The 70657-nt window shown below is 48.6% G+C and overlaps 1 protein-coding gene and 1 pseudogene across 4 annotated transcripts; both read left to right on the plus strand.

Annotated features, from left to right (window-relative positions):
* The first annotated feature begins 2615 nt into the window (after nt 1-2615).
* Nucleotides 2616-46887, plus strand: SLC38A9 (solute carrier family 38 member 9). 4 transcript variants are annotated; one of them, XM_087815248.1, is made up of 15 exons: nt 2616-2745; nt 7170-7316; nt 18892-19024; nt 21491-21612; nt 21739-21802; nt 22066-22159; nt 23672-23842; nt 26517-26576; nt 29124-29315; nt 31089-31196; nt 34002-34108; nt 38805-38918; nt 40907-41055; nt 44783-44872; nt 46174-46886. In XM_087815248.1, exons 2-15 carry the CDS (start codon nt 7204-7206, stop codon nt 46337-46339), a joined length of 1683 nt encoding a protein of 560 aa, XP_087671374.1. In that variant the 5' UTR covers nt 2616-2745; nt 7170-7203; the 3' UTR covers nt 46340-46886. The 4 variants fall into 4 exon arrangements, with proteins under 4 accessions (XP_087671374.1, XP_016055275.2, XP_016055277.2 ...); XM_016199789.2 differs by lacking the exon at nt 2616-2745 and adding an exon at nt 3634-3782 and having other exon boundaries at nt 46174-46887; XM_016199791.2 differs by lacking the exon at nt 2616-2745 and adding an exon at nt 3857-3948 and having other exon boundaries at nt 46174-46887.
* A 20286-nt stretch (nt 46888-67173) lies between these two features.
* LOC148093427 (ribosomal protein eL22-like 1 pseudogene) lies at nt 67174-67572 on the plus strand (annotated as a pseudogene).
* The last annotated feature ends 3085 nt before the right edge of the window (nt 67573-70657 follow it).

Here is a 70657-nt window from a genome sequence, read left to right on the forward strand (position 1 = left end):
AGGGGACGAGGGTCCCGACGGAAGGCCGAGGCCCCACCGAGCTCAACGGGCCCCCAAGGGGTGTCCGCGCTCCGCCCCCGCCGCCCTCAGACCGGTCTCGCCCCGCGCCTGCGGGATCCCGGGAGGGAGGCGAGCCCGCCGCGTCCACCACGTCCACCCACCGCCGCCGCCGCCGCTCACCCCTCGCCGCCCGCCCGCCGCCTGCAGCCCAGGTCCTCGCCGGCGCAGCCACCGCCGCCGCAGCCTAAACGGCCGCACGTGCCGGACGCCACGCCTACGTCATGTGCGTGCGGCCGTGGCAAATGGCACCAGGCGGCGAGCGCGGCGCCAGCCAATCAGCACCCGGACGGCGCGCGGCCCCGCCCCCGGGCCCCGCCCATCGCGGTCTGCCCACCACGGGCCTGCTCGCCGCTTGCGCGCCGTCGACGCTGGGGGCCCGTTAGGCCTGAGGGGACGCGGGTGGCCGCGGCCACGTGTCCCTCCAGTGTCGGGGGGGCCCCCTGTGCGAGCGCCGCTAGACAGTGACGCCCCTCCCGCCTCCTAACACGGAGCTGGACGGCCTGGGCCGGGCTCGCGCCTACCCTGCTGCCTCCCTGCGCGGCCCCGCCCCCGCCGCAGCGGCGGTTGGCCCCTCGGGTGGTGTCCGCCGCTCCCGCCTCACATCCGGGGACTCCCGGCCTGGTGGGCTGGGCCCCGGGGACGCCACTAAGGTGCACCGTTCAGAGCGCGCCTCTGCGGAGGAGCCGCCCTCTGACCCGAGGAAGAGGAAGCTGCGCTCGGCCTGTGACCCTGCTGACCCCGGGCCGCGGGTCAAGCCGGAGAGACAGGGGTCCCGCGGAACCTCACGCCCGTCGGTGATGTGGTCCGTAGGCGACGGCCCGTCAGCCGTTCCGTCCAGAAGGGACGGCGGCCGCCCGCGGAGCGCGGCCTCTACCTGTGGTCCGCGCTTCCGCTTCCGGCTGCCGGGCCGGGCCGGGGGGCGCCCGGGGCCGCCTCCGCCGGGAGCAGGTCGGGAACCGTCTCGCGAGCACTGGGCTTTGCGAGGTCAGCTCCCAGTGGACGGCTCCCGCGACCGCACGGGGCGTCCTGCAGAAGCGGCTGGACTCTCGTTATTAGTTCCCGAGGGTTAGGTCCGGAAAGGAGCACCGCCGAGCGTCGGCTGCCCAGGGGTGCACGCATTTGGGGGGATACTCTGTATTCAACAGAGATCAGCCCAGAGGGTATTGCAACGCGACCGTCATTTTTAACAACTCCCACTTCTGAGCCAGATCCCCCTGTACCGCGGCGGGCGGGGCCGCCGGCAGGCCCGCGCGCTCCCTCCCTCGCGGTGGCCTCTGCGGCCGCCCGACCAGACGTGCGCTGGACGCTGGTCTCTCAGTGTCTTCTGTCCAGCGGGAAGAGCGAGGCGGGCAGCGGTGTGGGCAGCGTGGTAACCGCTGGGCTTCTTCAAGTGGACAGCCCCGAGAGGCTCTGGAGTGGGCGTGTCGTGGTAAACAGCGAACCCCCGCTATTCACCTCTGGGAAAGGATAGATTTCTGTTGCTTTCAGATATTGTAACAAAACGGTTCTTCATGAAACACCCAATTTACAGATATAATTTTTACAAAATATGTCTTTATTGATTTCAGAGAGAGGAAGGGAGGGAGAGACATCAGTGGGAGTCACGGATCGGCTGCTCCCTTGGGGACGGAGCCCCAGCCCGGCCGGAGCCCCGGCCGGAGCCGACCGCGACCGCCTGGGTCCCGGGCGACGCTCAGCTGAGCAGGCCCGCGGCCGCAGCTGGCCGGCCAGCAGTTCCGACTCCCCAGGGCGTCACTGGGAGGAAGGCGTCCAGCGGGGAAGACGACTAGCTCCCCGCTCCGAGTCAGGACACAGGGTCCTGGCCAGAAAGCAGCCCCGCCGAGGGTCAGCGGTGTCCCGCGGTCCTGGTGTCAGGGGCCAGGCCTCCGGCCGAGCCGTGCGCCCCGCGCCCCCGCAGTCACACGCCAACGCGCTCACGGCGCGCGGGCTAGCAGTCTAACCGTGTCCGCGTTCCTTGGACAACCCTGTCCTGAGACAGGGATTTTTAAAGAAAAGCCACGGCCTCCTAGGGGGAGGGCCGCGGTGCTGACCTGCCTCGAGCTCACGACGCGCGCGGACGCTGCCGGGGCGCGGGTGGCCTCGGGGTACGGCCCCAGCTCCTCTCTGCGCCCCAGATGAACTCGCCAGCACACTCGCAGCGGAAAGGAAACCGCGAGTCGGGGCAGGGACGGGAGGGCCGGCCTCGCCGGCGTCCGCGGGCCGAGCGCGTGCCGGGCGCCGACTCCACCGGCAGGAACCCCGGAGGCCGGCTGCCCGACGAGGCCGCGTCGGGCCTTCTCGCGAGGCCGCGGGCTCTGCGGACTCGGGCGGCGGCCGCCCTCCTGCAGGCCCGGTCCTGCGGGCCCTCGCGCCTCCGCCAGGCCGGCGCCTCGGGCGCGGGGTCCCGGGGCGGGCGAGCCGCGCGCACCTGGGCCGCCCGTCGCCGCAGACCTGGGGCGCGGCCCCGCGGCCCGGAGCGAGTCGCTGTCGCAGGGGCCTCTGGGAGTTGTAGTCCGCGGCAGCCGCCCCGGGCCGCGGGACTCCACTCCCCGCCGGCCCCCGCGGCCAGGCCTGGTCCCTTTCCTGCTCAGGGCACGGGCAGCCAGGCCGCCCCAACTTCCTGGGCTTGGGGAAGGGTTCGCGCCTTCCTGCCCGCGCGGGAGGCCGAGGGCTTGGCCCGCTCAGGTAGATGGTGACCCCTGGTCCCGCGACTCGCCTCACGGGAGGGTCGGAGGGCGCCGGGGGAAGCGGCGGAGGGGCTGAGCCGGCGGAACGGCCGAGCGGCGGCCCCGGCTGTCAGCCGGCGCGGTTCCCGGTGGCACCGCGGAGCAGCGGCTGCCGGGGGAGCGGCGGGGCCGAGGCCGGCGGCCATCGCTCCGGAGGGGGGCGCGCGCGGCCCCGGAGCCTGCGGGGCGCGGGCTCGTGGCGCCCCCTGGCCTGGGGGGGCTGCGGACGGGGCTGCGGGGCGCGCCGGCCGCGCGGGCTCCCGGGGCGGAGGGCGCGGCCTCGTGGGCGCGCGGCCTCCCTCGGCCGCCGGGAAGCGGGCGACCCCGGGGCCCTGGGCCCGCTGTGCGGTGCCTGCCGAGGGCGCAGCGGTCTGTCCGAGTGTCCCCGCCGCCACCGAAAGAGCTTTATTATTAAACGGCGCTGAGCGCCCCCGGGCCGTCGGCGGATCGTGGTCTCTCCGCCCCCGCGGCCCGGCCGCCGGCCGATCCGGGCGCGGCGGTGTCGGTTTCTTACAACAGGGAGGGTGGCCCCGGCCCCCGGCTGACTCCCCCTCCGCAGCCTCCCTGTGGCGGGCGGTGCAGGTTTTGGCGCGGTCGCCCACGGGAGAGCTTCCCTGAGAGCTGCAGTCGCCCTCGCGCCCCGCCCCTGCTCCATCAGCGAGTTCACGCCGCGTGCGGATCCTCCGGCGTCGCCTCAGGTCCTCGCGGCGTCTTCGCGGGAGGGGCTCCGCCCGGAGGAGCCCTGTCCTCGCTCTCCCCTAGAAGCAGCTCGCCGTCCGTTCAGGCTTTATCAGGGATGGCAGCAGCCAGCCCCGCCTCCAGGCCCCGATGCTGGTCCTTCTGCTGTTCCCACCGCCTCTGTGGTCACTTCCTCCCCCCAAAGTCCACCGTGACCCCTGGAATCAGCTTCTTCCAAACTCCCGCCGGTGTTGACGTGTTGACCTCTTCTCATGGGTGTTCTCAGTGGCATCTAGAATGGCCAATCCTTCCCAGAAGGTTTACAATTTGCTTTGCCTGGATCCATCAGAGGGGTCACTGTCTGTGGCAGCTGTGACCTTAGGAAATATAGTTTAAATAATGAGACTTGACAGTTGAAATAATCCTTGACCCGTGGGCTGCGGAATGGATGACGTGCTAGCATGAGAACAGCACCAGTCTCACTGTACGTCCCCATCAGAGCTCAGGGGTGGCCAGGTGCATTGTCAACAAGCAGTAATATTTTGAAAGGAACCTTTTTTTTCTGAGCAGTAGGTCTCAACAGTGGGCTTAACATACTCAGTTAACCGTGTTCTAAGAAGATGTGCTGTCATCTGGGCTTTGTTGATCCATGTGTAGAACACAGGCAGAGTAGACTGAGCATATTCTTAAGGGCCCTAGGATTTTTGGTTGGTAAATGAGCACTGGCTTCAACTTAAAGTCACCAGCTGCATTAGCCCCTAACAAGAGAGCCAACCTGTGCTTTGAAGCCAGACATTGTCTTCTCCTCTCTGGCTAGTAAAGCCCTAGATGGCATCTTCTTCCAATATAAAGCTGTTTCATCTACATAGAAAATCTGTTGTTTACCCACTTTCATTACTTGTCTTAGCTGATCTGGATGACTTGCTGCAACTTGTCTTAGCTGATCTGGATGACTTGCTGCAACTTCTACATCATTGCTGCACCTGGCACTTTTATGTTATGGAGACAGAGTCTTTTTTAAAATTTTTTTAAGGTTTTTTTGTTTGTTTTTTAATATGTCTTTATTGATTTTAGAGAGAGGAAAGGAGAGGGAGAGAGATAGAAACATCAATGATGAGAGAGTCATTGATCAGCTGCTTCCTGCTCGTCCCCGACTGGGGATCAAGCCGGCAACCCAGGGCATGTGCCCTGACCAGGAATCAAACCCTGATCGCCTGGATCCTAGGTCGATGCTCAACTGCTGAGCCACGCCTGGCTGGGCAACAGAGTCTTTTCTTAAACCTTATGAACCAACCTCTTCTAGCTTCAGACTTTCCTTCTGCAGCTTCCTCACCTCTCTCAGCCTTTGTAGAATTGAAGAGAGTTGGGGCCTTGCCCTGGATTAGGCTTTGGCTTAAGGGAATGTTGTGGTCTTCTATGCAGACCACTAAAACTTCCTCCATATCAGCAAATATGGTACGTAGAGAAGATGACGAAGACTGAACCTTGGGACTCTGCGATTTTAGGAAGTCTGGGAGGCAAGGAGCAGACAGTAAACGAGACAGAGAAGGAGGAGGGACCAGAGAGGTATAGAGGAAACCTGGAGCCCTAGTGAGTCTAGTTTATTAGGAGGAGCGTGATGCCCAGTGGCAAATATTTCTGATAGGGGAAGTAAGTGAAAGCTTGAGAAGTGACCCTGGGGGTCATCCATCTGGGGGTCATTGGTGATCTAACAAGAGCAGCTTTTGTGTAGTGATGAAGCAGCCTGATTAGCATGACTTAGAAAGAATGGGAGAATCTTATATATTTTATGTCCTACCTCTTTTATGTTTTCTTTTCTTGCCCTTTTTTAGGTCAATTAATTTTTATCATTCTCCTTCCTACCTTACTGGATTTTAAGTTATACACTGTTTTCTATTATGTTAGTAGTTACCCTTAAAATTATAACATACATCACATCAGAGTGTAATGTTGATCTGGACAACATAAGGACTTTGAACACCTTAATTCCAAGACCTTCACTTGACTTTTTTCTTTTTGGTCTGGAATTTTAATTCTTTTTTTCCCCCAAACCTATACTATATTGTTTATTAATTCTGCTTGGATTCATTAAACTTCTTGAGTCTGCAGATTGTTATCTTTTATGAATTCTAGAAATTTCTCAGCCATTATCTCCTCCGATATTGCCTCTGCTGTCTCCTCTCTGGTTCTCCAGTTACATGCATGTTAAACCTTCTCACTCTGTCTCCTTGTTTCTCAACCTCTTACACATTTTCTGTCTTTTCCTCCCTCTCTGCCACTTCTGGATAGTTTCTTCTGATTTAATCTTCTACTTCATTCATTTTCTCATCAGCTTTTATACCCATTCATTGAGTTCTCAATTTCAGCTCTTGGGTAGGTCCTTCTCTTTTTCTTTTAAATCTTCACCAAAGATATGCTTATTGATTTGAGAGAGAGAGAAACATTGAGAGAGAGAAACACTGAGAAAGAAACACTGAGAGAGAGAGAGAGAGAGGAACACTGATCAGTTGCCTCCCGTAGGCACTCCAACAGGGGATCAAACCCACAGCCAAGGTGTGTGCCCTGACCCGGAATCAAACCCACAACCTTTTGGTGCACAGGACATGCTCCAACTGAGCCACCCAGCCAGGGCCACTCTGGTCCTTTCAAACATGCTAAGTTACTTTTTGAAAATGGGCCCTTTTTCCTTTCTGTGTTTAACATAGGAAACATACTGCTTTATAATTTTATTCTGATAATCCCTGTAGTTGAAGTTTTTGTGGATGAATTTCTGCTGTTGTTTCTGCTGATTCTTACTAATAGTGCCTTATTTCCTTAGTGTATTTTTGACTGTGTGCGATTCATTGTCCTTGAAAGATCGTCAGCAAGTCTTTGGGGCCTAGGCTGAGGTGTGTCCTCACAGAAAAGACTGACATTCTGCCAGTTACCTAGAAGTCTTTTGAATGCTCTTTGGCCTCTTTGCAAATCCACATGAGGTGTGGTTGGTGGTGAATACCATTTCCCCACCACGTGTGTGCCCAGGTGCACATGCACACACACTGCTCAGTGTCAAGAAAATGTGTGTGTAGTTCCCTTATGAGGCAGTGAAGCAGTTTTACTTCCTGTTAACCCCTAATCTGATGGGAAAGCTGTATGCAAGCCCAGCCGTATTTTGGTAGGTAGGGAAAGGGGGTGACTTCTTAGGACAGTCATTCCTCACTTTGAGCGAATCTGGGTTTTGTCTTCTATTTCCCTGATACTTCACAAGGCCTTGAAAACTTCAGCCCAAGTTTCCCTGGTAGAGCAAACACCCTCAGAGCAGAAGCAACCTCCTTAAGCTATTTGCCTCTCTAGGTTCCTTAACTTTACCTACAGATTGCCTGATTTTTCTCACTGTTTTTGGAAATTTCCCAAAAATGTTTTTAATATTTTACCCAGTATTTTTAGTTTTCTGCAGAAAAAAATGAATCCAAATAGCCTACTCTGTTTTATTACTGGAAATGGATTGGTCTTTTTTTTTTAATTAAGCTGAAAAATAAGCAGTAACTTCATCTCAACTTAGCAAGTTTCTGATAAAATAAATGTTTTAGGCATATGCTGCATTAAGATATCTTCAGCAAATTCCTGTTTTTTTCCAGTTTCTTGTGCATGCAAATGCATTATTTATTAATAGTGAAATAATTTTTAATTAAACTTTAAATTACCTATCTTTTCTGATTTACCTAGGACTGACTTCTTCAGTGTTTAAAGTCCAAGAAAAATGGCAAATATGGACAGCGACTCTAGGCAGCTTCTCATCCCCGAAGTAGATGATGAAGTACAACCTGGACCCATGAATATCCAGTTTGATTCATCAGATCTAAGATCCAAAAGGTATGTGTTTAAAATAAAACACTTATTTCATAATTAGGGTTTTTAATTATTAAAATAGAACTAATTATAATCAAACATATGTTGCTTTAATTATAAAGTACCCAGTTTCTTACAGGATCTGTATGTTTGTAGTGGAGGGAATAAATATGAATACTATTTCATCATTTATATTTGACTTTTCAACTAAACTCAACATCTCTTTTGGGAAGTGGTTAGTTTTATGAAGATGCATTGATATAATTTATTTAACAAATATATACTGATCACCTGCTCCATGCAAGGTAATATGCTAGGTGCTAAGGATGGAACAGTGAAAGCAATACACCATCCTGACCTTCACTGGGCTTGAATTCCAGCTTAGTTTAAGGTTTGAGTTTAAAAGTTATTTCATTGCATACTTGAAAAACCCAAAAGAATATGCTAAAAAATTGTTATAAATAGTAAGAGAATCCAGTAAGGTGGCTGTTTATAAAGTAGGCAAAAATAAATAGCATTCTGATGAGAAAATGTAATGGAAGAAAAGATAAAATACATAGAAATAGCCTTAAGAACATGCAAAATTGACATGAGGGAAACTTTGAAATACTACTGAGGGACCTAAAGTAAGATTTAGAGTATTTATTCAAATCTGAGGTGCTGAGTTTAAGTTGCACTGTTTTTATATCTGTCACACTAAGATAAACTTCTGCCAATACCTCTGATGCAGTATTCTTTTAGGGCTTAATTTTTTGTTGTTTTATTTTTTATTTACTGAAGGAACTCTTGGACTTATTTGATATTTTGTCCTGTGTCATATGTCTTTTGTACAACTATAAAAATGAAAATTGAAACGGTATGTCAGTTAAGATATTACTACTCCGATTCTTTTTTTTTTTTTTTTTTAAATATATCTTTATTGACTTCAGAGAGAGGAAAGGAGAGGGAGAGGGAGAGAGAAACATCAATGATGAGGGAGTCATTGATCGGTTGCCTCCTGCACGCACCCGACTGGGGATCAAGCCCGCAACCCGGGCATGTGCCCTGACCGGGAATCGAACCCCGATCGCCTAGATCCTAGGTTGACGCTCAACCGCTGAGCCATGCCTGGCTGGGCACTACTCCGATTCTTTGCATTTAGAATGATTCTTCAGAAATCATTTTTTGGAGTCATCAAAATCAGTGTTTTTCCCCTCCATACAAAATTTTCCTTTGGACCATTAAGAGCACTGATAATGTAGCATTTCTTGAAAGAATTTTCTTCCAAATCGCTGACACTTAGTTTTCATGCTTGCACTTTCCTGATCTTACCAGGAGGTGTCACCGAAGGTTTTCTAACAACACCATGGCTCATATTTCTTCACAAATGTCCTGAAGTGTTTTGGTGACTGGGGTGACCAGGGATGGCATTTATCTGTCATGCTAATTACTGGCGCTCAGTGACTGAAAGATGTCCTGGATTGTACCTGCCAACATCAGGGACTGCAAGAACCAATGAATGTGGGTTAAATGCTCAGGATTCTTTGAAACCTCTAAGTTCTATGATAAATAATTGACCACTGTGACAATAGAATACAGGTCATTACTGCACATTCCATGGCAATATGTTGACAGGAGTTCAAATGGTTCTCGGAGAATTCCTTCAACCGTGGAGATTAAATGGAAATATATTTTCTGTAATGAAACTTGTCAAAATGAGAGGGCATCCACTATTTACAATCATGGGGTAACCACCCAGGTGAGCATGTGTTAAGGAAGGCGGATATTTGGACAGACTGAGCAGTATTGAATGTTAATTTGCCTATGAAATAATTGATGTTGAAAACAAACTATTATTTGATGAAGAAAAGAGTTAGGAGTACCTTAAAACATTGTTATTTCTATTAAAATGTGAATCACTCCACTTTATATACATAAATAGAACCCAAACACCCTGAGAGGAATTTATCTTCCATCGGAAGACCCGGCTTAGACAACTCTTTCGGACACTTGAGTCATTTTATTTTTTTATTATTATTATTTTGAATCCTCACCCAAGGATACTTCTTCCATTGCCTTTCAGAGGGAGTGGAGGGGAGACAGAGAGAGAGACATGGATGTGAGAGAGACACATCGACTGGCTGACTCCATGTGCCCCCCGACCAGGCCGGGGATCGAGCCTGCAGCCGAGGTGCGTGCCCTTGGCCAGAATCAAACCCAGGACCCTCAATCCCCAGGCCAACTCTCTAACCACTGAGCCACACCGGCCAGGGCAAACTGGAGTCATTTTAGGGTGATATCCCATGACCACCTGTATAATATTATAATTCAGTGTATTATTTAAGAATTAACTTTTAAAAATTAGGGTTAATTTAGCCTCATCTTCACATATTTGTGAAATGGTGAATTTGAAGTACTGCCTATAATTTTTTCTAATGAGCATTGTGATAAACACCAGATCGTTAAAATAGCATCTGTCCTGTGCTACCTGAAATCATCTTACATAGAACCACACTTTGGAAAACTGTCTTCAGCTGTCAGAGTTGTTAAACAACAGAACTGCACTGAGTAACGTGAAGATCTAACTGGCTTTATCAATGATTCGTGAACCGGGTAGCATCCTGTCTGGCTCATAGAAGGAACTCTGAGGAGCTGTGTGAGTGGAAGGCTTTTATAGCCCGAAAGGGCACAAGACGAGGGAGTCATTCTCAGAGAGTAAGTTATTTTAGGCAAGAAAGTAACCTTCCTTTCAGGAAAGCGGGGGTCTGTCCGGTGATGACCTCCCTGGTGTTGACCAGGTGATTCCTGACTGACTGGTTAAAGGTTCCTCCGTGGGACAGGCTGAGATGCAGTGATAGGTATTAAGTTGGTTTGCTGAGTGGGACTTAGCAGCAGTGACATCATTTGGGGCCTATTTGTTGCTTTTTAACAGTATAGAAAACAGCATCTGATATTTACTTTCAGTATAGCTTGTGGTTAATTCTTTCTCTCCCACAAGGGGGCGTGAAAACCATGTGTCAATTCAAATGGAGGGAAAGAGGTGCTGGGTCTGATTTTTTTGGTGGAACTGGGTTCCAGTCACACTGTCACTGTGGAGGAAGGAGCTGATCATTTGGATCATTGGGGAACTTTGCAAACTACACAAGTCCCGCTCCCTGAGCATGGCTTTCCTCCAATCCCCCACCAGTTTTCCCGGGTTTGGGTGGAGTGAGGAATGTGGGAGCAGGACAAGGGTTAGGCATCTGCTGTGCTTGATGCTGCGTTGGAGTCGGTGGTCTTGGAGGTGCTTTCCTGCTTTTTCAGGCTTTCTGGGGGCCGCAGCTAGAGCTGGTGCTCAGGACTGCCTCACCTCTGCTGAGGCCTGGGGTATCCGTGCAGCCAGCTGCACCCAGACTGAAGCTGTTGGCTGGGTGGTTTGCCAGCGCCTTCAGTTTCTCTAACTCCTTCCATGCTCCCGGAGCCTCGGCTTCCGTTTCCCCAGGGACAGAATTCCTCGGGAATCCTTCCTCCTGCGATGCCTTGTAAACCGCCCTTTCTTCTGCCCCTCAGTCACCAGTATGCCTCTGTCCTGTTCTTGCAGGGCCTTGTTGTCTCTTTAGTGTTATGATGGCAGATAATCTATTACTTTCCATGGCTGTTTGCATTTTAATGTGGAGACTCCTAGAATAGAAACGTCTAACCAAGTTAGATTTTTCTAATGATAACGTTTTAAGTGCTCTGGTGAGCCAGTGGGGTGAGGTAGATATTTAAAACAGGCCGCATTCCTGGTGCCCTTCAAACACGCTACGCACCCTCTGACCCCTGGAATGGCCTCTAGTTGGTGCACCTGGACAATGGCCTTTCTCATGTTCATTGGTCAGTGATACTGTCCCTGAGTAGCAGTGGACTCTGGTTCTAGGAGAGAGAGTGAAAAACAAAGCAGTGAGAAGTGTATCTGTCCTGTTAAGGGTAAATCCCAGCTCAGCAAGAGAGACTGGAAGTGATTATTGAGGCTTCGTGGCGTCATATTGGAGATTACACAGATCCGCAACCAAAAAGAAAAGTAGCTTTTTGAGGAGGGTGGATGCCCAGAGCTGCAAGAACTGTGTTTCGAGGAACTTGCCATCCACATTAAGTAGATGGGACGAGGGCCTTGACCGTTACCAGCGCCCTGGAGCTGGGGGCCGACTTGCTGATGGTCCTGCTGCTTCTCCGCCTCCCCTCCTCCTCTCCATCTCCCCCTTCAGTCTGCTTCCCTCACCTCTCGCGTTATTTCTCCCCAGTGAAACTCTTTCTGCTAAATGCTTAAAGAAGACAATCCCGGCCACGGGTGAAAGGTGCTTTAAGCACGTACGACAGGAGGGATCTGATTTCTAGTCCTCTCAGCACCCTTTCTTCTCTCCGACTCACAGGTTCTTGCGTTTTCCTTCCTCCTCTCTTCCCTGCCCTCTTGCACCGGGATCTGCTTGCCTGGTTCTTGTGTTCTCTCTGACTTTGCTATTTGCTTCTGTTTTGCCTATTAGCTGGTTGTGCTTTATTTTCTCCCCCCTCTTCCCCCACATTAACATCATTTGGAGAAGCCTGGAGACAGAGGTATCCTAGCTGAGTTTGACGGGTACTCTTAGGGCCAAGTCAGAAGTGTGTTTTGTTGGGAGGAAAAGGTATGAACAGTTGGCTGTGGGGGAGGAAGAAACTGTCTTCTCCCCTCTGGTTTCTGCTGGCTGATCCAATAATTAATTTGCCCGAGAGAGATTAGTAAGAGAAAATGACCAAATTAAATTACAGACGTGTATGTGGGAACCTCACATACATGAGAGTCAGAGACAGGAAGTTATGAGGAGGCACCCGTGACCTTCTGAGCTGGGGATGAGGGAAGGTGCCTGGGGGCTTCAGGGGGGGAGGGCCATTCACAGGACCATACAGCAGATGTTCAGTAATTAGATGTTTGCTCTGCCATAAAAAGTTATCTCTGGGACTGACAGCATGAGCAAGGCCCCTAATTTAAATTCTTCTAGGTAGCTAAAGTGGGCAGAAGTTTATCTCGAGCCCTCAGGGTCTCGATGGCCTTTAGCTCAAAATAATCCACATGCCGGAGTAGCTCATCTTGCCAGGCCTGTTCTGAGCCATCTCAGAGAGAGACCTGGGGGAACTGGTGAGACAATGAGGAATAAAGAGCTGAAGATGAAACAGAAGGGAGCCCAGAAGGGGAGTCCAGCACTTTCTCCAGGGTGCCTGCCAGTCCTGTTAATTAGCTGAGAGGCTGAGAAATTGAGCTTTTGACAGCTCTTCAAGGCAGGAGGGAGGAAAATTGGAATCCAAGCCTCACTGAGAGTAGGCACCATATAAACTTTGGGTTAGAAGCCCTAAGCTCTGTAAGCTCAGAAATATGAGTGAACTTGAAATAGAATCTTGTGGGGACTGAGCTCAACTTTAACTCATCTCATGACCCAAACTGGATGAAGGGAATCTAGGATCACTAAGTGTCTCAGATTGGCTCCCAAAAGCAGATGTAAACCCTTTCTAATGAAAATATTATTACCCTAGTCTTCAAGTTACTCATAGTGTTTTCCATATGCCGCAGTTCCATAAGTACATTGCCAGGCACTTAATCAAAAATACCCAGGCTAGAGGAGGTGAGACCACGGGATTGGAAATTAAGAGACTCAATCTACATAGAGACTGGCAGGTGATCCAGGTAAGGGAGTATCACAAATAGGCTTTATAGCACTATGTTTAATATGTTCAAGGAAGTTAAAATAAGGTTGAGAATTTTGGCACCGGCTAGAAATATAATGAACCAAATTCATGGAAAATGTTTGTTGGATAAAAGAAGAAGCAAATGGAAATTCTGAAGCTAAAAAAAAAAAAAAAAATCAGTCACCTAAGGTAAGAAATCAGTCACTGACAATGGCAAGTATCAGCTGTTAGTAGACGTTCGCTGCTTGGACCCGGCTGCCGGGCAGGTTTCCCGGGACTCCCGCCTCCACTGGTCTGTTCTGCCTGCAATCGGGCGGCCGAGCAACGAGAATGCCCGGCCCAGCTGCTGCAGGAGCAGCCCTGTGTGTTGCTAACAGAGCCGTGGTCACCGAGGGACCACGGTGTGCAGCCCTTTTGTTGCTAGTGTCTTCCCAGGGGCAAAGCAGGTGTCTCTCGGCTCCTCCGCCTGCCTGAGGCCATAGCAAAGGTTCCTGAGGCTCCCTTACTTGAGGGAAGACGAATTAAAACTGGCACCTTTTCTTTGGAGATCTGTCTGAAGAGGGGATGAGCTTTGTTCTCTGTGTTACTGAGTTAAGATGGTGAAGAAAGCAATTGTAGTGTCCACTGGAAGAATCACATGTATCTATTAAAAATAGGATTTATCTCTGTACATACTTAATGAATTCTTTACCTTTTTAAATTACCTTTCCAGTTTTTAAGGAAAGGAAATTTTAGTTAAAACGCATTGTTCTTCTTTCCTGCTTTTTTTTTTTTTTAATGGGAAATAGGTGGGGAAACTGGACATTTTATTTTTTCTAGAAATCCTTCTGATAGATTTGTGTAGGAGAGCAATCTTTGGCAGGACATCGCAGAATGAAGCCTACCCTTGATTCATAATTAAGACAAGCTCTTTACTTCAAAGTATTAAGTTAATAATTTATTATATTTAAGTTAATTGAGACAGTTTGTAATTTATTTTGGCATTCTCGTAAAGTGGCTAAAAGGAGGAGCTGCTTGGAGAACTGTGCCCTCTGGGGATTTTCCCACATTCCTCCTGTTTTTTGTTGAGTGTCACTCAGCAGGTCCATCAGTCCTGTCGGGAGCTGCTTCTAGCTGGATGGTAGTCATCCAGCAGCGCTGGGTCGCTATTTCGCATCACCCGGGGGGAAACTGGAGGACTGCTGTGTTGCTGTTTACCTACAGGTGCTTCTGTATCTGAACCTGGCGTTTACACAATTCTTTTAGCTTCGTTCTAGTGCCGACAGTAAGAACAAAACCAAACCAATCCCCTTGCATTTCTCCTGCTGATCGTTTTGTAGCCATAAGAGAAGAGATTGTTTTTATGAAAGTAGAATTAAAACAATTTATAGATTTTTTTAAAACCAAAATTTGAAAGCGTGGATTATATTAAAAGAATTTGAAATTCATTCTTAGCAAAAATCTGTATTTAATTAAGATATATTGGCCTGAGAATGAATATTCAGGTCAAGTTCTTTGTCCGTATGTTGTTGATGAAGATGTTTACTTGCAACTAAGCAACAGCCTAGCATTTGAAGCTAAGGAGCCGATCATCTTAAATCAAGTGTTTATCAACATTCACTTTCTCATTATACCACCCTTATCAGTTAAAAAATAATAAATTGAACAGTTGGGACTGCATATAGCTATGTGTGCGTGTGCATTTGCACATTAGTCCATGTGCTTCTGCACTTATGTACATTATGAAGCATTAAAAAAAAATTTTTTTAATTATAAGATGTAATAATATTTAACAATATGTAAAAACATATTGTTAATGTTTTTTAAGTTTACTGCATGATATATCATATGTACAGAAGTGTGCACATTACATACGTACAGTTTTTAAATAATTATAAAGCCAACACCCATCCAGCCCACCCCCCAGAAGTGCCCTGATGTGCTTCCCCAGGCACCCCCCCTCCCTCCTGCAGGTAACCACTCCCCTGACACTGGTGTGATCATTTCCTTACTTCTCCAAGTAGTCCATGTCCATGTGTCCCTAAATACGGAATTCCCTTTACCTGTTTTTGCACCTATTTTACATGGAATCACACTGCATAATTATTCTGTGAGTTTCGTTTCAGCGTTGATACTGTCATCCAAGTTGTGTTTCTGTAGTAATTTCTATTATTTTATTTCATGAGCATTTGCACTTTATTTTTTTGATGTTTTTATTAATTTTTTTAGAGAGAGATGAAGGGAGAGGGGAGAGAGAGAGAAACATCCATCGGCTGCCTCCTGCGCACCCTCTACTGGGGACTGAGCCCGCAACCCAGGCATGTGCCCTGACCGGGAATGGAACTGGCGAGCTCTTGGTGCTCAGGACGACCTCCCCCTTCAGCTTCCACTCCATTTCCCTCGTTCATTTTTACAGAGCACTGCTCTCAGGGATCAGCACACTCACCATATCTGACTTGCTCTCCAGAACCCAGTTCAGACGGGCTTTGCCCTTCCCACTCCACTCACAGGCTCACAGCCCAGCCACCAGGGCCTCCCTGATGGGTCCTCCCTGATGGGTCCCCTCTCGTTCACACAACCACCCTCCTCTCCCTGAACAGCCTCTAATGGGTGCATGGCGCCACCCTGAACTGATTTCTTGAAAGCTGCTGCTTCCCCTTTCGTCAGCTATGGGACTTTGCTCTCTGTCACTTCTCCTCCAAGTGCTTGTTTTTAACATTTCAAACCTACAGAAAAGTAGATAGATTTGAGAACCAATTTAAGTTAATGAACCGTAATAGAAAGAGTGGGTGAAGTTGGGGTGCGGAGCAGAGCTTTGAGCAAGGACATTGTGTGGGCATCAGGGGAGGCGGGAACCAGGGCAGCCGCCCGAGGGCACTGGTGATGTTCCTGCAGCAGGGAGATTCTGGAACTGGCCGGTTGGCCTCCTTTCTGCCCTCAGCACTGGGCGCAGCCTGGCAGAGACGTGCGGGGTTCCCCAGGCAGGTGGAGCCCAGCACAGTGGGTCTGTTATTCTGAATGTTTATTTGCCTCATATTTTTTTATTATTGATTCCCTTCTCTCTCTCTCCCTCTCTCTCTCTCTCTCTCTCTCTCTCTCTCTCTCTCTCCTTTTTTAACAAACTGCCCCAGTCTAGCAGGTGCTTGAGTGCTTCTGCCCCCAGGAATGCGAAAGAGCGATTTTAGCCCAGGGCCTTCAGGTTGGGTATGAGAGTCATGGGTTGTTGTTAAGCTTCAGACGAGCAGAACTGGCCAGCAGAAGGGTGGAGACAGATGTAAAAGCCAAAAATTTTTAAGGAATTTAAGCAGTGGAACCTAGAAAAGGTGTTGGGTAGAAATAAGGTTTCTTTGTTTATAAGTTTGTTAAATGAAAATATGGGATTTTGAGTCACATTTTAAATATTTTTTTAAATCTTGCTGAATGTTAAAAGCATTTTTTCTGTAGCATGACCATAAATATTTATTATGTGAGACAAATATATCTTCTACATGAAATTTCGTAATTTATTTTCAGTGTGGGGCAGCTGAGGCATTTCAAGTGGGAGGCAACATTGAGAAGGAGCAATTATGTGACACATCAAAAGAAAAAGCCCACATTCCAAAAGCCCTTTATTCTGAATAGCGTTCTTCATATAATACTATTAATTTTAAAAGTGTTTTCAGATCCAGCGAAAGTTCAGTTTAGAAATACAAGTTATATATTTGCTCTCTCCGATGAAGCGTTAAGCATCTGTTTCTAATAATTCAGCTAAAATATGCTGAGTTGTATATTTTTAAAGAAAATCTGTTTTGAAAAGATTCCCAAATATTTGTTTGAACAGGCACACGGCATCTCGATGAAAACTGTTGGAAAAGAAAAACTTTCAGAGTCGTTCTGAGCTCTGATCCCCGGGCCAGCTGAGCCTGCACAGTTCACACTTCTGTGCGAGCCGGCGGCCACGAAGGTAGTGCCTCCCAGGCGCCTATCAGCCGGCCCACAGGCCAGCGCGTGGCCCACGTTAACACCACTGCATTTCGGAGTAACAGGCTCCACGCAGAACACCCGTCTCTCTCTCCAGTGCCGTGCTTGTCAGTCCTGTTAGTGAGCCAGTTAGTTTCAGTCCCTGCCCTAGTCGGCATTAAAGCTGTAATTCCTTCTTGAGCTCTGGTCAGTGCTGCTCCGTGGCTAGAGCCTGGCCCCAACACCTAAGGGTCGCAAGTTCAATTCCTGGTCAAGGGTGAGTACCTGGGTTGCAGGTTCAATCCCCAGGGGGGCGCATGTGGGAGGCAACCAGTCGATGTGTCTCTCACATCAATGTCCCTCTCGCTCTTTCTCTCCCCCCACTTCCACTCTCTCTAAAAAAATTCAATGGAAAAAATATCCCCAGGTGAGAATTAACAACAATAAAAACGGGCTGTACTTCCTCCCTGAACTTTGGAGGGAATCATCGTTGCAAAACAAGAAGGGCGCCCTATGGAGTGTGACCCCCCAGGTCTGACTACACTGTCTCCTAGACATAAATGTTTCTACCTTGCTTTTCAATACCGAGTGTCCACTGTGGAGACGTAAGTCATCAGAGCAGCACAACTCTCGGGGCTGGCAGCTGTCTCCAGGCAGGGACAGTTTATCCTGCTTCCGACCCGTCCATTCTGACCCCATCCACTTGAGAGTGACGGACGCCACGGACTTCATTTAGCAGGTCTCTGCCCAGGTGGTGTGCCAGGTCGGCCTCGGCATCCACACGGTTGCCCCAGTGAGGGCTCCACTTAGGCACGTGTCCAGTTAAACTAGAGAGTATCCACCGTATTTAAGTGCTGTGGTGGAGACTAAATAATAAGAGAGATTCACAGATTCTGTAGGCCAACTAGAGACAAGACTCCATTTGACATCTATAATTCAAATTCCCCTAATATCACAGGGTTGAAAAATGGCAGAAACCAAAGTTTCTAATCTTGTGGGAAGCACTTGGTTTTTCAAGTGCTTCCCACAAGATTAGATTAACGGTGTCTCCAGAAATGATTAACATACTTTAATAAACGTTAAGCATCTCTCAGAACCACAAGTGTGGAGACTTAATACGGAACAAAGGGTAAAACCCCTGGCCTTCCCCCGCCTTGTTTGGGTCTGTGTATAACCTGGAAAAGCAAATTCCTTAGAGTTGGGTCCAGAATCGTGTGTGACCGCGGGGACCTGGGATCGGCGAGGAGGGCCGCCCTTCCTGCCTCCCTGCCTGGTCTTTCTGGTTGGGCTGCGGGTGCTGCGTAGAGCACAGACGGAGGGAGCTTCAGGACGGCGCCAAAGGGGTTAACAACCGAGATGACGGCTGAAACGCGGAGTCTGCAGTTTTGGGGACACAGTTACGAGAAGGCAGCACATGCGGAGATAGGAGAATAGGGCATATCACTGAATTCCAAGCAAAGTCGGAGGCGGCAAACACGGGGGATCTCTGTGCCGCCGTGTTCCGCTTGGGGTCCTCTGGATGAGCTCCCCGGAGGCGGCTGCGGTCACCAGTCCCCAGTGCGTGACCCAGGAGATAGGAATTCTGTTTGTCACGGGGAGCCACCGCAGCCCATGAAGGAGGGGCCAGGCTGTTCAGCACGGGAACATTTTAGTCTCTGATTTCTCTGATTTAGCGCCAGAGGCTTTCTGTGAGAATATTCAGAGCTGTGTCTTAAGAGTTGTTGAAAACTGACAGCTGCTATATTTCTTTTTAACAACCAACTGAGGCTCTTCTGTCCTATCTCCTCTGTGGCTAAATGTCTTAAGTTTAAAGCAGGGTGTTCAAAGTAATGGTCTATGAGCAGGAGCTCAGTTCTGTGGCTAGGATAATGCCTCCCTGTGTCGTTTCCTTTCCCCACGTGAGCGCCAGTGCCTCACCCTGGTGTGTCCCCTTTCTGATGGGGCACAAGATGCCATTTTCCTCGGCGGCTGGCTCCTGGCCGCTCTGGCTGAACGTTCTTTGTCAAGTGTCCTTTCCCTCCCCTAGGCCTTTCTACATAGAGCCCACGAACATCGTCAGTGTGAATGATGCCACTCAGAGGGCCAGCGACTGTGCCTCCGCCATGAACAAGAGGATCCATTACTACAGCCGGCTCAGCGCTTGTGCGGACAGGGCGCTGGTAAGGCTGGCGGGTTGCTGATTGTCTGAGGTTGGGCTGCATGAACAGTGAACAGCACCCGGCGCGCCGGGGCAGCTCCCGGTGGTTGAACTTGCTGCTGGTCACGTTCCAAGGATGGCATCATGGAAAGTCAAAGACAGTCGTGCACCCGCACATGCCTTCCGTCCAGGCGAGTCCGTTCTTACGCAGCCTGGCATTTAAACAATCGCCCGTGTTGACAGCAGCCTAGGGGTCTGTTGGGTTAAGTTCCGCTCATCCCCAACCCAGAGCTTGGAGGAGGGGAAGCTGCTTCTGAAGCAGTGTAGGCCGTAGAGGAGTAAGAACAGGCTCTGGTTAGTCTGTTTAATTTCTTTTAATTAACCCTCACCCGAGGGTATTTTTTCCATTGATTTTTTTTTAAGAGAGAGTGGAGGGAGGGAGGGAGAGAGAAACAGCGACGTGAGAGAGACACACTGATTGGTGGCCTCCCACACGCGCCCCGACCAGGCACGGAGCCTGCAACTGAGGCCTGTGCCCTTGACCGGGAATCAAGCCCGAGACTCTTTGGTCTGTGGGCCGAAGCTCCAACCACTGAGCCAAACCGGCCAGGGCAGTCTGTTTAATTTTTAAGTGGGAAGCTGCAAGGGAAAAATGTTTGTGTGAATTTTCTACAGGAGTGGGAAACTGAAGTATGTACGGACGTATATGCAATACTTTCCTATTTAGCAATGTCCTTTCATAGGTCAGAAACCAGGGCCAGAGAGCAGATGCCAGACAGTCCAGGCTCCACGGGCCGCATGCTGCCACGTGTTCTCTTTGCTCTGCTTTATGATTACAAACAAAAGTGATTCTTAGCAAGGGGGCTGTGAAGAAGAGTTAGGGTGAAGATCAGATTTGGCCCAGGGTCCATAGATTGTTGACTGTTCATCTTCTGAAATCTGCATTATTATTTTAGGATAAAAAAATTCTATAAGTAATTTGGTTATGAGATTTTCAGAAACTTCAAAGCTTAAAGAAAAATGGAAACATTCTGGGAGAAAAGGTAATGATTCAGTCGTAGGTAATAATAAAAAGGGAGGGGGCTGGCTGGCGTGGCTCAGCGGTTGAGCATCGACCCAGGATCCGGGAGATTGCGGTTCGATTCCCGGTCAGGGCACATGCAGGGTTGTGGGCTCGATCCCGGGTTGGGGGCGTGCAGGGGGCAGCCGATCAACGACACTCTCATCACTGATGTTTCTCTCTCCCCTCGCCCTTCCTCTCTGAAATCAATGAAAACATTTTTTTTTTAAAGGGGAGGGAGCCAGCATTGTTTAGATTTGCTGCGGGGCAGGGACAGGGCTGGTCACTCAAAGGCAGATCTCACTTTAAGCTTTGGGGAGTGCTGGGATCTCCTTTCGTGTAGCCGAGGTAGGGACTTCGAGTATTCTGGAAGGGATGATCCCCAGCTTCACTCTTTCCTCCGCGAGGCCTTTGCCCTAGTGGTTGTGATAAAGTCTTAGTTTCATGCCAGGGTTATGTATGCCCCGTGGGGAGCTAGAAGTGTCCCAGCATCTCCAGATCTAGTCAGACCACCTGCGGTCTCTGCTTAGGAAGCAAATGTCAGCGGGACCGGCTGGGCCAGTCTCGGCCTGAGGTGTGTAGGTTCCTGGAAACTGAGTCAGCCTTGGCGCCAGGTTGGAGCCCTTGTTAACGGACTGCGAGACGGCTGTGGTGTACCAGAGCGAATCAGCCGTGATCTACAATCAGCAGCATGACACGGCCGTGTTCAGTGGCTGTGTTTATCCACCTGCATCGCTGCCTGAGAATCCCCGCGTTTTCAGTGACTGTCCTCGGGGAGATGGGCGGGATTCCACCAGGGAACTGTTTCCCCCGAGACAGGAGGCAGGATTGGGAGGCCTGCGGGGAGGCGGGGCGGGAGTGCGTTTAGAGGGACGCCTGCCCAGTCCTCCCTGCGCCTCTGCCTCTGCTGGCCGCTCCCTTGGCCTGCGCCCGCCCTCGTCAGGGTCCTCGCTTTCCCTTTTCCTTAAGCCACTTCGGCTCACTTTTTCTTCAGCTGCCAAACATGCGAATAGTTTGTATTTAGTGTTCTCTTTCCTCTAGTGACTCCTCGATTCCTAGCAGGTCCAGTTTCCTACCTCCTCTGCCAGACCAGCCCTCACGGAGGAGCTCAGTGACCCCTTAATTCCTGAAATTCCCCTCAGCTGAGGCCAAGGCTGCTGCACGTAGTCTCCTAATCTCAGTCTCCCCCCCCCCGTAAGCCGAGGGGGAATGTCTTGGTAGCTGCGTGTTCTAGGAACTCAGGCTCCTTTCAGGTGAACTCTTTATTGTGAATAGTCCTTAAATTCTTGCTCCTGGGGGTGTTCACTACACTTAAAAGAGAATTTTGTGATTGCTGATCGGGGATAAATCCTGTTACTTGTTCATGATACGTGGAAACGTGCCCTGTTTTGCGCACTTGCTGGCCCTGAGGTCTGTCTGTCTCGCCAGGTTGCCCCCGACCACGTGGTCCCAGCGCCGGAGGAGCGATACGTGTACAGCCCGCTGGGCTCCGCCTACAGGCTCCAGAGCTGCTGCGAAGGGCACGGGAAGAACAGCAGCGTGGTGACCATGTGAGTGAGGCTGCGGCCGCAGTGTGACGTACGCGCGTAAATGAAAATTACGGTGGCTTCTGTCTTGATTAAACTGTGTGAGGAGTAAAGCTTCACATTTTTACTGCTGTTGCTCTGTGTTTTCAGTTTTATGATTTGGAATACCATGATGGGAACATCTATACTAAGTATTCCTTGGGGCATAAAGCAGGTAATACATTTTCCAGCGTAATTTTAGCCTGATTTTTTTTTCTTTTTATGTTTTAAGTTTTACAATAGAGGTTTTAATAAATCTACATCAATTTTTTAAAGAAAATAGATGATTATATTTAATTTTACATGAAATAGAATGATTTTTATCATAATTGTTTGTCAGGTCTTTATCATAATTATTTAGGGTAGCGTAATATGGCAGCGTAGGTATTCCTTCTAACGTGATGGTGTGTGTTCTTCTGTATTTTTATTTTCACGCAGGCCGGATTCACTACTGGAATATGTGTCATCATGCTGATGGGCCTTTTAACACTTTACTGCTGCTACAGAGTAGTGAAGTCCCGAGCCATGATATGTAAGAATTAGCCCCAGTGAGAACAGATTGGTATTAATAAGTGTTTCCTGTTGAAGGAGATCACTAGTGTGTACGTTCCACGAGCATGTTAACTCTCTGTTTTGTGCCTGATTTACTCTCTGATTTCTCTATTTCCTAGCATCAGGCTGAACAGATGGGGCTACCCTTGAAATTCAGAGAGACGGGGAGTTCTTTGCAGAATACGCTCACTTTGGAGTTAATTTCCTTCTAAGAAATAATTTTAAAAGTCATATTTTTAAAATAAGGTCTTTGTATTTGTAAGAGCTAAATTGAGAAGTCTATGGTTCTTTTTTAATATGTTTTTTAAAATTGATTTCAGAAGGGAGAGGGAGAGAGATAGAAGCATCAATGATGAAACAGAGTCATTGATCGGCTGCCTCCTGCACACACCCCCTCCTGGGGATCTATCCTGAAACCCGGGCATGTGCCCTGACCAGGAATCGAACCATGACCCCCTGAGCGTCATGAGTTGACGCTCAGCCACTGAGCCAGTTAACGGTGCCTTGTTCTGACCTATCCCAACCGAAAGACCTAAATGTTGGACTCTCCTAAAAGTAGAAATTATAACTGGAAAAGTATGAAAACGTGAGCCATATGTCCTTTGTAGTGAATTCTAAAAATTGTACCAACACATTTCCTCCCCCGATCTCTGTGCACCCTGGACCAGGGAAATGCCTTCTTGGATTGTTTTAAAGCAATTCAGGACCAAAATAGACACGTCATCTCATCGAATCTTAGCAGCTATGAATCAACAGGCCAGGCTTTGTCCAGCTTTTTTCTGTCTCTACTAAGCAGTGGTAAATTTTCTCTTACTTGCATTATTTGTTCATATCCGTTGCCCTTTTCTCCACAAGTCCCTTGGTGCTCTCAGGGATCCTCCAGTTCTTCACACGAGGTAGCCGTTAGCTTGTTATCATTATTTCCCGTTGTTTTCCCCACTCAGTGTTCGAATGGCTTTGTAGTACACGAGGTTGTTCCTATCTGCCTGTCTTTTCCGTTGTATTTCAGGTGGTAAGAAAGGGTAAACTTCATGCTGTTTTTACAACGTCTTCTAACTTTTCTGTAACTTAGTTTTTAAGTTCTTAACTCAGTTGTCTGAAACTCAAGTTGGCGTGTGTGGTATAAAGTATGACTCAAGAAGACTGTTTTCCGTGTTATTATTTACGTGAGCCAGGTATTATTGGCTGGTGTATTGTTTCTTTATGGATGACGTTGTCCAGCTTCGGTTTGTCACTCGTTTTTGTTAATTACAAAATGTTACTCTACTGTCACCTGTTTCCAGGTTATCTTTCTCGTTGACCTACGTTTCTTCTCGTGTGTTTGTTCTGTAATGTTTCCATCTCTGTTATTTGATAATTTGGTCTAATATCTAGTGGTGTAATGCTCATAATCTTTTACTAAATATTTTAAGTTAGTTTGGGAAAACAAATTATGAACATGGAATATATAATTAACATCCAATCTTAGGCTTTCCCTTTTGTTTTTATGCAGCGTCAGTGGACACCACTACCTGGGAGTATCCAGATGTCTGCAGATATTATTTTGGCTCTTTCGGGCAGTGGTCAAGCCTTCTCTTCTCCTTGGTGTCTCTCATTGGAGCAATGATCGTTTACTGGGTGCTCATGTCTAATTTTCTTTTTAACACTGGAAAGTTTATTTTTAGTAAGTATCCAGATCATATGCTTTTACACAGCTGCTTTCAGGTACAATAACTGCTGTAATGTTTTGGTTTCAGCCTTAAATTCTGGACTTGGAATAAATACAGTAAAAAGTACTATTTGTAATTCTGAAAAAATACTTGATTTGGTTTGTTTTCTATGGTTATGATCTCAGTTATAATGTGTATGTTCATTTCCAAATTAATTTATTTTTAATTTTTATTTTTTATTGATTTGAGAGAGACAGGAAGGGAGAGGGAGAGAGAGAGAAACATGGGTTGGTTGGTTGCCTCCTGTAAGCACACCAACCAGGGATTGAACCTGCAACCTAGGCATGTGCCCTGACCCGAATTCAAATCCAAGACCTTTTAGTGCACGAGATGACGCTCCAACCAACTGAGCCACACAAGCCAGGGCTCCAAAAACTAATATTTGAATAAATAATATTCCTTCAAATTCTCTAATGAATATAAACTATTTCTAAGTTTCAGCAGATATTTCATGCTTTGTTTCAATCTTTACCATAAATTTCAGTGTAACAGTTCATGAAGTTCATTGGTGTCTGTTACTAAAGAATTTTTTTAAAAAATATATCTTTATTGATTTCATAGAGAGGAAAGGAGAGGGAGAGAGAGAGAAACATGATGAGAGAGTCATTGATCGGCTGCCTTCTGCAGGCCCCTGACTGGGGATCAAGCCCACAACCCGGGCATGTGCCCTGACCAGGAATCGAACCCCAATCGCCTGGATCCTGGGTTGAGTCTCAACCACTGAGCCACGCCCGTCTGGGCACTAAAGAATTTTATATGTAGTCTCAGGGAAACAAATTTCAGCCACTAATTTTCAAAGTATTAAGATCTAAATTAGGAAACAGTAGAGTAATGGAACTTATGTGGTAAGTACATTATTTACAGAATTTGTTGTGAGATATTTGTTGTACCCTATAGTAATTTTAAAATGTTCCTGTCTACTGTTTTCTTAAGCATTTTTATTAATGTGTGCTGGATTTTATAAAATATTTAATCTGCATGTCTCAAAATGATCATAAGCTCTTCACCTTCAAATTGTTAATATGATGAATTAAATGAATACATTTTGTGATATTTAAATCACTTATATTCTGGGAAAATTTAAATTTTGTTTATTAGTCATGATGTATATATTTTTTAATTTCTTACTGGATTCAGTTTACTTTTGGGAGGAGTAGGGCTAATTTTATTTAGAACTTTTGCATCTTTTCCTAAGAGATGCTGGCCTGTGGTTTTTCTTCCTTGCACTGTGCTTGTTGAGCCTGTTGCATTAGGACTTCTGTTTAGCTTAAAACAGCACAAACTTATTCCCTCACAGTCCTAGAGACCAGAAGTCCAGAGTTAGTGTCTCCAGGGCTCCACTCCCCAGAAGTCGTTAGGCAGATCCTTCCTGCCCCTCCTGGCTATGGTGACCAGTCGCAGGCCATGCACTCCGTGGCGTGCGTGGCTTTCTGTGGCGTGTAGCCGTATCACTCCAGCTCCTGCCTCTGTCTCCACATGACCGTCTTCCCAGAGCATAGCAAGTGCTTCCCCAAATCACGTGCTACACTCTATAAAAACTTGAAATGATTTTCCAGACACATGTGTCTATGTCCAGATTTTCTCTTATCCCTAAGGGCCCAGTCACTGAACTTCAGGCCTACCCTCATCCAGCGTGACCTCATGTGGCTCGATTACATCTGCAGACTCTATTCCTAATGAGGCCCCAGTCGCAGGTGCCCGGTGGATGGGTTTGGGGAGACACTAGGCAACCCAGTGTACTTGGTATGAATAGTTCACTGTTCGTCAGCCTTATGTAAGTCTCCGTATCAGGAATAATTTGTAATCTCGAATCACTAATGACCCTTGGAGATCTTGAAGAAACCCAGAGCACTCATCTTTCATTCTAGCTTGATGAGTAGACGATGGAGGTGAATTTTTTATATGTTTAACTTACTTTATGACCTTAAAATCTAATCTAACATTTTTTACCACCTCTTTTAAGTTTTAATCAAACACTTTTATTAATGCTTAGTGAGGCTGTAAAAGGTGAACATCAAACAGAACAAAACAAACTCTCTCAGACCCACAGGGAAACACACCCTCTGCCAGTTGTTACTCCCTGTGGAGTGATGGACGCCCAGGTGTCTGCCCTTCACCTGCTGCCTCCTGGAGCATCGCTGAGGCTGCTGGGAAGGCTGGTTACTACGTAGCCCTTGGTCTGTAAAAGCACAAGCTGCTCTCTGTAAAAACTTCAGATGATTTTCCAGTTAAATTCTGCCCTTGTCCCTGTTGGGTTTCCCCTTTGGCAGACTTTTGACCTTTACATAAGATGTAATTATACTTCTATAAATCTGTGAGAGTACAGGGAAAATTGCAAACCTTATCTTTATTCCAGGGCTTTTAGCTACATTCAGCCTGTGGGTAGATTTTTTAAAGCCTTCGGTCACGTAAGGATTTTCCACAGTGGGACTGTGACGCCAGCAACCTCACTCCTGTGAGCAGAGCAGGCTAAAGACGGAGCAGCCGTGTGAGCAGAGCTGGTCTGGGGGCAGCAGGTTCACTAATGTCACCACCCAAAGATCTTACAGATTGTCACGGATCACAGACCAGCAGATCAATTTAGCGTCTCTCGTTCAGTATTGAACCGTATTTTTCCTTAATTTTCAGATTTTATTCATCATATTAATGATACAGATACTACGCTGAGTACCAACGACAGCAACCCTGGTAAGTTCTTTGGAATTTAAAGTTCAGCTTGTTTTTTGATTACCCACCTTGTTTCCAGAAGGATTTGACATAGAGCCTGTGACTTTGTCTCAGGTAAACGATTAGAGCGAAACCATCACCACTGTGTCAACGGGGCCACTTTTAAATTGTTGGCAATCAATGTGTTTAAAAAGAAACAAACAAACAGCTCCACACAAGGCTGTCAGTGTGCTCTAAACAGTACTCGGTCATATGATACAATTCACAACTGTAGCTCACGCCTGTTGTGCCCGTATCTGTCTGAGAATAGTCAGTACGTGTTTCCAAGGCCCCGTGTCACTGCTACCTGTTTGGGTCTAGACGCACAGCTCTCAGTTTGTTAACTTAGTTTTAGACATTTATTGTTTTAGTTACTAATGTTTTAAGATACATGAATCTGCATCCTTTAGAATAATCAATTTCCTAATGATGAACAGAAGTTAATAAATGTGGAAAAATAAATTGAAGATTTGGCCCTCAAAATCTTAATTTCTTAGAAAACCTTCTTTAATTAATTATTAAAAGCAAACCTTTGTGGGCTATGGGTTTGTCCAGTTTGTAGTCACAGGGAAAGTGGATATAAAAGCTGATAAACCTTGTTAACAGTTGCTGTAGCCCTTGTTCGTCACCTAAAGCTCTACACGTTCAGGTTTCAGAGACACTAAGTTGATATCACTGTGACGGCGGTACATTGGTCACTGAAAGAACAATTCGTTCAGTACGTGTTTCCTGAGTCTGTTATGTGTCAGGAACTGCTCTAAGCTCATGAAAAACAAATGGAAGTTTCTCCCCTCATAAGCGTATATTCCAGTGTCTTACTTTGCTCCTTAATTAAACTTCAACTTTCCTTTTGTTAACACTAGAAAATGAGTGAAGTACTAGCTTTTATTTTTGTGGAGGGACACACACAATCACAATCACACGCACAACCATGCACACAACCACACACAGACATAATCCAAACAGACACACAAAGTCACACACACACCTTTGAATAATTATACTAAAACATTTGAGTATAATTTTAAAATATATCTCTTGCATTCTATCCCTTATGTCAGAATTTTCAAAGGACCAAATAACATCCTTGTCTTAAAAGAGAAATTCATTTTACTGTAGCTGCTCCGATATCAATGGATGGAAGTAGTTTATTAATATCTAATAGGATTCCTTCAGCAGGAAGCCCGTTCCTGGTTGAGCTCATGATATCACAGTTACAGCGATGGTTGGAGAGCCAGCAAGGGCAGCTTGCTTTGCATAGTAATAGCTTATGTTGACACTAGCACTTTCAATTCTTCCATTTATTTTGAACAACACGTTAAGTAGTGAGAGTGTGAAACAGTCCGTCTCAGTCAATGGAAAAGATTCCAGCTGGCGTTTATTGGGTACTTGCTCTGTGCGGGCATCGCTCTAAATTTCTCCCGCAGCCCTAGAAGGTAGATGCTGTTCTCTTCACTTTCCTGATGTGAAACCAAGGCAAAGGGAAGCTAGCAGCTTGCCCAGGGTTACGTAACCGTTAATATAGTGACAGCGTCCAGATTCATTTCTCAGTCAGCTTACTCTCAGGGCCTGTGCCCTTTAGCACTGTAATTACTAGCACAAGAAAAATTCAGGTAAATTTACTTCTGTCCAGAGCATAGAAGAAAAATGTACATGTTAAAATACTAGGAAAGGCGGAGATGGAAAATGAGGTGCTGGCTCTGGGGCAGGCCCAACAATGGAGACAACAATTAAAAACAGGACTCGCCATGAGCCTGTCGCCTCCGCTTTGCCTGGTGCCGAGTGTGATGGTGCTCAGGGTGTGTTTCCCACCAGCACTGAGAGTTCTGTGCAAAGAGCTGGTTATCAGCAAAAGCGCTGCTATGAAACCAGAAGCAGTGAGAAGGGTTTGTATTCTCTCTGCTAACAGAAGAAATGGCCGCGCGTAGTCAGTGTTAGGAAAATAGACCTCACTTCCCGGCTCTCGGGATAACATCGGGGCTCCTGGGCGCCATAAAATGTGACGGACTTCCAGGAGGATTGCCCTGGGTTGCTGGATTTCAGGATTCTTACGCTGTAACCAATAGTTAGGTTTTACCAGACAGCTGTTTCAACGATGTCCGCTTTTTATTCCAAAACCATAGATTTTGTTTATTGGTAGAAGAAGCCTGTTCTTTGGCCTTGGTATGGGCTGTTCTCTCAGCGCATGGCCACCCTGAATGACCTCTTATGTTACTGTTTACATGGGATCGACTGCCATCAGCCCAATATTTTCCCTCTGGCCATGGAACCAAAGGGTTTTGGATGAGAGACCATTCTAGTTTCTGGTAGAAATTAAGGATGTACCTCCACTTTTTTCTAACATTGTTCCCCCTTTAATTACTTCGAGGTGAGAGATTTCTAATATATATAAATGTAAGCCTCTGTTTTTTCCAGAAAGGAGAAACTGAGTGTTCATGGTAAAGGCTGAGGCTGGGGGAGCAGACGTGTGCCCCGGCCATCGTTTCTGTCCCGTGCACGCCTCCTTGACCAGACGCTTTCCCGTTGCAGTGACCTGTCCAGGTGCAGGGAGTGGCCGCCTGGACAACGGCTCTGCGATCTTCTACGGCAACGACACGGAGCTGCAGCAGCTTGAGAAGTGGTGGAGCAAGTCCAGGACGGTGCCCTTGTACCTCATTGGCCTCCTCCTGCCGCTGCTCAATTTCAAGTCACCATCTTTCTTCTCCAAGTTTAACATCCTAGGTGAGCCGAGTGGAAAGGCACCCGGCCGGACAGAGGGCTGCCTCCCGGCCCGTTTCTCTCTGCTTAATGTGTCCACTCCCACGTGACCTTGCTTTGGGGCGTTCTTTATGGAGTTTGTCACAGAGAAAAGTGGGCATGACCATTTCAAACCCAGGCCCGTTGGAAGACAAGTCCTGGCTCTCCCCCTGGCCGTGGCCGAGCAGCCCCTGCTGCACCTGAGTCGTGGTGGAAGCAGTCGAGATGTCAGGGCAGAGACCCAAGGTGGGCGTTAAGGGATCCTGAGCCCCCAAGACGTTAGAACTTACTGAGGGAGGTTAGGGGGTGTTCATCCCTACAGTTTCTACTTAAAAGTATAGCGCAGAATCGTCACCTGACTCGTTTTGGTCGTTTTTATCTGTCACCTGGCTTTCAACCGGTATGCCATTCTTGGGCTCACAGTCCTGAGGTGTGTACTGCTTCAGCTCTTCCTCGGTGCTTTTTCTTTCTTGGGACACATTTGCCTCCTCAGAGGAGCAGACTTCCTTCTGCGAGCCCTGTCTCACAAATTTCCCAAATTATCACGGAAGCAATAGTGTGACGGTGTCTTCTCGTACAGCTGTAAGATGGCAGAGGAGTCCCCGGTGACAGCTCAGATCTGGTTCACTAAAGACAAGGGTGTCATTCATAAGGAACTGAAACCCCAACTAGAGTGTAGGATTCACCTCCCCATAGGTCTGATGTGCTGGCACATCACGCCGAGGAGGTGGCCTTTGGGATTCCAGCAAACAGGAATGCGGGAAGGTTGTCTGTCTATACCTCTGGGCTTCACAGACGGACACACTGCCTGCCCCAGACAGAAAATGAACAGCTGGGGCCGTAAGAGCTCTGGCCTCTTATTTTTGTTCTTCCTGGACCAGCTGATCTCTGGCCCACAGCCCAGCACAAGGCGCCCGTTGGTGGGCTCCTGACTCCTTGCCAACTTCCCGATGGGCCAGGTCTTTGAAAGGTAACGTGTGAGCTTAGAGAGAATTTGCTCAGTTGGGCAAAACAATCACCAGACTTCCAACCGAGCTGATTATTTTCTTCCCCCTTAAGGATAGTCTGCCTCTGCCCTTGTCTTGGTTCTTTCCCTTTAAATCTATAGCTTTTTTAGCATCTAATTCCTCTAGAAACCTTCCTGGACTAACCCCCATAATGACTGGGTTTAATTCCTTCACGGGAATCAGCCTCTGGCTCCCCGACTGAAACCTTCTGAAGGCCCCACCCCGTGTCTAACGCCCGCGAGTGGAACCTGGTGACTCCACCGGCAAGCGGCGCTGCTCCGTCCAAACCTCCCAGACCCGGAGTCAGATTGCTGCGGGTGGTTTGCTTGTCACCTTCCCCAAGCAGGTGCATGACCCACATTCGCTGCTTCACGGGCTTTCCCAGCCCGTTGACCGTTCTAATCCTTCTTCTAATACAGAGTCAGTTTTCTGTTGTCTGTTTTCCCAGTGTAACCGGCAGCTTTGTAACGGGCTCCGTGTGTCCTGTTTGGAGTACGCTGGGCAGTTTGCCTCCAGCGATAGATGAGCTGCCTTCACCTGGCTCTTCTTAGGCCTCCTGCATAGTTTTTGCTTTTTTTCTGATAACTCACAAAGCTTGTTTCCGTGCCTTAGATCCCAGCTGGGTTTAGTGGGTGTAACCAATTAAGGTAAAACGATTCCGTCTTCGCTGAGAACATAGAAGCAAGGCTGGATTTTACATGGTCTGTAAACGTTAGAAGATGACGCACAGTTTCCGAATGTTTCCTCACAGGCACAGTGTCCGTTGCCTACTTGATTTTCCTTGTCACCTTGAAGGCAGTTCGCTTGGGAATTCATCTGGAATTTCATTGGTTTACGCCAACAGAGTTTTTTGTACCAGGTGAGCTGTTTTAAAATAAAGAATTAACAAATTACAATAATGTGGTCTTTAAGTTAATTACTTTTGACTGTTGCTGTTCTGAAACAAGTAATGGTCTTGTTTACAATGAGCATTTCTATTGATGCTGTTAGGCTGAAAACAATCCAGTGGAGCCCTGGCTGGGCGCTCAGCTGGTTAGAGGGTCGGCCTGCACCACGCGGCTGCGGGTTGGATCCTCAGTCAGGGCACAGGCCTGTGTTGCGGGTTCAGTCCCCATTGGTGCTCATACAAGAAGGCAGCCAATTGATGTTTCTCTCTCACATCAGTTTCTCTCCCTCCCTCCCTCTAAAATCAATAAGCATGTCCTCTGGTGAGGATTTTTAAAAGAGAAGAGTCCGGTTGAAATTACTCTGCTTTTCACACAGTTGGGGGGTAACCTTGGCCCTTTGTCACCCCTCTTGGGAGTGAAGTTCATTCAAGTTCCAATACAACCGGAAGATCAGGGTTGCACTGTCTAGACTTCCTGAGAAAACATAGCCCTGGACTTCAGAGCCTTAGAACGGGGCCCGTGACTAGCACGTGGATTGCTGCTCGTCAACACCGCTGCTCCCGTGGAGGGGTTTTAATACCCCTGCTCCTCAGGCTGAGGGGGATTATTAAGTGTTCCCTCTCCTTTTTTCCTCGTGGTTACAACTTGGCAATTTCTTAAGTTTCACCCAGATTTAGAGGATTTGGACCTGACAGAAGCCCCGTGAGGCCATGAACGGCTACTGCCGAGTGAGCAGACGGGTCAGACAGGAGGCGACTGTTGCACGAGCGTCTGGAAGGAGACGGTGGTCTAAGATCCGGCTCTCGGTGCAGAGGGGCTGCTGCCTTCCTTCGGCGGCCGCCCCGGGCACCCAGAGCGCCAGTTCCCTGCTCGGTGTCGGGTGTGACTCCAAGGGCTGCAGGACAGCCGTCTGCCCTGCTTCGATGCTGCTGCGACGGCGTCCCTGGGTTTCGGGGGGCTGAGGTGGAGGTCACTGGAAGTTGTTGCTTGTGTTACCATGGTTTCTGGTTTTCACAGGGTCTGGCTGCATTGGCTTTGATTTTTTTGTTTCTCTTAGAAGCCTACAAAGACTGCAGGCAGTGTAACTCGGGCTAGAGGAGGAACTGGGCTAGAGGCGTCTTTCCCTCCCGGGGCATTCCCAGCCTGTGCTGATGGAAGGGCAGCTGTGCGCTGGCTCTCCAGTGACTGAGAATAGTCCAGGGCATCAGTCTCCAAAATTAGAGCCGTACTGATTTATTTTAAGAGTCTCAGTGATAAAAGTTTCTGCTAATGATAGGACATGGGAGATAAATTTAAGCGACAGTATAAATAGTTATTTAGAGGTGAAAAGGGGAGCATATTTAAAATGCGCTCAGTAGTTAGAAGAGTTAGAATTAATTGCCTCTGAGAAACAGGGTTCAGGAGGGGGGTTAGGAAGCAAGAGAGCCCTGGTTTTCATTAGAAGTCTTCTAATACATTTAACTTGTAATGATTAGTGCACATTTATTCCAAGGAGTAAAGTAGCGGCTTGAAAAGGACTGGAGGCTGGGCTCCTCTCAGACCACGTGGTGGGCTCTGTGGTCTGCAGTTTGCGGAGCGTGTCGTGGGCTTGCCCGGAACCTCTCCCTCACCCTTTACTCTTCTCCGTGGGCGCTGAAGCTGCAGCAAGTCCCTCGTGGGCAGCGTCTAGCCGGGTCATGTTTTTTATGCATCTGGCCACTCCGTGTCTTTTGTTTGGAGAATTTGTCTGTTTACATTTAAACTGATTATTGATAGGTATGGACTTACCGTTGCCGTTTTGTGCACTTGAGTTCTGGTGGTCTTGTAATTCCTGTCTTCCTTTGTGATTGGATGACTCTGAATTCTCATTAAAGAGGTTTTGAACCGTTTCTCCAAAAAGAGTATCTGCAGATAATGTCGTGTGTAAATAATAACTGTACTCTCTTTCCCAAGTCGGTGCCTCTATTGTAATTATAAAGTATAAAGTATAATGCTGACATCGAGGTGATGTCCTCTCTACTGTTCTCATTTCAAAGTAGCTTTGTGTTTGTTGCAGAAAATTTAGAGAACATAGGTAAGTGATTAATTTAAAATAAATCCCATTAGCCAGAGGTAACCACTAGATACACTTTTGAATATTCCTCCAGTCTTCTCTCTCTGCGCGTGTGCGCGCACACACACACACACACACAAACACAAACACACACTCTTTTTAAAATAAAAGTAAAATCATGCTATACATGCTATTTGAATCATGAACAGTTGCCATAACATAAAACCTTTCTCTAGAAAACATTAATCCTCACATCTGCATATCACTGAGCAACTTGTAGTTTAGCCATTCCCCTCTATGTAGACATTTAAGTTACTTCCAGTGTTTTTAAACGGTGTTTTCTCGATTAGCCATTTAAGAATGTTAAGTGACCAGTTCTCCCTTCCATGATTCCTTTCCTAAAAGTATTTTTCTGGCAAATGAAAGTATTAGGAGAGGAGGAACTGAGGCCCACGCAGACCCTGGTTTGAATCTGCTCTGCCAGGTGCTGGTCAGGTGGCCTCAGACAGGAGTGACCGGTGTGACCTCCCTCCAGAGGAGTCATTTCTCGAGTCCTTTCCTTTCTCTCTTCAAGTACTTTGCTCAAGTAGAACGTAAGCCAGGGGGAACTGGGTAAAGAGGCTTTAATTTTTTCCTCCCTGGATGAACAGAGACAACTGGTTTTTAGTAAATCAACTTTTGGCAACTTATATTCATTTTCTAGTTGTCAGTTTTAATGTGTTTTTTCCCCCCTCTCTTCTCCTAGAGATAAGGTTTCAGTTTCCGCAGCTGACTGGAGTGCTCACCCTGGCTTTCTTCATTCATAACTGTGTTATCACACTTCTGAAGAACAACAAGAGCCAGGAAAACAATGTGAGTCATTCTCTGAGGAACTGATTTTGTTACAGGATCTTAATTGTTAACTGTAAACCATAGAGCAATGGTCAGCCAACTTTTTCTGTAAGGGTTCAGATGGTACACATTTCAGGCCTTGTGGGATGTGTAATCTTTGTTATCACTACCCAGGCCTGCTGTTGTATTAAGTAGCCATAAACAATATGTAAACACATGGTGGTGGCTGTGTTTCAAGAAAACTTTATTTACCAAAACAAATACTTGGCCACATTTCACCCATGGGCCATAGTTTGCCAACTCCTGCTTGAGCAATCACTAAAAAATAAAGAGGCCTAGCTAATGCCAATAATGGTGACGAAATCTTTAAAAATACCCAAGTGATCTAAAAGACAGGAAAATGGAAACAAAGACTAGATGGGACAAATAAAAAACACACAGCAAGATAATAGATTTAAACCCAATAATACTGATAATTGCATTAAATAAAAGTAGTCTAAATACTGCCATTAAAAGATAGGGATTATCAGACTGATTTTAAAAATGAAACCTAACAATATGCTGTCTATAAGGAACTTACTTTAAATGTAAAGATGCACTGTAAAGACACTAAGCATAAGAAAGGTAGAGTGGCTGTTTTAATATCAAGGTAAACTTTAAAATGAGGAGTATTGCCAAAATATAGAGGGACATGACCTTATTATCCTTAGGGATTGGGATTGATTCATTAAGAAGACTAATAATCCTAAATACACATGCACCAAATAACAGAGCTTCCAAATAATGAAGCAGCAGCTGTCAAAACCGAAAAGAAAAGTAGAGAAATCCATAGTTACAATAGGAGATTTCAGGAGCCCTCCCGTAATAACTGATGGGACAAATATAAAATGAGTCAGGATATAGAAAACATAAAAAACATGATCTACCTACTTGATCTGATTGGCATTTATAAAAATCTCTCAAACAACAGTAGGATGGACATTCATTTCAAATGTCCATGGGCCTTTACCAAGACAGGTCATGTAGTGAACAAGTCTCAATAAATTTAAAAGGATTGAAATCATACCAAGTATTTCTTTGACCACTGTGAAGTTAGACATCTGTAATAGCAAGAAATTTGGGAAATTGACAAATATGTGGAAATTAAACAACATATTCTTAAATAACCAATGGGTCAAAGAAGAAATTACAAGAATAAAATAGAAAATCCTTTAAGATTACTGAAAATGAAGACAAAACATACCAGAACTTATAGGATGCAGCTAAAGCAGTGCTTAGAGGGAAATTTATAGCTGTAGACACCTACATCAAAAAAGAGAAAAGATCTTAAATCAATAACCTAACCTCCTACTTTAAGACACTGGAAAAGGAAGAGCAAACTAAACCCAAAGCAAGCAGAAGTGGCCTTGTCTGCAAATTCTGAACTCAGTTTGATGGCTTCTAACCATGTAAACAAAAATCACGGAGCTCTAAGAGAGATCTACACAGTTGTCACTGGGATACAAAGGAGGGAAGTGCTCACTGTGCCTCAGGACTTTGAGAAGGCTTCGGGTAGAGTTGGACAATTATTCAGAAGGCAAAAATCTTTCTAAGTGGAAGGAAGTTAGCTCTCAAATTAGGGCAAGAATGTAGGTCAAGCTCATCGGTTTTCATCCTTTCTATTACCTGGTAACATACAGATGGCGTATTACCTGTGACTGGAGTTGGAATTAAGTAAATCTGGATTTTCCAAATTTCCTAACTTGGTGACCTTCAAATCTCGTTTTCTTCCTATGAAATACTAGTATTATTTGATACTGTCCCCTCAGAGTTTTAATCATAAACTCTGAGCCTCAGGACCGTCAGCACGAGGAGATGTTCTGAGCTACTCTTGGAGACTAGCGGGCATCTGTACTGGTTCCTTCACCTTGGGGGCCAAGTTGAGATCCGTCTCCTTTGTGTTTGGTCAAGTCACACACCCCTTCTGCAGGGATTTCATGCTTTGGCTGGTTCCTAGTGAGGACAGACAGCCAGCGGCGGGGCAGAGCCCAAAACCCTGAGCTCCTGCCCTGCGACCCTGTTCCTCAGAGGTGTCCCAGCACTCCCCTTCCCATGCACCATGCAGCGGACGGCCGTGTTCACTCTGAAACTGAAGTAGAAATGTGTGTCTGGCAAGTGAGGAATGAATCAGAAACTTCGCAGTGCCTCCTTTGTTTTGCATCTTCACTTGATTTTATACCCTGCTTAGTTCTTTAAAAACAAGTTGAAATGCTTCATATCTTAGTTTACTTTCTGCTTCTGGATATGAATCTGTATTTACATAACCACATCAGCAGGCGTTTTTGTGTAAATGTTTGGGGTAGTCCTGTGTGGTCAGTTTCTGTCATCGTTGTTAGAGGGGTTTTTGCTATGGACAGAGTGTAGGACATGCTAGAAACCATATTTGAGCAGCAGAACGTGCCCAGACCATTGTGCTGTTGGTTCTGGTTGAATCCCTCCTGTCGCTTTCTCTGCGACCAGCCCTGCCAGCCCCATGCAGGACCCAGAGGATGGACATTCTCCATGTCTGGGACTCGACACATCACAGTTCAGATGGTCACTGGTGCCTCTTTTTAAATGCATTTTTTAGCTCAGCCAGGCGTGGCTCAGAGGTTGAGCGTCAACCTAGGATCCAGGCGATTGGGGTTCGATTCCCTGTTGGGGAACATGCCCAGGTTACGGGCTCAATCCCCAGTCTGGGGCGTGCGGGAGGCAGCCGATCGATGACTCTCTCATCACTGATGTTTTTTTCTCTCTCTCTCTCCCTCTCCTTTCCTCTCTCTGAAATCAATAAAGATATATTTTAAAAAATAATAATAATAAATAAATGCATTTTTTACTTGGAGCCTAATTTTAAGATAGCTTTTTCTACCATTTTTCATTAAGTAGCTTTTGAGAGGCTGTATGCCAAGGTGCCCATCTTTGCAGGAAGCCTGACCAACATAATGCAGTGACTGGGGGTATATAGGCTGAGGACTGTCCGTGGAATGGTAGCTGCCCCTGTATAGGTCTCTCCAACACAGCCGTTTGGCCCGCAGGGTTTTGCATTTTACAGGCTGCCTTGTTCTCAGTGGCACTTACTGGTGGAGGGAAGAATGACTTTGAAAGAATGTAATCAGCGGCTACTACCCTGTGATAGGGACGTAAGAGTTGCCTGGTTCGTTTCTGTTCATCCCACATAAGCCCATGAGCAGCTTTAGGGGTGACTGAAGTCAGGCATGAGATGAGCGCTAGAGCTTCATAGACTAAAAGGGGAAGCTTTGAACACCCCCGCTCCCCGAGGTTTGGGCAGCCTCTCCTTCCTCCACCCTGAATAGTTAGAAGCCCTTTGAGAAATGGAACCGCTGTGCACGGTCCAGGTTCCTGGGGCTCCACAGGCCAGGCTATCCTCTAAGTCAGGGGAGGGATCCCTGATTTGTGTCCAGGCTGGTTATTATCTTAGACCCAACTTTAGGGTTTCTCATAGCTGGTCACTTGCTTTTTAAGTGAATTTATCAACAGTCACAGTTATAACTCTCTGCTGTTTTTTTAAGCCATTTAAGGAGGAAAATTGTCCAAAACTCAGAAATGTTCCCTAATAACAAATGTCCAGTTTTCTTATTGTTATCAAACTAAAGTAAACTGTATATAATTTTTTCTTATTTGTTTTCTTAGCTTTCAAAGCAATTTGTGTTTAAAATGAAAAATGGGCAGGCTTGTTGCCATGGCTGAGTTGCGCTGAGTTAGTTGTTTGGCCGTAGCTTTGGTGGTGGTGGAGACCAGGCCTGTGAGCGCGGGCTCTGCGCTGTGTGGGCCCTTCAGCTGGCCGCCTGAAATACCTGGGAGCTTCTCGCTGGTGGGAGCAGGAGGCCCGAGGGCGGGACCCACGCACGCTCTGCGTTTGTTTACCAACCCCAGTGCTCCCGTGCAGCCGTTTGAACAGCTGCCTGGTCATTCCCGTTGTTTGCTGTGGGTGAAACTTGTCTTCAGGGCCTCCCCACTGCTTGTTCTTTAACCAACTTCCCTTCTGTATTTAATATGCTTTATTATGTACCGGTTTCCTTTGGCCTACGCATGCTTTGAAGACTTAAGTTAATTTACTAAAGGAAAACAATTTAATTCTGTCCGTCATACTGAAGGTGGCTTGTTCTTGCTTTCCTGTTGTCCCTTCACTTTATTATTTAGTTAAATATTTTATAATTTGGTAAATAAAGTACTTTTTGAAATTAAGCCAGAATTTCTATGATGTTAAACCACCATTTATGTTTTCCTGTCTGCCAATAAGTAGCTAAGTATGCATACTCCAGAACAGTAAAAAAATTGTCAGACTAACTGTCAAGTATGTGAATTTTGTTTTAATTACTTTCTGTAGACAGATGGGACTCTAATAGGTACATGTACACACAGCAAAAGGTAAATCTCACATTTGTCTATTTCAGGGGTGGGGAACCTTTTTTCTGTGAAGAGCCATTTGGATATTTATAACATCCTTTGCGGGCCATACAAAATGATCAGCTTAAAAATTAGCTATGACAAAAGTTCCTAGGTTTATTGAATTCCGAGTCCTGCCTGAGGTCGCCTTGGCAGGGCAGCCCCAGTGATTTCCCAGGCCGTATACTGCCGGAGGGCCGGACGCTCCCCACCCTCGGTCTGTTTACTTATTTAGACGCACTTACTGCAGTAGCGTCAGTGTTGTGAGGACGGTGCTCTCTCTCCGCAGATGAGGGACTTGTCCATCGCCTACATGCTGGTGGCATCGACCTATCTCTATATCGGGGTCCTGGTTTTCGCTTCATTTCCTTCACCGCCTTTATCCAAGGATTGTATAGAACAGGTAAGCACTGTGGGATTGTTCCACCTTCACACCTGCACAGCAGACAAGTGACACCGTAGCAAGAACTCTGTCTCTACCACACACTCGACTTGGAGAATTCAGGCACCTTCCCCATCCTTCTGACCTTCTGTTTCCCCTTCCATTAAATAGCACGACACATACGCCTAGGTGTTTAGGTGGCCTCTGAGGAAACCTGCCCCATGCTCTCACCTTGATACCCTAATAAGTGATTCCTGTTATCTGCACATATTCCTCCCATGTGGAGAAGTGTTGCTAGTAGTGATCATGGATTTACAAACCTCCACAGAGAATACATTCAACTCCCTTACATTCCAAAGCCCAGAGCTAAAGATGTCCTGAGTCAACCGGCTCCTAGTCCCACAGTTCCTGCTGAGGTCAGGGTTGACGTCCACACTGGTACTGCATGGATGGCAGGCAGCGAAAAAGGCAGAGAGACTAAAAGAACATTATTTTACTAAAAGGTTGCCATAAGCATTATTTTCTTGGATTTGGCCCACCATTAACTTAGGCATAGTATAATCTGTAGTTTGATGGGACTGCAGGATTTCTCACAAAAAAATAACATTTCACCAGTGACTTTATTTCTGGTCAGAAAGAAATTTCAGGGAGAGTGCAGTGGAAGGTACAGTGTGATGTATTACAGATGAGTTATGAAGGTTATTTCAGCATATTCGTGTTAATAATGCCTCATCTTCATGAGAGAAATAGGTGCGAGTTACTGCTGTACGATAGCTGGAAATGTTCTCGTGGTTTCCTTGATTCCAGAAGGTCTTTGGCAGCCAGATGTCTGCTGAAAAATCCCCTGATGTGACAATCCCGTGTAAAGCCCACTCCTTCGGGAATAGGAATATCTGTGGTATTTTATTTGAAAGAGGGAAACAAGAGGGATTAACTGCTTTCTTTTAGATGCCAAACTAAAATGGAGAAAAGTCATGAAAGGACATAGAAATAAGTTCTTTCTGTTTAGTGATAGACAGTCAATAGCTGATACTGGGGGACAGACATGCTCACGTCACTCTGCTCTGGACTCTGAAAGTGCCCCAGTGCCTAGAGCGGCGAGGGCAGAATGGCATTCGGTTAAACTGGCTATTTAAATATATTCAGATGACTCTCGAACCTTACAGAGCACCGCATCTCAACTCTGGGGAAGGGCAAGGTTTTCTTAATCATCTCGATGTCAAATCAGTTGCAGGCTGACACGTGTGCAAAGTAGAACAAGAATATGGCTGTGTCATGTTTCTATAAAAGTTTCTGAACACAATCCATCTCTTTTTTTTTTTTTAAAGTTTTGTTTAAAATATTACAGATGCTCCTTTTTCTCCCCAATGACCCGCTCCACCCCGTCCCACCCCTCCCTAGTCCCTCTCCCCACCATTGTCCGTGTCCTTGGGTTGTGCATATGTGCATATAAGTTCTTTGGTTACTCTCTCGCCCTCCACCCACCCACCCGCCCTCCTCCATCCCCGAGATTCATCAGTCTGATCCGTGCTTCCATGTCATTGAATCTATTCTGCTCATAAGTTTATTAAGTTCTTTAGATTCCACATATAAGTGAGAGCATCCATCTCTTTTTTTAAAATGTGTTCTTATTGATTTTGAATGAGAGAGGGAGAGAGAGAGAGAAACATCCATGTGAGAGAAACATCGATCGGCTGCCTCCTGCACGCCCCGCCCCCTACTGGGATCAAGCCTGCAACCCAGGCCTGTGCCCCAACCGGGAATTGAACTGGGTACCTTTTGGTACACAGGACAGTGCTCAGCCAGCTGAGCCACACTGGCCAGGGCCACTTTCAATTTCTGACCTCAGCGCACTGAAGAATAATTAAGCAGTCCGTGGACAGGCCCCAGTCCACAGACCTCGGCTTGCATGGCACCTGTGTTCACAATCAGCAGAGACACTACGTTTTATAAATGTGTACACATTGAATTTGACTTTTAACATGACTCTATCCTCTTTCTTGAACTAGAACTTTTTGGACAACTTCCCCAGCAGTGACATCCTGTCCTTCATTGCGCGGATTTTCCTGCTGTTTCAAATGGTGACCGTGTACCCGCTCCTGGGCTACCTAGCCCGGGTCCAGCTGCTGGGCCATGTCTTTGGGGACCCTTATCCCAGGTGAGGGCTCATCTCCCAACTGGCAGGAGGTGCCGGGCAACTGCGACTGTGCATACAGGGCAGTGGGAAATGTGACCTGTCCTTTTGCTGCAGAAGTTTGCCTAATGACAATGTCACTAAGGATAGATCATTGCTATTCCTTTCCCTGAAGAGCTTTAAAAATAGAAGGCACTCCCTTGTCCAGAATTATCTGCAGTTCATTCCCTCCAGGGTAGTTATCTTAGGTCTGATGCCCATTATAGTTATCTTATGATTTAGTTGCTATTAGTCTCCTCATTTCCCAGAAGCTAATAATATATAGAACCTGCATTAGCTAAGGAGAAGCAACTCTTTTATTTGAATGATTGGTTTTTTATGTTTACTTGTATGTTTATTAACATTCATACATTTTTACATAAATGATAGTTGATAGTTGAAGGTGAGATACATAAATTTAAATTCTTTGTATCTGTAACTACTGCTGTCATTTTCAGTCTCTCATTGGTGATGGAGGAGTTGAGAGTCCCTGTGAAAATGTGCTCACAACTGGTCACCCTCATCCAAGAGAAATTTCCATAGGCTGCTTCAAGGTTCCCAGAACTCCCTTGTGGACCCCTGGCTAACTCCTGCTCTCACATTCAGTTTCATTATAAATCCATTCTAGTAAAAAGTCCCCAGTCCTAACCCTGTGGATAACATTTGAGCAACAAATTACATTTACGGTAAGCAACAAACAAATGGTCTTGATCAGTTCTCCTTTGAAGCGAACGGATACAGCCTGTCCTCCATTAAACACATAATTGGTTATAAATGTGTTGGTTTAAAATCCATAAACTTTTAAAAGCAAAATCCAAGAGTTACCAGGCCCGTAGCATTTACTGTGGCAGCAGCTGCAGTTCTCACGTTGCTCGTCTAGGAGATTGGATTTCAGAAAATACAAGATACTGGTTGTGTTTATACCCTGCTTAGTTACCTTCACCAAAGTAAAATAAATACAGTGAAGTCACAGATGAAAAAGTCTAGGTAACTGTGTTATTCCTGTTTTCTGCCATTATTTTGCATAATGTTGGCTGTCAGAACGTTTTTTCTTCTTGGAAACAGTCTGGAATTTCCCTTGTGCTCACATTGCATTTCTTCCCTGACCACCAACACCACACTGTTATTCACCCCACGGCTACAAGTCTTTTGCAGACGGCAACTTTGGAGCATACTCCTTTATCCTGGGACCCCTTTACACTCTTAAAGTGTATGGAGGACCTCCAAGAACTTTAGTTTATATCTATCAATATTTAACACCTAAAAGATTAAAACCAAGAATTTAAAAAATATTAGTTTCTTTAAAAATCAATAATAAAACCATTACTTGTTAACGTAAGTAACATGTTTATGCACAATAACTATTTCCAAAATAACTTCTGTTTTATATTTTCCAAACTCTTTAATGTGTGATTTATGATAATTGGATTCTTTTATCTTCTGAGTTCAAACTGTTGTAATATGTTGTTTTCATTTAATATATGAAGAAAATATGACACATAGACACAGAGTTGAAGAAGAAGGAGCACTTTCAGTGGCCTTTTCAGAGAACTGTGTGTCTTCTTTGATATTCTGCCAAACCTTGTCAAGTGGTAGTTCCTTAAAAAACAGTTGGATCTGAAACTCAGTTGCATTGAAGCCCGCTGGTCTGCCCTGCACTGTGGATTTTTGACCTGTGCGTGACTTTGTAACTGAAACTCAGTTACATTGAAGCCCACTGGTCTGCCCTGCACTGTGGATTTTTGACCTGTGCGTGACTTTGTAACTGAAACTCAGTTACATTGAAGCCCACTGGTCTGCCCTGCACTGTGGATTTTTGACCTGTGCGTGACTTTGTAACAGCGTCTTCAGTTATTTGGAACATACTGGTCCACTGAGCCCTGAGGCTCCTCCAAATGCTGACACACTTCATTAGACGGTGTCCAAACACACAATCCTTAATGTCACCATCAATTTCATTACAAAGTCTCTAAATATCGGGAAACTGTCAAGCTCGGGTGGCAATTTCAAGCTCTCCAGAATCCTCATTTTTCTTGAAAGCTCCATTTTGATCATTGTGAACACATACTACGAGTTGTTTTCCTTGAAATGACAAATATCATTCATTTTCAAGAAAATGCCTGTCAGATACCTAAGTCTGAAGATCCGTGGTCTGTTTGCCTGTCAGTAAAATAGTGTTTGGGGGAAAGGCCTGGGTTGTCCCCCTGGCTGAACTGCAGGTCCTTTCCTTAGGACAGCCTTTGACCTTGTGTCCACAGTGGGTGCCTCACAGTGTCCTTCCTGTTGGACCTCACAGAAAGAAAAAGATGTGTTCCGTGCATGAGTTGTAATGCAACCAATAACATCGACTCCTTTGTCAAGGACGGTTGTAATACAACCTTTTGTTGAGAGTGTCTGGCACTGGAGAGCCCAGTAGAAAACACACAGGTGCTATGCCTCTGTCCATGCCACCGGGCTACACTTTTACCCACTGTTGCTTTTGCAAAGCAGGTCATGTCTTGCATGATTATAAAAATAATTTTCACCTCGGGGACTTCCTGGAAGGGTATTGGGAGCCTCCCCGGAGTCTGTGGTTGCACTTTGAGAACCGCCACTTTGGAAAACACACACAGTTGTTTCCTTTAACAATACAGAAGTGACAAAGGCCCCAGTGTCTCCACACTCTGGACCGACTTTAAGGTTGGAGTTTCTGGATAAATAGTAAGTTCTGGAAGCCTGAGTATCTCTGTAATTCATCAGGGTGTATGACTAAACACTTATTTGTATAAATAATTTTCTTATTTTTAATTCTCTTTGTGATCTTTATCTGGGATTGATTAATCTCTGATAACTTGGACTCAAGAGTTGCTTTTATGTTTCAATTTGGCTTTTAAGAATCATGTTTTAGGGAAGCAGAGTTATTTTTTGAGCCTCAGATTTCATCTGCATTATTTTTATTTGTGTCCAAATTGATTCCCAGACCTTGAATTATTCTAGTTCACGTAGTTAGTAGCTGTTCTATTCATGGTAAATGCTGACTGGCCTCAAGTGGCTTGATCTGAAAAATAAAAACCTGCCCTTTTTGCCTTTTCCTTAATTTATCTAATTATAAAAGTAAAATAAACACCTTAAAAAATTCTAAAATATAGAAAATTTGTTAAATATAGAAAACAGAAAAAAATCACCCCAAATTCCAAATCTTAACACAGCCACCACTGTCTTTTCAGAGTATTTCTTTCTGACAGTTTTTCAAGGTTGTCAGATGTTCTTGCGCAGCAAAAAGTCTAACTAGCTGTTTCCTGCGATGCCCAAAGGAGTTTTTGCCATCTAGGTAACAATAACTATTTTTAATAACTTTTAATAATTCCAGCAAGTGAATTGTTACCTTGCTGTATATCTAGGATACTTCTGTTTTTTATAGATATCTCTATGGTAATAGCTTTTTTCTTGATTTGACTATTTTCTTAAGGTATTCCGAGTGGCATTACGGATCAGGGAGTGTGAACTCTGATCCCTGTGACCCGTTGGCCTAAAGAGCAGCTTTACCTGCTTACCTGAGCACAGGGGGCGAGGGCCCATCGCCAGCATCGGCTGCTATTCTGACTCTGCTGGGATTTTATTGTCACATTTAAGACATTCTGATTTTAAAGAATAGTGAATCATATTCTCATATTAATAGTTATAATTTGCCTGTATTTTTTTTCTTCTTCCAAACCATTTTGTCAACGTCTAGCGTTTTCCACGTGCTGGTTCTGAACCTGGTCATTGTGGGGGCCGGCGTGACGATGGCCTGCGTGTACCCGAACATAGGCGGGATCATCAGGTACTGCTGGGAGGACTGTGCCCGTCCGTCCGCGTGGCGGTCTCTGTCTTTATGCTATTTCTTTTGTTTTACTTTAACTGTATGAAATTTCAGGTTTTAAAACTGGTAACAGGCCTGGCCAGAGTGGCTCAGCAGTTGAGCATCAACCCATGAACCAGGAGGTCAGGGTTCGATTCCGCGTCAGGGCACAGGCCCGGGTTTTGGGCTCGAGCCCCAGCAGGGGCCGTGTCTCATCATTGATGTTTCTCTCTCTCCCTCTCCCTTTTTCTCTCTGAAACCAGTAAAAACATTTTTTAAAAAACAACTAGTAGCAGGCAGAGGCGGCTCCCTGGTGCGGCCACGTGCGCATGTTCTTGCTTTCCGCGCCATCACCCCTTAGCGCTGGGCACCTATTCCTCTCTTTTTTCTTTTTCTCATTATGTTCTACTATATTCCTTTCTCCAAAATAGAAAGTTATGTTTAATAATCTCTGACGTCTTGGGGCGCCTGGGAGGCTCTTACGCGTCACGGCCGTGCCTACCTCCTTAGTCTGTTTATACTCACGAGCGTGGCTCAGCGTCAGCTCTAGGCAGAGAGGAAGAGTTTAGATCCCAGCGGGCTCTTCCCTTATTTTTCCAAAAACATTGTGACATTTAAAAAAAACTGAGTAGATTGGGAATCGTGGTGACCTCAGATTCTCATGGATACTGGGGTTCAGAGTGACCTTGTCTCCCCAACTCACAGAAAACAGGGGTGACTCGCTGTTTCTGAAGACCCTTGCCTGAGAGAGCAGCGGGCAGCAGAGTGGACTTAGAGGCCCCAGTGAGCCGCCCTCAGGAACACTGAGGGGACAGTGCCGCCCCCGACAGGCTCGGGTTTAGATATTCTTGTTAATATCTTTGATATTTATGCTGAATGCCAGGAAGGGGCTCATCTGTTCTCATTCTTAAGCAGATGCTAGCCATCCTCCAAGCCCTAGAGTGCACAATTAGTTTATGAAAGATCAAAGAGAACCCATCTCCAGATGTTTCTGAGGAAGTAGCCACAGTCGCAGAGACTGGAGGAACTGTGCGGATTTGAGAGATGAATAAAAATCTCTTTGTCAAGCAGGTGCCGTCAGGAGGAACAGAAAATGATAGTTTATATTAACTTAGCAAGTGAAATGATTTGAACTCGAATGCTTTATGTCAGCAACTACTGGGTCAAATCACTTGATTAGCTCAGGCTAGGAGGGTTCAGATCGCACTGTATTTACTTTACTTGTAAATCAGAAAAAGCAAAATGCAAGATGATTACTAACCCGAAAAGCTTTTCTCTTTCAGATATTCGGGAGCAGCCTGCGGCCTGGCCTTTGTGTTCATCTATCCATCTCTCATCTACATAATTTCCCTCCGCCAAGAAGACCGTCTGACGTGGCCCAAATTAGCCTTCCACGCTGCCATCATCATTTTGGGCCTGGCCAACCTGATCGCTCAGTTTTTCATGTGAAACACTCCGCCGTCTGCTCAAGGTCTTCCGTGGTATTTTGAACTTTGACAACAGTCCCGTAGCAACGCACTTGGAAATGCTCCTGTTGCCACAGTTCTGAACGTCTCCCTAAGATCATTTGAAAACAAGGGCGACAGCCATCCACTCCTAAGTGATTCTGGTTAGAGTGGGGAAGGGACAGTAAGAACCGTCTTTCTCTCTGCCTGTTCCATACTCTCCCACTTCCTCTTTGCACTGTCTGTTCTGAATAGAATGTCTGCCCTTAGGAAGGATCACGCTGTGTTTTGCTTTTAGACATGAGGCGGGTGGGTGCGTTTTGGCTACAATGAAGATTCTCAGGGCGCCACACAGCCGTGCACTGCCAGGCCTGTTTCTGTGTCATGTTTCATGTATTCACTTTCATTTTTTTACTTGCTAGGCCGTTGTTGCAGTTTGCCAAAACCTTTACTGTTTGGGACAGTAAACCAAATACCTCATTTTTAAAAAGAAATCTCTGTGACATCAGTGTTAATAGAGTGAATTTTTAATCATGTCCTCAATCTCTGGGAGGGAGGGAGGGACGGAGGGAGGGAGGGAGGGAAAATGTCACTAGAGGCCCCATGGTCATGAAATTTATGCAGAATAAATGAACTAACGGAGTTTGTTGCTGTCTGACTTCTCTTTTGTTTCTAATCCAGTATCAGTGACTTAGGTCAGAATTCTAGTTCCCCAGAGTCAAGTGTGATCACCGCCATAGATCCAGGAGGGTGCAGGGCAGGGTCTTTTGCTTCTGGGAGTAGGATGTCAGGACAGGCCCAGGGGAAGCGTTGCCAAGGGCTGCATGAGGCCCTACAACAGGGGTGGGGAACCTTTTTTCTGCCAAGGGCCATTTGGATATTTACAACATCATTCTCGGGCCATGCAAAATTACCAACTTAAGAATTAGCTATGAAAAGAGTTCCTAGATTTATTGAATTTTGAGTCCCTCCTGCAGTTGCCTTGGCAGGGCCAGACCCAATGATTTTGAGGGCAGGCCCTAGACAGCTCAGACGTTCCCAGCCCTGCCCTACAGGAGGGAGCCGAGCGAGGTCTCCTTCCCACTGTGTTCCGTGGTGAAAGTGGCTTCATTGCTACAGGGAAGGAGTCATTCTGTGTGACGTGTCACCCCCAGGAGGAGATACCCACCCTTCTGTAACTGGCAGGGTAGAAGTTAAACCCTCCGGAGAAAACCTCCATGGGTCTGACGGAAGGGTTAGGGAGTCTGAACCCCTGGAACTGAATCCAAGTCCACGTCTTCCATGTAGTGCTGCCCCCTTGCCCGCTGAGAAGCTAATCTCCCTGATTTAGGCCGAGGTTAACAAATGCGCTGGGTTAGCTCACACCCGCGTCCTGGGGAGAGTGTGGATCTGTCCTCGCCCTGCCCTTCCCTGGAGAAAGAGGGGAAGAGCTCCTCTAACCAGGAAACAGCCCCAGGCTGGAGACCAGCTAGCAGCTCTTTCAGCCAAGCCCTCCGTCTCCTCCACAGACGCAGATTAACTGATGAGCCATGTTTCCTGAAGCTCTTCTGCAAACATTCTCATTGTGAAAATTCTCAAGCAAACCCAAAAGCAGGGAAAATCATATGCTAACACCCTGTGAGCCCAGCCCCTCGAGTCAGTAACGCTGACGGCTGAGCCTGCTCTGCCCACCCCGTTTTCCTGTCCCGCTGAAATGTGTAAAGCCAGTCTCGGACGGTACGTCATCTCATCTCTGCAAACCTTAACATGCACCAAAGAGCCTCTGAACTGTTACACTTGGTGATGGAGACAGTCTGGGCAGCGGTGGTTGGCAGGAAGTGCTGGCGGAAGTCGGGTTGGTTAGAAACTTCTGCTCGCGGCGTCTGGCTCTGGGTTAACCTCCTTAGAACAGGAGCGTGGTGCGCGGAGCAAGCGTGTCCCTCTCTGCTCGGAAGTCCTGCATCCTAAAGGCTTCGGTCTGGTCCAGTTAGAGACCGAGGAGAAAAAGCTAGAGAGCTCCTCGCGAGGTCCCCAGGCTCATCCCCACTTATGCCTAGTTCCCCCTCTCGTCTCTCCTTTCAATAGGCTTGAACGTCTAACGTGGGAAGAGGGCTTGATACGTTTTTGCCCTTTAATGATCAAAGTGACTAGGACAGTGATGTATCATTTACTAACCTAAGGGCATGGTGGGCATTTGCTTTTTGTTTTCTTTGAAAGGCTCCCAAACCCTGCTTGGTCTTGTGCCGAATGGCTTCGCCGTCTCCTGTTCCTTCCCGTGGGAACCACTCCTCCACCTGCTACTCCGCTGGTCGGAGACCCCGGGGGGAGGGGGGTGTCCTGGCCTCAGTGGGGACGAGGAGACCGGGCTCACTCGCATCCCACCGAATTCATCTAGACTTTCTCTGCCACCATCTCTTCGTGTTTTCTGATTCGATTTCTTTTACTCTTTGCCCTGATGCGGTTAACGTTAGTTCTTTGAATTTGGCTTATTGAGCACACCACTGAGACTGGTGTAAATTAGAAGTGGGTTTGTAGAGAAGCCTTCCTCAGAGAGGCTCTGGGTGAGTGGGGGACCTTGTGCTCGGTCAGAAAGGACAGAGAAGTGCCCTTTGACCTTTGACCCCTATGAAGGGTCGTCTCAAGCCAGTGTCGTCATCACTCCCAAGGTGTGTTGGACTAAAGAGTAAATTTACCCACAAAAGGGGACATGTTAAAGGGAAATATTTATTTTATTCACATTAACTGTGTTTTGCAAACACAATGCAGCTACTGTATGTCGAGATGGAGAGTTTTTTTGTTTCTACTTGGAGTTCATTAGGGTAATTTTTTTATCTGTATTTTTATTTATTTTCATAAATAACTGAGTGAACCGTGCAGTGCTTTGGAAGGTGCAAAGGTGTATAGACATCCGTATCGTGAAGGGACTTTGGACCCGGTAGAGGACCTGGGCATGTAGTCAGCTATCATGCAGGGGCTGCTGGGGACAGAAGCAGACCCTCCCGGGTGGGGTGCTGCGGAGGGCTGGCAGGGACCAGGGCCATTCTGATGCCCCTCCTAGTGACCGCCCAGAAGTCTAGTATTTCATACATTCACCATCACGAGAGTCTTGTAGAACGTAACTGCTTTTATCCCGGCAAATTCCGTGTAAGGTGAATTTATGAGACGTGCCTCGCCGCCCTGCTGTTCATGGTTGTCTCTGCATTCCTAACACTGCGTTACTCACTGCTGGGCCTCTTGGCCAGCAAAGCACAGCTGATTAATAGGGGAAATAATTAGTAACACATTGGGCAGGACAAGCAAAGCCTCTATAAAATTTTCTCTCCAAAGACTTATTTAAAGATCAGTATTCAAGATGTCAGCTGTTGGAGCTCATTGGTAGGAGCAGACAATATTGATGCTACATGTTAGGATCCGGTGGTGGTTGGCTCTCTCAGCCCAGCTCCAATGTCCTAAACAAAATCCAAATCTAGCTGATACCTAAACAACAGAACGTGCCATCGGTTTGTGATTTTAAGCGAAATGCGCACACGCGGCTGCTGGCCTGGTCCCCTGGAGTCTGGGCTGCGACATCACTTCAGATCATGTAAACACGTATTATTGCAAAACCTCGCTGACGGGAACCTCATAACCTAAACAGTGTTCTCTGGAATGTAATCTGTTGTTTTTTAATATAAAAGAAATTAAATCAAAATTGCTTTGAAGAAAAACAACTCTGGGGTTTTGTTGAGTTGCACATTGCCGGGAAGTACTGTTCCCTAGTCGCACTGACCCCGGGGCAGAAAGAAGCTGAGGTCCGTCTTCCGCAGACCTCTCCAGTGACTGCGCTTGTCCCATCGTGTCACTCACGGAGGCCACGTCTGTCAATGAGGACACATCTGTCACACACCACATCTGTCACCCGAGGCCACAGGAGCCCTCCCCCATGCTCTGACCCTGGAAGAAGGTACATGCTGTTTTGTGTTAACCACACCCAAAAGGGTCATCCCTTTGGACAATAAACTGTGGCCTCTCCCTCTGAGAACATTTCCAAATGGATGTGACACTTGAAAAGTGGAGCCAGTTTCTGCAAAGAGCTCGGTGCCACAGTCTCCCAGCGCCAACGAGGCAGTGAGGAGCCGACCTGCCATCCCTAAGGCTCCTTTCTCCCAAAGCCAGTTCCGTTTCCCAGCTCCTCTGCGGAGAGAACACGGCTGCCTTCAGGAAGATTGAAAACGTGTCCATCCTGCTCTGGGGCCACAACCGCAGGACTGACTGGGAAACACGCTCTCGGGGTTACTCTCTGCAGCCGTTTCTTAGCCCACGTGGACCACTTACGTCCGGTCCCAGCAGGCGCTATACACACTGCTTAGTTCATCGACTAAGGGATGAGGCAGGATTCTACTTTAATGGAAAACACTAACTTAATTGCTATTTTATAAGATTTTATTCTGTGTCTCAAAAAAAAAAAATTGGGCCCAGCCGGGCGTAACTCAGTGGTTGAGCCTCGACCTAGGATCCAGGAGATCACAGTTTGATCCCCAGTCAGGGCACATGCCAGGGTTTTGGGATTGATCCCCAGCGGGGGGCGTGCAGGAGGCAGCCAATCAATGACTCTCTCTCATCATTGATGTTTCTCTCTCTCTCTCTCCCTCTCCCTTCCTCTCTCTGAAATAAAGATATATACACACACACACATATACATATACACACACACACACATATATATATAGTGGTTCCTTCGGGCTCGGGGTCAGTCCTCAACCAGCATGGAAGTCCTCGCTGGATGCGGGCTGTGAGTGGCACACATGGTGTGGGCACCCTCCCAGGCATGCCAGGTGCTCACTGTCCCTCAGTGCCGCTCGAGGGCCAAGCCTCGCCCCTCGCCTGCCGCCTGTTGAGGGCTGTGAGAAAGCCCATCCTATGCGGCCCGAAGAGATGCAAACAGAATAATGCTGCAATAAGTGTGATTCTGAAGCGAGCCGTGTTTCTGAAGACAAAACATTTTAGAATCACAGGACGTTTATAATCACATATGGTTACGCAGACCCGTGGATGGACAGTGGGAAGGCCACAGAAAAGGAACATGGGCGACCTGTTGGGTGGTGGGGGTCGGGTGAACCATTTACCTTGTCACTTTAATATTTCATGGTACATTTTCTAAAAGTCTGTTGAGGATAAATCACGGAAAAGGCGGCATGCGGGGCTAAATCCACACTCAGCCCGGAAGTAAAGACCAACCCGTAAAGAGCAGCTGGGCTGGGGGAGAGACGGTTGGCTAAAGGGGCATATCCAGGTTTGTGGGGCCTGAAGTTTATCTCGTCTGGAGTTTCCCTCTAAAGAAACACACACAGAATTAGGGAGACACCCACACAAGTGCAGAGCCCTGGCCCAGCTCCTTCAGCTTGAAGGGGAACCACCCACAGACGCTCCAAGGAGGGGCCTGGGGCCCCTGGTGGGCCAAGCCCTGCGTGTCTCTGCCTCTTCCACCAGATCTGAGCTTTTGTTCTGCAGGAGTCCAATTGGATTGAGCAAAATATAGCATGGAGCACTAATTCAGTAAGGGTTAATTTGGGATCAAAATAGGGCATTTTTCTATTTTTTAGAGCTTCTACTTGAGGGTGGGTCTTACAGGGGTTTTTTTCCTTTTGCTCTTCCCAGAGGTAATTAAGAGCTAAGAGAATATTGTTTAATTAATTGTCCAATAGCTATTTGTTGAATTTTAGGGAGGAGAGACTTTAAGGGCTCTGGATGCAGAAGAAAAGCCACCAAGAGCAACACTGAAGTAAGAGGACGTTTATTTTTATTCTCCACCCAGCTGCAGGAAGGGTCTGTTTCTCCTACACTAAAGGAAAATCAACTTTGAAGGATTCACTTAAAAATATTTTAGAGCCCAGCCGGCGTGGCTCAGCAGTTAATCATCAACCCAGGAACCAGGAGATCGCGGCTCGATTCCCGGTCGGGGCACAGGCCAGGGTTGGGGGCTCGATCCCCAGCAGGGGGTATGCAGGAGGCAGCCGATCAATGACTCATCAATGATGTTTCTCTCTCTCTCCCTTCCTCTCCTTTCCTCTCTCTCTAAAAATCAATTTAAAAAAAATTAGGAGTTGAATGACTGATCCATGCTATTGGATAAGCCTTAAAAACATCAGGGAAGTGACAGAAGCCAGACCCAGAAGACTCCATAGTGATGGTTCCTTTTATATGAACTGTCTAGAAGGGTAAATACATAGGAACAGAAAGCAAAACCGGTTGCCTAGGACCGGGTGGGGGCAGGGATTAACTATAAATGGGCACGAGGGAACTTTCCGGAGTGATAGAAGGCTCTACAAGTGGACTGGGCTTGTGGTTTCAGAGCCTTATAATGACTGACACTGAGTTGTGCACTTGCACTGGCTGAATTATACGGCACATGAATTACCCCTCACAGCTGTCTTTAGAAAGTTCCACCTCACCGCAGGAAAGGAAGTCATTTAAAATGCTTTCTATTTGCCAAATACTAAAATAATAATAGTACCAACAGTGTCCCGGTGGCGGTGTGGACAGTGGACGCGCGCACACGAGTGTAGGGGTAAGAGGTGGATGCCCGTTTCTGAAGGTGATTTTGCAGCTGCCTCAAAGCCTCAGTGAGCCCCGGGCTCATCCCAGAGGCGCAGCCCAGTGAAGCACTCGGACCGTGTGACGTTAGAAAAGTTAGAAACCTGAGTGTCCAACGGGAGGTAAACTATGGACTGTCCATCTGCAGAATACTATTTAAAATGATGGTGCGGATGAAGAATGTAATGTCAGAAAGATGTTCGTAAGTACAAGTGAAGAGAGATTATATATGTCAAATTCAAAACATTTGCTCGTACAGTCCTGCGCCTCTTCACTGTGGGGACACGTTCTGAGAAATGCGTCGTCACACAGCTTTGTCGTGGGAACGTCTCAGAGGCCCTTCTGTAAACCTAGACGGTCTCGCCCGGCCGGGCGTGGCTCAGCGGCTGAGCGTCGACCTAGGATCCAGGCGATCGGGGTTCGATTCCCGGTCAGGGCACATGCCTGGTTGTGGGTTTGATCAATGACTCTCTCATCATTGATGTTTCTCTCTCTCTCTCCCCATCTCCTTTCCTCTCTGAAATCAAGAAAGATAGATTTAAAATAAAATAAATAAACCTAGACGGTCCAGCCTGCCCCATCCCTCGGCCGTGCGGTCTGGCCCGCTGCCCTGGACTACAGCCCTGCACAGCACGTGACTGAAAAACACGAGATTAAATCAGCGCAAGAGAAAATGATGCCGTCAAGAGACGACGCACGATGCTTGAGGCTGCTGTCCGGTAACAGGACAAACTGTTCCAAGCAAACTTTTTTTAATAAGTAGAAAGCACACTGTAAAGTAACAATAAACAGCGCAGTGTGGTAAACACCCGAGCCAGGAGCCGTCGTTTATGATCATTTCCCAGCCCCGCGCGGTGCGTGCCTGTCTGGGCTGCACTTTCGGACGGAGGCACAAACGCGTGGGTCACGGGTGGCCCTGCGGGGCCAGGACGCCGCCGGGTCACGGGCTGGGAAGCTGTCGGCTCTGTTACGTCGGGGGCACCGGTGTGCACGGCCGTCCTAGACCCGCGCGTGCTCCGTGGGGCGTGGCCGTGCGTGCGGAGGCTGGGAGCTTGTGTGACAGTGGGCATGTTGGCGGTCTCTGGCGCTAGCGCTACCGGGCGCTTTTTTGTTGTCTTTATATTTTCTGAAGTTTTAAAGTAAAATGTATCATTTTTATGAAAAAAAAGCAATAAAAGTTTTTTCTTGAAAAGGAAAGTATCGTGATTGCGGGGGGAGGGGTGCGGGGGGAGGTGGAGGAGGGTACGGGCGGAAAAAGTAAAATGAAATATATCTTTTTAAAAAGGAAAATGTCTTTCACCGACTTCTCATCATTTAAAACTATAAAGATCCCTTCTGATAATAATAAAAATGCTGTGGACCCCCACACAATGGTACGTTTAGTGTTTACTGATTGATAAAAATAATGACAGGAAGCTACTGTAACTTCTGCAGCACCCAGATGCAGCTTCGATACATTATTACAGAATCTGCGGACCATCCAACAGACGCAGGCGTCTCGGGCTTGTTTATTCCGTGTTCCTTGCAAAACTATTTTTCTCTCTTTTTCTTTCTTTCTCTCTCTCTCTCTCTTTTTCTTGATAATCCTCACTCAAGGGTATTTTTCCATTGACTGTTTTTTAGAGAGCGGAAGGGAGGGAGGGAGGAAGGAAGGGAGGGAGGGAGGGGCAGAGAGAAACATCGACGTGAGAGAAATACAAACTGGTTGCCTCCCACACGCCCCCCAAGCCGGGCTGGGGATTGAACCTGCAACCCAACTATGTGACCTTGACCAGGAATCGAACCCGAGACCTGCCGGTGGGCGGGCCGGCGCTCTAACCCCTGAGCAGCACCAACCAGGGCTACATTAAAAAAACCCCTTTGAAAGGATTCTGGTCCGCACGTTGGGAGAACACGTGAGCTTGGCATCCAACCTTCAAACCTCTCCAGCAACACCTCGCGCCGCTCACAGAGCCCCCCGCTGTTCCCCGCTGTTCCCCGCTGGCCAAGCTCCCCACTCCGCCCGCGCTCTGCTCCGGGCCTGCAACGTCCTCTTTGCTTTGTGCCCTGGACAAGCTTCCACCTTTCGGGACGTGGCCTGAAAACCGCCGTTCTAACTGCCTCCCAGGCGCTTGGGGTGCCCTTCCCACGTCCTCAGCGCTCCCTCCGGGCCTGACTGTGGCGCGGCTCCCACGGTGCGTAATTCCCGGCTGCACGCGTGTCCCCAGCGGGATGGGGAACGTCAGCCGTGCACCCACTTGGTTCAGCGCCTCGCACGGGAAGAGACGCTCGCAGTCAGTCTCCGCTGGACGGGCGCCTGGAGGAAGGTCCGCCCTTGCCCTTGGCGCAGGTACAGCCTCGTTAGGGAGGCAGATGAATGTCTGTCTCGCAGGCGATTAGCCCTGTGTACAGCCCGGCAGTGAGGGCACCGGGGAGACGGAGATTAACTTGGGGCGACTAGGAATGGCTTCCCAGGGCAGGGCCGTTTGGATTAGACGTGTTCGACAAGTTGAGAAAGAAGAAAAGCCGAGTCCCTTGCTAGACCCGAGACAGTCATCCCACAGAAGGGGGGGGCTCACCGGTCGCTCCCTGAACCGCCAGCGCCCGCCGGCCCGGTTCCCACCACCCCAGCTTCCCTTTCCTCTCATTGTCAGAACCTCTGGAAACACATTTCCTGGCCAGGATGCTGCGTGGCCGTCTCGTCCGGCACCGGGCTCGCCGAGCTGGCCAGACACATGTTTGGGTGGCCAGGAAAAGCGTGCCGGGTGACGCACCGGACTGGTTTCTGATTCCGGCTTTGCCACGGACTCACTGGGTGACCAGCGGTGGGACGCGTTCCCGGCTTCTTGGTCCTCAGTCTCTTACTTTGCAAAATAGGGGGGGTTACGGTCCTGCCGCTGTTGGCCAACTCGGGGAGCCCAGAACACCGCGTGTAAAGCACGTTGTGAAGCTGCGGTGCCCCGTGCGGGCGGGCGCTCAGTTCGAGGAGCCTGTCACTACATTCCCGCAAACACCTCGTGGGGTGGGCCGGACCCCTCGGGCGAGGGGCTGCGCCGCTGAAAAGAGGGGCCCGCGGGGAGAAGCGTCGCCTCCCTGTACAATCAGGCCGGTGGTCTTCGGGCGAGTGCAGCCGGTAAGACATCTGGAAATCGCAGAAACAAGATGTGGGTGTATTCATTACGTCCACAAGTGAGGGCTCTCGAGTCCTCATTTCACTGGCAGCACCGTGACTGTATCACACGCAAATGAGCAGTGACGCGGAGGGGACAGGCTGGACGGGGCCGGGTGCGGGGAGAGACTAGCCAGAGAGCTTACACGCGTCTGTGGGTAACCCGCGGGCGCAGGCAGCCATGCGCTGAAGGCCTTGGGGGGTGGACGGGGCAATGGGGGAAAGAGGGCGTTTGTAACACTTTCAACAATAAAGATTAAATTTTTAAACCGTGATGTGGAAACCCCGCTCCCCGGTTCCTGCCTCGGTACTTGAGCTTATTGGCTCACGGTGGTAGTCAGCATGCGCCAGAGAAACAGAACCAAAGTGAGAGGGGGAGAGAGGGGCGTTGTCTGTGACTGGGGAGGGTGGCAGGTCCGCAACCCGCGGGGCAGGCTGGAGGCGGAGGCCCAGGGGAGATGGTGGCGGAGCCGAGTCCCAAGGCGCCTGCTGGTGGGAGCCCCTGCCCTTGGAGAGGTCAGCCTTTCCCACAAGGCCCTCAAGGGGTTGGTGAGGCCCCCCACGCTGTGGAGGGAGATCTACTTTATTCAGAGTCTATTGATTTAAGTGTTAATCTCATGTAAAAAAATATATATCTATATATATCTTCACAACACCGTCCAGACTGTTTAACCAAATACCTGGACAGCGTGGCCTGGCCAAGTCGACACAAAATTCACCATCACTCACCAACTTACACGCCACGAGCAGGTTGGAAACGGTTCCCCTCCCTTTCCTAACGCCCGCGGGCGATGCTGGGTGCCCCACGCTAGGGAAACAGCGTGTCGGGTGGCAGCAGGTCCAGCAGGTAGCCCCTCTGGGCCCTGAGGGCTGAGGCCCGTTCGGAGCAGTGGACCTGGACCGGCCAGCGCTGGGGCCGGGAGTGAGGCGCGTGAGTGGTCCCGAGGCCACGCTCACCCCGTCCACTGGGCCGGCTCCTCCGGCCTCGGACTGACCCCGAAAGGTAGCGTCAGGTCAGGTTTGGTGGCAGCTCCCTCACGGGATGCTCAGAGCCTCTCTGGGATTACAAGTGAGGCTGTTCTGATTTTTCCACATTAACTGGTCACTTTGAGATTTCCTTCCATTGTTTATTGTGCGAAGGCCAAGTCTAAATCATGTCAGGCAGCCCCGCTGTTCTGAACCCTGAGGTGAAGTCTGGGCGAAGGTATATTTGTTGTTTTCTTAGCCCTTTTAAAATAGTTTTCTTGGCTCCTTTGTTTCTGATGACTCTTTGCCTCGTAGCAGGAGCGTGATGAATGCTCCGTGGTTAATCAGATTTAGCCTGCTGCAGGAATTGTTTTAGTTTATCGAGGTAACTCACAGGCAATCTCTGAGAAAAAGCAGCTAAGATTGGGGGGGTCCAGGGGTTCTCAGGCCTGACCGACTTCACGAGGCTCCGAACTGCCCCATGCGCAGCCGAGCCCCCCCCCCAGCCGCCGGGAGGCTTCCTGCCGCCACTCGCCCGCCCTCCCGCACTCAGGGTTTTGCTCACTGTTCTACCCCTCGCGCCTTGTCAGGCTCAGATGGGCACTCAGGACACACTCGTTCATGGAATGAGCAAAATACCTGACAGAATAAAAAATTTGTTATAACAAAGCCAACTACAAACAAAATGGAAGAAACTCGGCAAATGTTTCCCTTGAGTCTATACGGGTAGAAACTCTGACATTTAAGAGCCACGGAGGCAATCACATGGGGAAAAGCCAGAGACGCGATCACATAAAACTGTTAAACTCTATAGACCCAAAAAGTCATAAACTCAATCAAAAGAGAAACATCAAACTGGGAAAATCTCGGCCACACACATGGATAGCGATACACACAGATTCCAGCTCAAAAATGAGAAAGGAACCTAAACGCAGACAATTCACAGAAGAAGAGGGAGTACAAATAGCCATAAAATGACAAAGAAAACCCATTTTCTAACAGCCGTTATTACAAAGAAAACAATCAGCTGTAGTTCTGTTGGGGGGGGGGGGGTACAGAGAGCTGAGCACCCGCCTCCATGCGTAGCTCTTATCTTCAAAGCCAAGCTTTTAAAACTCAACGTGCGGCAGTAAATCAGCCTCTCGTTCTGCTCGTTCTGCTCGTCAGCCGATCAGACCCAACCTTGGGCGAGTGCTTAACAAAAGCCCTAAAGCCCTAAAGCCACTAAAATGACGGGAGAGGCAGGAGTGCAAGGCACTGAAACTGTAGCGGACGGATATTAAACTATTATTCTCTCACAAGCAGGGGGAGGTCAAGCGTATTTTATTAACCTGAGGCGTGTGCTCTGCACCTTCCTTACCTTCCAGGAAGCGGCGTCCGTGACCACAGATAACACAGAGGTTAGTTGAGAGGAGAAACAAGATGGCGCGCGGGTCACAGCTGCCCCGCCTCCCGCAGCCACATCAAAATCAAACTAAAACAGAACCACCGGCACTCAGAGCCTCCTGAGATCCCGCTGAACAGAAGCCCCACAGCCAGGGAGCTGAGGAAGCACCGAGACCGGGAGGAGGGGCGGAGACGCGGGGGGGTCGGGGCTGAACCGCAGAGACGGGGCTGCAGGCCCAAACCCGGTACCGCGGTTGAAACCCGAAAGGGAATCTCGGCGGCGGCGGAGGTTTCCTGGAGGAGCGAGGGGTCCCAGCCCCACAGCAGGGCCCAGCCCAGGGCTCCAGGCCGGGAAGAGACGTCCCCACACCTCGGGCTGTGAACCCAGCGGGGACTGTCCCTGAGGGTCGCGGAGGCCGCGGGAGCCCCAGCAGCTCCTCTAAAGGGCCCGGCGCTGACTCCCTCGGACGCTCCCTCTGAGCCCAGCACCGGGAGCAGCCGGAAAGGACCCGGGACACTCGGGGAGGAACTAACCTGCCTGAGATCCGGGCGAGAGGCGGAGGGGCGGCTTCCTCCCAGGCAGAAGGGCTGGCGGAGGCCGTGGCTCCTTTGGCGAGTCCTCCCCGCACAGCCGGCAGGCGGGCGCCATGTTTGAGTCGCCAGCACCTGACTCACCTTTGGCCCCGCCCCGTGATTCCCGGAGGCCCCGCCCCTCCCACCTGCAGCTCATCCGGGCCATTTCCAGGGGCTTTTCTGTGCACATGGCCTCTCGAGCCTCATGCTTAGGACTTTCCTAAAATCTCTCAAACAAGCAGCAGCTGCCCCATTCGGCTTGATAAGCGGCCCCGGGCCTGGCACTAGCGGCAGCTGCACTGGCTCATAGCTGGGCCTCTCCTGGGCACCGCCAAGCCCAGCACAAGTAGCAGCCAACTACGGTTTGCTGTGCTGCTCATGCTGGGTGGCCCTGGGCAAGGCACTGGCACAGGCTGACTTTGCACCTCCCAGAGGGCCCCAGAGACAGTGCACCTGGAGGTCAGACTCGACCACGCTGGATTACAACCCTACCACATCCACGAGTGACACTCAAGGGGTGCACTTGGTGAACACCAAAGCCCCACTGGAGTAAATCCTGCTCCACAGGGGTGGCTCCAGCACAGCAGCTCTTTGGCTGTAGTTGCAGCTGGTCCTCACAGCTGATTGGCCTGGGGGTCAGTTCCTCCCAGTGACGCCAACAGCAACCAAGGCTCAACTACAACAGGACGGTGCACACAGCCCACACAGGGGAGCACCTAGAAGGCCCAGCTCAGGGGACTGGGGAGGCTGAGCCACTGGACCCTACAGGACACCTACTACACAAAGCCACTCCACAAATTCCAGGAGACACAGCAGCTCTACCTAATACATAGAACAAACACCTGGAAGCAGCCAAAATGTGGAGGCAAAGAAACATATCACAAAAGAAAGAACAGAAAAAATCTCTAGAAGAGAAACTAAATGAAATAGATCCAAGCAAGCTAACAGATACAGAGTTCAGAATAATGATTATAAGGATGTTTAAGCAGGTGGTTAGGGAAATAACTGAAAAAATCGATAACATAATAAAGTACCAATTTGAAATGAAGGCTACATGAACTAAAATGAAGAATAATTTACAGGGAATCAACACTAGAGGACTCTGAGAATCAAATCAGCAATTTGGAACATGAAGAAACAAAAAACACCGAACCAGAAGAGCAAAGAGAAAAAAGGATCCACAAATATGAAAATAGTATAAGGAGCTTCTGGGACAACTTCAAGAGGCCCAACATTCGTATTATTGGGGTGTCAGAAGGGGAAGAAAGAGACCAAGGAATTGAAAACCTATTTGAAAAATAATGACAGAAAACGGCCCCTACCTGGGGAAAGAAATAGACTTACAAGTCCAGGAAGCACAGAGGGTCCCAAAGAAGAGGAACCCAAAGAGGCCCACAGCAAGACACATCGTAATTAAAATGCCAAAGGTTAAAGACAAAGAGAGAATCTTAAAAGCAGCAAGAGAAAAGCAGTTACTTATCTACAAGGGAGCACCCATATGACTGTCAGCTAATTTCTCAGCAGAAACCTTGCAGGCCAGAAGGGAGTGGCAAGAAATATTCAAAGTGATAAAAACAGGGAACTACAACCAAGATTGCTCTACCCAGCAAAGCTATCATTTAGAATTGAAGGTCAGATAAGGAGCTTCACAGATAAAAAAAAGCTAAAGGAGTTCATCACCACCAGACCAGCACTACAGAAAATGTCGAAGGGTCTTCTTTAAGAAGAAGCTAATGAACAAAAGAATCTGATGAACTAAATAAATCCAGAGACACTGACGCAGGCAACAGACGATCATATTTCAGAGGAAAGAGGGAAGGGGGGTGGAGGGTGGGAAGAGATTAACCAAAGAAGTTATATGCATATATGCATAACCCATGGACACAGTCAATAATGGGGTGAAGGCCTGGGGAGGGGGTGGGAGCGAAGTGGAGGGGATCAATTGGGGGGGAAATGGGACACCTGTAATACTCTCAACAATAAAGATAAATTGAAAAAGTAAAAACAAAAAAAAAAAACCCAAACAAACAAAAAAAGAGATTAGTTGAGCCGTATTATTGATACCGCTTTTTATTGGGTATCGTTTTCAAAACGGTTCAGAAAGAATGGTGGAATGAAGCACCACGTAGCCATGTACAGTTATGGGATATGAGTAAAAACATCTTTCAAAATCTTTTCTCTCTTTCGAAAAACTATCTGTTTATTCTGAGTAAATTTTAATAAAGTGACATTAGCCTCAGAAGGAGAAAAGTTGCAAATCATGTCAGTTTCAGGATCCCTTTGTTTTGTTTTTTGGTTTTTGCAGGCTCGTCACACACCCCGGCGTGGACTTCTGCGAGAGCGAAATGCGGGTCACCTAAGATGGGCCTGGCTTCAGAGCCTTCCCCCTTCCCTGCCTGGAGGGCAGGCGTTGTGTTGTGGAGTCCGGACCACTGTCCGCATCTGCGGCGACACCGCGCCCGCCCTCCTCGCCCTGTGCACTCTCAGAGCACTGGGATAACTGCGAGACTCGCTCGGAGACAGAGGCAACGTCTGGCTCAGCCAGCGCAGAATTCAGCCTGACTTTCAAACGCAAATGGTCCAATTAACATCCAACAGAGAGCAAACCAGCTAGCGGATTTGGAAATTTCCTTTACAATTTCTTAAAATTTTCCTTTGAAATCTCCAGCCTGGCGTATGAAGTCCTTCCAGACTCTAACGAGCTGCAGAGGCCCCTCTGTCTGTAAATAAAAACCAAAACGATGTCTCCGCTGGGCCCAGGGCTTTCTCAGGCAGTGGGTATTTCTTGAGATGCTGTGTCCTGATTTTCCCTCTTCCCTCGGGGGCTGCTGTGTCCCTGCTGTTTTCAGAAGGTTTTCTCCTACCCACCCAGTTTCCAAAAGTGACCCTGAAGATGAGTAAGAAGTTCCATACCTGCTCCCCACATGGGGAAGCCGGGGCCCAGCCAGGTTAAATCAGTTCCCGCTGCTGGGACAGGGGAACTCGGAGGTTCTCGCGTGGTTGTGGAAATCTGGGCGACGTGGAAACGAAACTTCTGCTTCCTCAGGTGATCTTTCCTGTCTGTTCAAAACAAAACCCTGTCCGTTTCATCAGTTCCCAGGACGTTGCTTTTTGACACATGAACATTTGGAACCACCTCTAATTGGGACCAGTTTTCTCCAGGAACCCCAGTCATGGGTTAGGGGGACACAGCTGACCAGGTCATTGTTGACACATTTCACCAATATTATAAAGAAAATTTAGAGAGTAATTCATTTAATTGCTAGATCTGGAGTTCATCATCTTTGAAACCCACACATTCAGGGTTTGGTTTTGTTTTTCCTTAAAGAGAAAAGCTGTTTGAAATGATTTACCTTCAGAATTTCCTTATTTACTCTTAGGTTCCAAGATATTTGATCATCTGAGGGAAAGTGGATTTAACCTTGAGGTAAGAGAGAAAGTGGAGAGGGAGATGCTGGTTTTGTGAATTTTAGGTTTTCCCAGGGAAAAAGATGTTGGAAAGGGACAGTTCTATTTTTTCAGAGCACAGAATTTTTGAGCCATATGACATACTTCTCTTTTCATAGGACGACGTTAGATGGACTCTTAGAGATCGTTTTAGTCCAATGTGTCCGTCTAACAGATGAAGAAACTGAATTTGAATAAGTTGAGGGGTGTTAGCTCTATTTCCATGTCCGTGTGTATAAATTTGCCCTGTTCTTTTAAACGCTGCGTAACTTTCTATAAGGATATACCTTAATCTATTTAGCCATGTGTCTTTGAGGAATATTGTGGTTATTTCCAGTTTTTCACCTTTGTAAACAACGCTGCAATGAACAACCTGCACACCCACCTTAGTTAGTATGTATTTTCACAGGCTACATAACCAGAAAGGAAGCCAAAATTTTAGTAGAAATAGTCGTCCTATGAAATTGTGCCTGTGACTGCACACCCTTGCCAACAAGGGATATTATCAAACTTTCCATTTGATTTAAATTTTTAAAGTAATTTTGGTCTTTGACACTGATCTCATTGATCTATCTGAAATTCACTTTTATGTATTATTATGTGAGGTGGGGGCCTCGCTTACGCATTTTGTCCATATTTACTATGAAAGGAGGGGCAGATGTGGGAACACAGCTGTGGCAACCTCCAGGCCCCACAACCCGCTCAGCAAAAGAAAAGCCCTGCAGCTCCAGACCCGCAGCAAAAGAAAAGCCCTGCGGCCACCTCAGGAGGACAGTTGGGGACCAGGTGTTGTTACGGCAGAGTTGCGTCAGGTACATACGTGTGCATTTGAGGATTCAACCAAACAGGCCTTGAAGCTCCGAGCACCCAGATACTAGTGACTTTAGGATATTTTAAGAGACTCTTAGATTTCGCCTACGATGATGTTTACCTTCCATGTCGACCTGAGAACCTAGATTGCCCTCCCCACCCGCCCACAACAGACCCACCAGGGACGTAACGGAGCCTGCTGCCTTCGGAGGGTTTCCTTGGGTCCCTCACTCACAACCGCTAAGGAGCATCTAAAAACACTCCTTCCAATCACGTATATACACATAGAGGACGTTCCTGGAAGGACCTTGAAAATACAGTTTTCTCCACCTTATTCTATGTGAAGTTTCCCAGTGATTTTGTTTTTGGGGTTTTGTGCACCCCTTGTGGACGGATACCTAGCCGCCCCGATCCACACCCAGCCCCCCCCAGGCTCAGGATTCCCAGCGCCTCGCCCTATGCAGCCTCCTGGCCGGTGAGTCGGGGCACAGGCAGGGTCCCTTCGCCGCCTCTGGCCCAGGCGCGGTTGGTGAGTGTCCTGCGCAGGGCGAGAGACTTTTGCCTTGAGCCTGGGCACGCTGTCGCCATGATGTGGCCCAGTGGTCTCGCCCACGGTGTGGGACGACGGCTGGAGGTGGTGCGGCCGCCCATGGAAAGCAGGATGTGGCTCTTCGGGACCAAGACCTTCCTTTTTCCTTCAAGGGCTGAGGTGAGTCATAGTTCCTCCTACTTTCCTATGTCAAAGCGCAAGGTCTGGGACATGATTTCATATCTAGAGCTCAGAGGTTGCAGGAGGGGTGCGGCAGGTGTCCTTGGCGCCCCACGCCCTCTGGCACGCCCGCCATAAACAGGCGGCTCTGCGCTCAGCCCGGAGACTCGATCCAGGGGCAGAGCTCACGTGCTTGTGCTGGGCACAGGTGGCCCTGCTGGGCAATCCTGCCCTCAGGAGAGGGGCTCGGCCACCAGGCAGAGCTCACGGGCTTCTGCTGGGCACAGGTGGCCCTGCTGGGCAATCCTGCCCTCAGGAGAGGGGCTCGGCCACCAGGCAGAGCTCACGGGCTTCTGCTGGGCACAGGTGGCCCTGCTGGGCAATCCTGCCCTCAGGAGAGGGGCTCGCCACCGGCAGGTGGGAGTCACAGCACCACATGCCAGGGCCGCCTCTGCAGTGCCCAGTGGGAACAGGCTCCCGAATGCTCCCTCTCCACGGCCGCCTTCTTCTCCGGCCCACGTCCCATCTCTCCCGGAGCCCCTTCCAAACGACCCGCGTGCTCTGCAGTCCTGCCTCGGACCCGCTTCTGGGCAAACCCAGCCTGAGACAGGAGGCGGCGCCCCCTGCGTAGGGAGGCCTGGCACATCCCTGGGGGGACACTGGCTCACAGAGCATTGCAAGGGGCCACCTGCAGCACACATTTCACTCTCTAGTCTGTAAGGAGATGCAGACTCCTCTGGGAGGGGCGTCTCTTTTTATGGAAACGCGGGAGCTACCGAAGGGAGAGGTGCCTCTCAGGGCAGGGAACCCTGTCACAGGTGACACTGTCCAGCTGAGGCCTGGAGTGACTGGGGCTGCCAAGGAAACCCTCACAGGGGCCCAGGAGCCCAGGGACAGGGCTTGAGCACCAGGGACTGAACCAGAGGCACAGTGACTGAGACAAGTGCAGTCACATAGAAAGAGAACCTATTTCCCGTGGTCTGAGGAAATGGATTAGATGGGGCAGCTTTTCATACTTAGATGGGGGTAGGTGGGGAGGGGCTTCCTGCCCCTATATACACACACAGATCCCAGCCCAGAAGGAAGATGGCTCTTCAAATCCTTAGACAAACTGTCCCTCCTGAAAAGTCCTCTGATTTCCCATAACTAGCAGTGTCCCAGGTCATCTCTAGTCTGGGGGACACCGTGACCGGGGAGCATGGGGCAGGGGAGTCAGGAGGCCTGCCTGGCGTGGCCATCCTAGGACTGAGGTTCCAGGTCTGGTACTTTGCTGGGGCTGCTGTAACCACGTTGCACAAAATGAGCTTTAACACACACGTTCCTGTCCCCTCTGCAGGCAGAAGGCTGAGCCCGAGGGGTGGGTGGGGCTGCTTCCCACTGAGGGCTGTGAGGATGGCCTGTCCCTGGCCTCTCTCCAGGCTGGTAGGTGGCCGTCCTCCTGTCCCATAGCTTCCTCCCTGTCTCCATGTTTCTGTGTCCTAATTTCTCCCTCTTGTGAGAACATCAGTCCTAGGTTAGGACCCACCCCAAGACCTCACTTTTATCCGCAGTCCGGTAAAGGCCCTAGCTCTAAGCAAGGCTATCTTCCGAGGCCCTGGGCATTAGAACTTCCATAAAGAAAACCTGGGGAGACACAGAACCCCAGGCGAGCTTTCTGGCTTCAGTTTCTCATCTGTAGAGGGGAATGCTGGCCTAAGTGCTCTTTCAGCCCCAGCCTTCCAAGATTCGCTCAGACCGTTGGCAGCAGCCAAGCCTGGCTCCCCTATTCACGGGGCTATAAATATAAGAATTTTCCGGGCCCAGGCCTGCCAGCCCATCCTGGAGGGGGGGGAGCGGGGGAGCGTGCAAGGTGGAGTTTTCCTGTAACCTTTGGTCATTTGCATGAGTCCTGTCGTCAGACAAACAGCCAGGGCCTGGTGAGGTGAGGGTCCCAACATCCTAAGGCAAATAAGCTCACTGGGACGACTTCTGCTCCTTTCCAGATCCCGAGGTTTTATGTGCTCCGGGGAGAGATGACGAGGTCCTTGCAGGAGGCTGCAGTGCGCTGCTCTCCCTGCCAGGCCACTCGCAGCAGGACGCTGCGGGCTGCCCTCCAGCCGCTGACATCAGCTCCCGAGGACAACTGCAGCCGGGCCTGTGCAGCCAGCGGGACCGGGAGGCTCAGCCGCACTGACACGCTGGCAAAACACAGAAGAGGGGAGAGAGAGAGAGGACAGGGAGGCGAAGAAGAGAGAGAGAAGAGAGCCGGGGAGGTTTATAGAAACAGAGGTCACCGGCTTCTTCAAAGGACTCGGAGAGGAAAAGGGGAGGGAGGGGCCCGAGGCATGGTGCTAACACACTTTAGGATCTGACCAGCACCGTCTTCAGTGACTATTTAGAAAAATTGGGGTTTGCTTCCCCTGTAAATAAAACCCATCGGTTTTGGAAACCCGAGCTGAGAGCATGTGCAGACTGAAACCTATATAAGGAAGCCGAGCCGGGCTGTAGCTACAGGACAGCCCACTTCCTCTCTTTGTGCCTTTTTCACTCGTCTCTAAATGTGGCTCTGGTAATACAATTGCACTCTTCTCGACTTAAAAATACTTGTCTCCAGAGTCACCTCTGACCAGGCCTCCCCCGCCCCCACGCCCACCCCGGCCGGTGCTTGTTTCCGGGAAGAGTCCTCCGGAGCCAGGTTATCCACCCAGCAGGCCTTGCTGGGCGCTCCCAGCACCAGTGGCCCACTCTCGCTCCCCTCCCGCTCTTTAAGGGACAAGCCTTTATGCCCAGGCTCTCTGTCCATGGCACTTCTCCATCCCTACTTCTGGACTCTCCTCCCAGCTTTTCCATGTAGAGAGGGAGCTTTGGATGCTGCTTTATGGCTTCAGAAAAGCCTGGATAGTACATGTGTGTCCACACCTGTTTCTACCTCGCACAGCAGAGCAGAGGAGGGGTAACAAGGGCCTGATGGGCAGGTGCGGTCCTGGCCACACAGCGGCAGAATAAGGGTCCCTGAACGGGAAAACCAGGCCACCAGGGAGCTCGTCAACACAGAAAAACCTGAAGTTAGGTGAAGTAAGGAAGAATTATAATCCGTTCAGCAACTCATCGTGGTTCAATCCCGTTTCCCAGCTCGCATGTCCTAGATTTAATGTATCTCGAGATGCTACGTTTGGCACCTTTCCCCTCTGCACCCTCAGATTCTGACTCTAGACCCTCCCGATGAACTTGGATGCTGGGAGCTCCGATCGTGCGGACGACCCTCAAGATGGTGCAAAAGCCCTAGAGGACAACCTGGAAGCTGGTTAGGACCTTACAGTAGGCAACGGAGGTTTTGACTCTGAAAATTTTAAACAGTTTCTATGGGAGGTTGAAGTCATCAGAAAAACTGGACATCTTGGGGTGGTTGTTCACACTGAAGGCTGCTTGAATAGAGTCACAGTTGTTTCGGGGAGGCAGTTCTGTAAGAGATATTTGAACTGTCCCACCAGGAAAGGCCTTCAGGAGAACCGTCTCCGGGGCTGGCTCCATGTGGCTGCACCTGACAAGGAGACGTGGGAGCTTCCTTGTTAGTCAAGACGAGGGTGGAGCTGAGTCTGAGGACAGGGGAACCAACCTCTATAGGTGTTGCTCGCAAATAAAACAAATGAGTGTACAAGAGAAATAAACGTCCACAAATGGACATTTAGTTTATCAGTTAATAAAAACATAGCACTCTGTAAAAATAAATAAATCGAACTCTTGGGTGCTGAATGTCGCCCTGGTTCTTTAGAGAGCATATCCATTCACTCACTGGACAGCAAGGACTGGGTGTCTCCCACCACCCAGCATAGCCTGGGGATGCACAGAATTCTGACAGGAGAGGCTTCCGCCCCAGAGGAGCTTCTCGCCCAAGGCTTCCTCCAACCCAGGAGGGCTCTGGGTTTGGGTTTTGGCCTTGACTCTGGCCCTGTGAACTTCTGGTGCCCACGCTTCCTCTCTGAGAGGAACTTGGCTTCCTTGCTAATGCAGAGCATGGATACCGTCCAAGGCCCTGTCCTCAACCAGACGTCCAGTCCTGACTCCTGGTCCTTCCTGTCTCCTTCTGGAGCCCAGCGTGACAGTCCCTTATCTGAAGTTTCCGCTGAGTTCAGAAGCTCTGTCCATGTCCTGAGGTTATACCCAGAGCCTCTGGGCCAACGGAAACTCTGAGGTGCTGGCTCTGCCCTGTGTGTTTCCTCTGGGGTCCACCCTCACTGACCACCCCTGGACTGTAGCAGGTTCCTAAGCACCCAGTATGTCTGAGAGCTCATCTGTGACAAATGAAGAGCGGGACTCCCGGGGGAACGTTGAGCTCCTTCCCTTCTGAACCGATTCAGTCTGATTGTCAGAGTGGGGCCTGGGGGCAGCAACCCTCCTGCCCTTTGGAACCCAGGCCTGCCCAGCACAGGCTCCTCAGCCACACTTGCTGCTCTGTGTTCTGGCAGCCCCGGGGGATGGTTACTGGGTAGCCATGTGCAGAGGAAGGCGTGTGGGCATCGGGCACACCGATACCTGTAGCAGGTTGCAGCCAAAATGCTTAACCTGGATCTAATCACCCAAATCAGACACCCAAATTGCAGACATTCTACAAAACCATGGTCCTGGACTTGTCAAAATTATCAAAGTTTAAAAAGCAAGGGAGCTTTTCTGGATGAAAGAAAACTAAAGAGACCTAACAGATAAATGCAGAGCGTGATCCTGAGTTGGAGAAAATACAGCCATAGAGGAGGGTATGGGAACAGTTATGGCTCAGCGTGCACATGTGGGTGCATGTGCCTGTGCAGAAAAGGAAAGGAAATGAACGTGGCCAAATGCTAACCATCCGTGAATCTTAGCGAAGGATATGTGGCTGTTCATTGCATTGTTTTCTCAACGTTGCTGTAGGGTTGAAATTTTCAAAACATCACGCTGAGAACTCTAGCTAGTCCGTCCAGTAGGTTAATGGGCAGTTGAGCGAGAGGTGGTGTGAGCCAGGGGAGGGTGGCAGCCTGCACAGCCCTGGCCCAGATCCTGGTCCCCGTGACAAAGCAGGAACCAGAGCACCAGGCAGGCAAACTGGCCACAGAGTCGGGGGACCTGCAGCTCTGTGCGCACCTGGCAGCCTCGTGCCCGCCCCACCATCTGGAGCCCAGCTGTGGGGCGGCAAGCAGGTTGCAAACTCACTAACAAGCAGAGCTCCCAGCAATGCCACGTGTGCCCTGTGGGGGCTCGGGCCTGGGAAGAACTAATGTTCGAGTACCGGCTGGGGTCCCAGAGGCAGACAGGACCGGGCCCGCAGGGGCTGGCGCTGCCCGATGCCCGAGGAGCCCGAGGGCCCGAGGCGGGGTGGGCTCCTCAGGAGGAGGGACCTCGCTGGGTTCTGTTTGCTCGTCACTGGTTAAATTTTGCATTGCCAGGTTAAGTTACGGATTAAACCCACAGATGTCACCTAATTTCCCCTTTTTGTCATCTTGCCTGTGGCCTAGCCTCTACTTGTAATTCTTTCTGGCTGTCCCTGTGCCTCCCCTGATTTGATGCCATATGGTGTGTGGAGGACATTAAAGGACCGGTCTCTCCAGTGCCCTAAAATGCCGAGTACAAAGATGCAGAAAACCAAACAAAGCAGAGAACAACCATCGAAGCTGGTCTGGGATTCAACCGTGGGACGTGGCATTTCCAAGGTAGGGGGGCTGAGCGCTAAAGGGACCGAACCTCCACGCCCTCTGGCTCTGTCGTCTCCTGGCATCTCCACAGCTTCCCTGGCCCTCAGAGGAATGGCTCATCTCTCCCCTTGGCTCCCTCCACCCCAGCTGTCCCAGCCGAGCCTCGCAGGCTCTGGGCGGGCCCCTCTCCTCTCGGGTCCTGGGTTTCCTCCCTGTGCGTGGACATGTGCAGTGCGAGGTCAGCCAGGGGTCGATCCCACCACGGGCTCTGCGTGGCTTCCACCGCAAGCCCCAGAAAGCAGCCAGGACGACACTGCCAGGGCCGTGCGCGGAGCCAGGCGAGGACGAATCCCCGGGAGTGGGAACAGCCTCGGCGAACGCGGCTGTGATCAAGGTGCAGGATCCCACCAGGGGAAGGCCCCTCCTGAGAAACAATAACCTTTGCAGGCGTGGATTCGAGCAGACCCAGCGGGTTTCAAGCTCAGTCTCTCTCTCATGGGACTCGAACCTGCAACCCCTCAGTGGGAGGGCCGATGCTAACCACCGAGCCGTGCCCGCCAGGGCTCTTTTCCTTTCCTTCCAGCAGCTAATCCCTATGTTCAAATATAAATTTTAGACAAGAACCAATATACAAGAGACTAAAATTCTGCCTGCCTGGCTGTTTGGGGGGGGGAGGGGGTCATGGACCTATGTGACCCCTCCCCAGTCACCCAGGATACTTTCGGGGTATTGTCAACACCCCACCCTGTCCAGGCTTTGAAATCATGCTCTGACCCATCATGTCCCCCCCCAACACGGAGGGGCTATGGCACCTTCTCTGGTCGTGGCCTCTCAGCTGCTCCTCAAACAACACCCCTGCCCCCCACTCCCCAAGCTGTGTTTATGCCTCAACACACACCAGGAACTTGAAATCGGGTAAGATCTGTTGTGTTTTTTCTTGAAAGTCTGGAAAGTATGTTTTGATGGAAAGTCTAATGATAACTCATGGTATCCTCAAAAAAAGCTTTGGCCTGGACCTCACGAGTTTTATCCTGCTAGAAAAATCGGGGTGGGATCACACAGTGTCTTCTCCGTGAGGCTGAAATGCAG

This window comes from Miniopterus natalensis, chromosome 3, assembly GCF_054644295.1.
Source record: "Miniopterus natalensis isolate mMinNat1 chromosome 3, mMinNat1.hap1, whole genome shotgun sequence".
NCBI lineage: Eukaryota > Metazoa > Chordata > Mammalia > Chiroptera > Miniopteridae > Miniopterus > Miniopterus natalensis.

Bases quoted from the DNA above. Each gene is read 5' to 3' on its own strand.
- SLC38A9 (XM_087815248.1), top strand. From the start codon at position 7,204: ATGGCAAATATGGACAGCGACTCTAGGCAGCTTCTCATCCCCGAAGTA. The intron at 31,197-34,001 runs GTGAGCTGTTTT...CTCTTCTCCTAG, and splicing joins AACAGAGTTTTTTGTACCAG to AGATAAGGTTTCAGTTTCCG. The intron at 38,919-40,906 runs GTAAGCACTGTG...TTCTTGAACTAG, and splicing joins CCAAGGATTGTATAGAACAG to AACTTTTTGGACAACTTCCC.